This window comes from Stegostoma tigrinum, chromosome 8 (assembly GCF_030684315.1).
Source record: "Stegostoma tigrinum isolate sSteTig4 chromosome 8, sSteTig4.hap1, whole genome shotgun sequence".
Lineage (NCBI taxonomy): Eukaryota > Metazoa > Chordata > Chondrichthyes > Orectolobiformes > Stegostomatidae > Stegostoma > Stegostoma tigrinum.
In genome coordinates this window covers 6700560-6772648 of record NC_081361.1, presented here as the reverse complement: position 1 = coordinate 6772648, position 72089 = coordinate 6700560, and the positions used below count along the sequence as shown (strand labels likewise).

The following is a 72089-nucleotide window of genomic DNA, read 5'->3' as shown; positions in this document are numbered from 1 at the left end:
AAGTTGATGTCAAGTATTTTGCTAGTAGCATCAAGGTGGAAGGGATCAATCCAAAGATAGTGTTTTCCCCATCATAATATAGTTCCCTCTTGTATTTGCTGTTGATAGGTTTACCATGACCCTGTCCAGAACACATATATAAGAGAAATATCCAGTGATCAGAGGAGCCAAAGGGTAGACAGTGCAGGATGGGTGCTGGGCAGAGTCAGGAGGCTGCAAGAGATTGTGGGGAGGCCATCAGAAGCTGGGTGAAGACCAGTAACCTGAAAGAGATTTGGAGAGAGAGAAGCTACAACAGCAGGGAAGAGAGGGCAGCTGCAGAGAAGAACAACTTTAAACATGCCAACCAAGGAACACTCAGTTGACCAGGACTGAGAGAAACATGGAATCACTGAGGTAATGAATTACTTACAAATGAATGTGGCATCTCTGACTTAAGGCTTCAAATACTCAGTATCCACAAGGTGAAAATATTGTGGATGTTATTGTCATGAGTACTGTTAAATTTAATTGTGAGGTTAAGATCTGAAATGCAGTTTAAAAAAAAGTGTAGCAACTGCCTGGTTTCAGTTTTGGAAACATGGTGCGGTATGACTCTGTGACTATGACTGTATTAACTGGGATTCCACCAGTCTGCAGAAGATGGTTTTTTTTTTGTCTATCAGTTATTTTGCAAAAGACTGTTCCTTTTGTTACTTAGCTATGCTTTGTTGCATCAATTTAAGCACTTTAGTATCTCTGAAATAGATGTTTTTTCTTGTGTGTTGTGCTTTAATTTTAATTGGATTGATAGTACTTGGGGATAATGATGAATTCTTCTAACTCTGCTTCCGAATCTAAATGCCCCATTCATCAATACCAATACCGAAGGGCATGATACTGTGTGACTGCAAATTTAAGATTGTCCTTCATAGCAAAAGAAAAAATATTTTCTGGAAGTCAAATTGAAGCCCTTAAGATGAGTCTTTGGTTTGATTTGCTTTGATATGTTGTGGTCACGTACCGAGTTGCAATGAAAGGTATAGTTTTATAAAAAACAAAGAAAATTACAGCACAAGAACAGGCCCTTCGGCCCTCCAAACCTGCGCCGATCAAAATCCTCTGTCTAAACCTGTCATCTATTTTCTATTTTCCATCCATGTACCTGTCCAGATACATCTTAAAAGATACTATTGTGTCTGTGTCTACCACCTCTGCTAGCAACGCGTTCCAGGCATCCACCGCGCTCTGCATAAAGAACTTTCCATGCATATCTCCCATAAACTTTCCTCCTCTCACTTTGAACTCATGACCCCTAGTAATTGAGTTTTGTGTGCTATCCAGGCAAAACATACCCTACAAAAGTACATCAGGGTAATAGAACAGAATATAGTTCTACAGCTACAGAGAAGATGCCTTGCAAAAATGGTTGCATCATCTATAACTACTGGTGTGGCAGCTTATGACTGGAGAAACTGGGGAACTACAGATCTGTGAGTCTGACTTCAGTTGTGGGTAAATTAGAACATAGAACATTACAGCGCAGTACAGGCCCTTCAGCCCTCGATGTTGCGCCAACCTGTGAAACCAAACAGAAGCCGATCTAACCTACACTATTTCAATATTACCCATATGTTTATCCAATGATCATTTAAATGTCCTTAAAGTTGCCGAGTCTACTACTGTTGCAGGCAGGGTATTCCACGCCCTTACTATATGAGTAAACATAGATCATAGAACAATACAGCGCAGAACAGGCCCTTCGGCCCTCGATGTTGTGCTGACCTGTGAACTAAAGAACCTACCTCTGACATCTGTCTTGTATCTATCACCCCTATGTCCCCTTGTGCTAGCCATCTCCATCCGAGGAAAAAGGCTCTCACTGTCCACCTTATCTAATCCTCTGATCATCTTGTATGTCTCTATTAAGTCACCTCTTAACCTTCTTCTCTCTAACGAAAACAGCCTCAAGTCCCTCAGCCTTTCCTCATTAGACCTTCTCTCCATACTAGGCAACATCCTGGTAAATCTCCTCTGCACCCTTTCCAATGCTTCCACATCCTTCCTATAATGTGGCGACCAGAACTGTACACAATACTCAAGTGTGGCCGCGCCAGAGTTTTGTACAGCTGCAACATGACCTCATGGGTCCGAAACTCAATCCCTCTACCAATAAAACCTAACACACCATATGCCTTCTGAACACTCATATCAACCTGGGTGGCAACCTTCAGGGATCTATGTACATGGATACAGAGATCTCTCTGCACATCCCCACTACTAAGAATCTTACCATTAACCCAGTACTCTGTATTCCTGCTACTCCTTCCGAAGTGAATCACTTCACACTTTTCTGCATTAAGCTCCATTTGCCACCTCTCAGCCCACCTCTGCAGCTTATCTATGTCCCTCTGTAACCTGCAACACCATTCCGCACTATCCACAACTCCACCGATTTTAGTGTCATCTGCAAATTTATTAACCCATCCTTCTATGCCCTCATCCAGGTCATTTTATAAAAATGACAAACAGCAGTGGCCCCAAAACAGATCCTTGTTGTACACCACTCATAACTGAACTCCAGGATGAACATTTCCCATCAACCACCACCCTCTGTCTTCTTCCAACTAGCCAATTTTTGATCCAAACAGCTAAATCACCCTCAATCACATGACTCCATATTTTATGCAATAGCCTACTGTGGGGAACCTTATAAACACTTTACTAAAATCCATATACACCACATCAACCCCTTTACCCTCATCCACCTGTTTGGTCACCTTCTCAAAGAATTCAATAAGGTTCGTGAGGCACGGCCTACCCTTCACAAAACCGTGTTGACTATCCCTAATCAAATTATTCCTTTCTAGATGATTATAAAACCTATCTCTTATAATCCTTTCCAATACTTTACCGACAACTGAAGTAAGGCTCACTGGTATGTAATTACCAGGATTGTCCCTCCTCCCCTTCTTGAACAAGGGGACAATATTTGCTATCCTCCAGTCTTCTGGCACTATTCCTGAACATAATGACGACATAAAGATCAAAGCCAAAGGCTCTGCAATCTCCTCCCTAGCTTCCTAGAGAATCCTAGGATGCATTCTGTCCGGCCCAGGGGACTTAACTATTTTCACACCTTCCAGAATTTCTAGCACGTCCTCCTTGTGAACATTAATCCCATCTAGTCTAATAGCCTGTATCTCTGTATTCTCCTCAACAACAGTGTCTTTTTCCTGTGTGAATAATGACAGAAAATATTCATTTAGCACTTCTCCTATCTCTTCAGACTGCATGCACAACTTCCCACTACTGTCCTTGACTGGCCCTAACCTTATTCTCGTCATTCTTTTGTTCCTGACATGCCCATAGAAAGCTTTAGGGTTTTCCTTGATCCTAACTGCCAAAGACTTCTCATGTTCCCTCCTGGCTCTTCTTAGCTCTCTCTTTAGGTCCTTCCTGGCTAACTTGTAATTCTCAAGCACCCTAACTGAGCCTTCACGCCACACCTTTACATAAGCCTCCCTCTTCCACTTGACAAGAGTTTCGACTTCTTTAGTAAACCCGGTTCCCTCACTTGACCACTTCCTCCCTGCCTGAAAGGTACATGCTTATCAAGGACACACATTAGCTGTTCCTTGAACAAGCTCCACTTTTCAATTGTGCCCACCCCTTGCAGTTTCCTTCTCCATCCTATGCATCCTAAATCTTGCTTAATCAACTCATAATTGCCTTTCCACCAGCTATAACTCTTGCCCCGCGGTATATGCCTATCCCTTTCCATCACTAAAGTTAACGTAATCGAACTGTGGTCACTATCACCGAAGTGCACACTTACCTCCAAATCTGACACCTGACCTGGTTCATTACTCAGAATCAAATCAAATTATTGGAGGTGATTATAAAAGGTTGGATTTATAGACATTTAAAGAGGCAAAAATTGATTAGGGATAATCAGCATGGTTTTGTGTGAGGAAAATCCTGTCTCACAAACTTGATTGAGTTTTTTGAGGAATTTACCAAGAGTATAGTTGATGGCAGAGCAGTAGACATTATTTATTTGGATTTTAGTGCAGCCTTTGACAAGATTCTGCATGGTAGACTAACTAATAAAGTTAAATTACATTGGATTCACGGTGAGCTTGCCAATTGGATACATAATTGGCTTAACAGCAGGAGACAGAGAATAATGATGGACGGTTGCGTTTCAGACTGGAAGCCTGTCATCAGCGGTGTTCCAAATGGATCAGTGCTGAGTCCTCTTTTGTTTGTCATTTATATAAATGATTTGGATGAGAATATAGAAGGCATGGTTAGTCAGTTTGCAGATGACACCAAAATTGGTGGCGTAGTAGACAGTGAAGAAAGTTTTCTAAGATTACAAAGTGATCTTGATTAAATGGGTCAATGGGCTGAAAAATAGCAGGTGGAGTTCAATCTGGATAAAGGTGAGGTATTACATTTGATACAACAAACAAGGGTAGGGCTTATACAATTAATGGTAGGGCCTTGGGTAGTGTTGTAGAACAGAAGAACTTAGTGGTTCAGGTACACAATTCCTTGAAGTTTGCATCACATATAGACAGGATGGTTAAGAAGGTAACAAAGTGTGTAGCTGGATGAACACAGCAGGTTTGTGCTCCTGAGATGCTGCTTGGCCTGCTGTGTTCATCCAGCTACACACTTTGTTATCTTGGATTCTCCGGCATCTGCAGTTCCCATATTCTCTGGTTAAGAAGGTGTTTGGCATGCTTGCCTTCATTGCTCAGTCCTTTGAGTAGAGGAGTTGGGAAGTCATGTTGAGGCTGTACAGGACATTGGTGAGGCCTCTTCTGGAATACTGTGTCCAGTTCTGGTCACCCAGTTATAGGAAGAGTGTTCAAAACAGATTTACCAGGATGTTGACAGGTATGGAACGTTTGCGTGAGAAAGAAAGGCTGGATAGGCTGAGACTGTTTTCACGGGAGAAGTGACATGATAGAGTTTTATTAAGTAATGAGAGGTATAGTTCGAACTAATGGTATTTGTCTTTACCGTAGGATGGGGAATTTCGAGACCAGGGACACATGTGAGAGGAGAGAGATTTTAAAAAGACATAAGAGGCAAATTTTTTATACAGGGAATAGTTAACTGGTGGAATGAACCCTGTGAGGAAGTGATGGATGCAGGCACAATTACAATGCTTAAAAGAAATTGGCACAGATAACAGAACAGGAAAAATTTGGAGGGATATGGGCCAGGAGCAGGCAGACGAGATTAGTTTAGTTCGTGATTATGCTCATCATGGACTGGTTGGACTGAAGGGTCTGTTTCCGTGCTGTATGACTTTGTGACTAAACAGAGAAAGATCAACTCTAATGTATGAGAGGTTCATTCATAAGTCCAATAGAAGAGGGGAAGAAGCTGTTCTGATCTGTTGGTAACTTCTGTACGATCTGCCCGATGGAAGAGGTTATAACTGGCATGGCAGGAGTCTTTGATTATGTTGGTCAGTTTCCTGACACAGCAGAAAGTATAAGCAGAGTCAAAAAGTCAGTGGAGGAAAGGTTGGTTTATGTGATAATCTGGGCTGCATTCACAACTGAATCTAATATCTTGCAGTCTTAGCAGAGCAGTTACTGTACTAAGCCTTGATGGAAGAGCGAGAGAAATAAGTATCTCGTTTATGCATTGTTTGGAAGGGTTTGAACTTGTGAATGGGCAAAGAGAAACTTTGCAAATGAATTGTTGACAGACAAAGCTGCTTAATTGTATAAAATTATGTGTTATTTGAATCTCGGCTAGGGGCTGGGAGGATAATGACACCAGGGAGACCTTGCTGTATGTGGCAGAGAAGGTCAACAGTGGCAGGAATGACAACCATGAAACTATTGTGTAGTTGTAAAATCCTGTCTGCACTGGCCTTAATATAGAACATAGAACATTACAGCACAGTACAGGGCCTTCGGCCCTCGATGTTGTGCCAACCTGTCATACCGATCTCAAGCCCATCTAACCTACACTATTCCATGTGTGTCCATATGCTTAGCCAATGACGACGTAAATGTACCTAAAGTTGGCGAATCTACTACCGTTGCAGGCAAAGTATTCCATTCCCTTACTACTCTCTGACTAAAGAAACTACCTCTGACATCTGTCCTATATCTTTCATCCCTCAATTTAAAGCTATGCCCCCTCGTGCTCGCTGTCACCATCCTAGGAAAAAGGCTCTCCCTATCCACCCTATCCAACCCTCTGATTATTTTATACATTTCAATTAAGTCACCTCTCAACCTTCTTCTCTCTAATGAAAACAGCCTCAAGTCCCTCATCCTTTCCTCGTAAGACCTTCCCTCCATACCAGGCAACATCCCAGTAAATTTCCTCTGCACCCTTTCCAAAGCTTCCACATCCTTCTTATAATGCGGTGACCAGAACTGTACGCAATACTCCAAGTGCGGCCGCACCGGAGTTTTGTACAGCTTCACCATAACCTCTTGGTTCCGGAACTCGATCCCTCTACGAATAAAAGCTAAAACACTGTATGCCTTCTTAACAGTTCTGCCAACCCGGGTGGCAACTTTCAAGGATCTGTGTACATGGACACCGAGATCTCTCTGCTCATCTGCACTACTAAGAATCTTACCATTAGCCCTGTACTTTGCATTCTGGTTACTCCTACCAAAGTGCATCACCTCACACTTGTCTGCATTAAACTCCATTTGCCACCTCTCAGCCCAGCTCTGCAGCTTATCTATGTCTCTCTGCAACCTACAGCATCCTTCGTCACTATCCACAACTCCACCGACCTTAGTGTCGTCTGCAAATTTACTAACCCATCCTTCTACGCCCTCATCCACGTCATTTATAAAAATGACAAACAGCAGTGGACCCAACACCGACCCTTGCGGTACACCACTAGTAACTGGTCTCCAGGATGAACATTTCCCACGAACTACCACCCTCTGTCTTCCTTCAGCAAGCCAATTTCCGATCCAAACTGCTATATCTCCCACAATTCCATTCCTCCACATTTTGTACAATAGCCTATTGTGGGGAACCTTAATGAATGCCTTGCTAAAATCCATATACACCACATCAACTGGTTTGCTCTCATCTACCTGTTTGGTCACCTTCTCAAAGAACTCAATAAGGTTTGTGAGGCACAACCTTCCCTTCACAAAACCGTGCTGACTATCCCTAATCAATTTATTCTTTTCTAGATGGTTATAAATCCTATCCCTTATAACCTTTTCCAACACTTTACCAACAACTGAGGTAAGGCTCACTGCTATATAAATACCAGGATTGTCTCTGCTCCCCTTCTTGAACAGGGGAACCACATGTGCTATCCTCCAGTCATCTGGCACTATTCCTGTAGACAATGACAAGTTAAAGATCAATGCCAAAGGCTCGGCAATCTCCTCCCTGGCTTCCCAGAGGATCTTAGGATAAACCCCATCCGGCCCAGGGGACTGATCTATCTTCACCCTCTGTAGGATTTCTAATACCTCTTCCTTGTGAACCTCAATCCCACCTAGTCTAGTAGCCTGTATCTCAGTATTCTCCTTGACAACATTGTCGTTTTCTAGAGTGAATACTGTGGAAAAATATTCATTTAGCGCTTCCACTATCTCATCTGACTCCACACACAACTTACCACGACAATCCTTGATTGGGCCTAATCTTACTTTCATCATTCTTTTATTCCCTAAATACCTATAGAAAGCCTTCGGGTTTACCCTGATCCTATCCGCCAACAACTTCTCATGTCTCCTCCTGGCTCTTCTGAGCTCTCTCTTTAGGTCCTTCCTGGCTACCTCGTAGCCCTCAAGCACCCTAACTGACCCTTCACATCTCATCCTAACATAAGCCTCCTTCTTCCTCTTGACCAGAGATTCCACCTCCTTCATAAACCACGGCTCCCGCGCTCTACAGCTTCCTCCCTGCCTGACAGGTACATACTTATCTTGGACACACAGGAGCTTTTCCTTGAATAAGCACCACATTTCTAATGTGCCCATCCCCTGCAGTTCCCTTCCCCATCCTATGCTCCCTAAATCTTGCCTAATCTCATCGTAATTGCCTTTCCCCCAGCTATAAACTCTTGCCCAGTGGTATACACCTATCCCTTTCTGTCACTAAAGTAAACATAACAGAATTGTGATCGCTATCACCAAAGTGCTCACCTACTTCCAAATCCAACAACTGGCCAGGCTCATTACCCAGCACCAAATCTAATGTCACTCTGCCCCTTGTTGGCCTATCTACATACTGTGTCAGGAAGCCCTCCTGCACACACTGGACAAAAGCTGACCCATCTATAGTACTCGAACTATAGTGTTCCCAGTCAATATTTGGAAAGTTGAAGTCCCCCATGACAACTACACTGTCTCTCTCACTCCTCTGCATCTCTGGAACTATTCGGAGGCCTATAGAAAACTCCCAAAAGGGTGATCTCTCCTTTCCTGTTCTAACCTCAGCCCATACAACCTCAGTTGACGAGTCCCCAAACATCCTTTCTGCAACTGTAACATTGTCCTTGACCAACAATGCCACACCTCCCCCTCTTTTACCATCTTCTCTGTTCTTACTGAAACATCTAAATCCCGGAACCTGCAACAACCATTCCTGTCCCTGCTCTATCCATGTCTCCAAAATGGCCACAACATCGAAGTCCCAGGTACTAACACATGCTGCAAGTTCACCCACCTTATTCCGGACGCTCCTGGCATTGAAGTAGACACACTTCAAACCAACTTCTTGCTTGCCGGTGCCATCTTACGTCCCTGAAACTTTATTTTGGACCTCCCTCCTCTCAACCTTTTCTATACTCGAACTACAATTTTGGTTCCCATCCCCCTGCTGAATTAGTTTAAACCCACCCGAATAGCCTTAGCAAATTTCCCCCCCCAGGATATTGGTACCCCTCTGGTTCAGGTGAAGACCATCTTGCTTGTAGAGGTCCCACCTACCCCAAAAAGACCCCCAATTATCCAAGAATCCAAAACCCTCCCTCCTGCACCATCCCTGTAGCCATGTGTTCAACTCCTCTCTTTCCCTATTCCTCGCCTCACTAGCACGTGGCACGGGCAACAAACCAGAGACAACAACTCTGTTCGTCCTAGCTCTCAGCTTCCATCCTAGCTCCCTGAATTTCTGCCTTAAATCCCCATCTCTCTTCCTACCTATGTCATTGGTGCCAATGTGGGCCACGACTTGGGGCTGCTCCCCCTCCCCCTTAAGGATCCCAAAAACACAATCAGAGACATCTCGCACTCTGGCACCTGGGAGGCAACACACCAACTGTGAGTCTCTCTCGTCCCCACAGAACCTCCTATCTGTCCCTCTAACTATGGAGTCCCCAATGACTAATGCTCTGCTCCTCTTCCCCCTTCCCTTCTGAGCAGCAGGGACAGACTCTAAGCCAGAGACCTGTGCCCCACTGCTTTCCCCTGGTAAGCCGTTCCCCCCCAACAGTATCCAAAACGGTATACTTATTGTTGAGGGCAATGGCCACAGGGGATCCCTGCACTGCCTGCCGGTTCCCTTTCCGTCCCCTGACCGTAACCTATCTGCCTTTTTCCTGTACCTGAGGAGTGACTACCTCCCTGTAACTCCTCTCAATAACCCCCTCTGCCTCCCGAATGATCCGAAGTTCATCCAGCTCCAGTTCCAGTTCCCTAACGCGGTTTTCAAGGAGCTGGAGTTGGGTAGACTTCCCTCAGATGTAGTCAGCAGGGACACTAGTGATGACCCTTACCTCCCACATTCTGCAGGAGGAACATTCAACTGCCCTGACCTCCATTCCCATTATTCTAAATTCCCAAGACTTAAAAAATAAAGAATAAAAAATAAACTTGTTACCTTACCGATCAGGCACACAGAACCTTTTTTTTTGGTTTGAGGAGGAGGATGGGTGGGAGAAACTACCCGAGTAGTGTTTCAGGTAACGCAACCACACAATTATGTTACCTCACTCACTCACCAGTCCCGTGTCCGCTCCTGCTCAGAGTACCTCCGCCTATTCACGAGATAATAAAGATTCAAAAACAGTGACTCACCGGCTTCCTGACAGTCTCCTGCTCCAAGATCCTGCTCGCGCTGCTGCTCAACCAGAAACGGAAGGCACTGACACTCGAGGTAAGCTTTTGGTCTTCTGGAGACTCCAGAGCCAATAGAACATGTGTGACTCCTAAATTCTCTCTGGAAACCCAAGCAAGCTGATCAGTTGCATTCAAACACTACACAAAAGTGCAAAGAGAGTAAAATTGAATGGACAACCAATCTGACTCAGAAACTGAAATGGAAAACCTAGCCCTATTAACCTTGCAACGACTTCCTCACCAACTAGCTGAGGGCCCTGTCAAATTGGAAGAGCTGTTCCACAGAACATTGCCGTACTCACCACATCATGACTTATAGATAACGTCCTGCAAGTCACTGCCCCGGATAAGTCCTGTCCCCTTGGCAGGACAGGCCCAGTAGATGTGGCGGTGTACTGTGTTGGCCTGGGAATCAGGTAGATGGGTGACTGCCAGGAGAGGCAGGCAGGGAGTGCAGGAGTCTGCTGTGGCTATTCCCCTCTCTAACAGGTATACCATTTTGGGTACTGTTTGGGGGAGCGGGGGCTTAGACTCTCAGGGGAGTACAACAGCAACAGGCAGGCCTGTGGCACCACAACTGGCTCTACTGTAGAGCAGGGTCAGGCAGGATCCTGGTGAGCAGTAGTGGTTGGGGACTTGCTAGTTCGGGGCACAGACCAGTGTTTCTGCAGCCATATTTGAGACTCCGAGGGGGGTGGTTAGCAGCCAGAGGTGTTTGTGCACATTGGTACCAACGACATAGGTAGAAATAGAGATGAAGCCCTGAAGAACGAGTACAGTGAGGGAGGAAAGAATCTAAAAAGCAGGACCTTGAGTGTAGTGATAATGGGAACTGGAGATGCTGGAGAATCCAAGACAACAAAGTACGGAGCTGGATGAACACAGCAGGCCAAGCAGCATCTCAGGAGCACAAAAGCTGACGTTTCGGGCCTAGACCCTTCATCATCCTCTCTGATGAAGGGTCTAGGCCCGAAATGTCAGCTTTTGTGCTCCTGAGATGCTGCTTGGCCTGCTGTGTTCATCCAGCTCCACACTTCGTTACCTTGAGTGTAGTAATCTCTGAGTTACTACCAGTGCCACAATCGGCCAGATGAATGCGTGTCAAAGGAGCTGGTGCAGGGGCAGCAGGTTCTTGGATCTTTAGGACAGGAGTGACCTGCACATGAGGGACCTACCAATATTCTTGTAGAGAGGTTCACTAGTGCTACCCGGGAGAGTTTAAACTAGAGTGGCGGGGAGCTGGAATCAAGATCAGCAGATCAGCAAGTGGAGGGTTTGAAGGGAGAAGGTAGATGTTAGGATCAGTAAATCAGAAAGGAAGGTCATGCAGAGACAAGTAAATGAACACGATGGTATTAATGGGCTGAAGTGTGTTTATTTCAGTGCAAGGAGCATTATAGGTAAGGCAGATGAGCTTAGAGCCCAAATCAGTACATGGGACTATGATGTTGTGGCAATTACACAGACTTGGTTGCGAGAGGGACAGACAAACTGCTCAATATTCCGGGGTTTTGCTGTTTAGATGAGTTAGAGAGGAAGGTATGAGAGGTGGAGGAGTTATACTACTGATCAGGGAGGATGTCACATCTGAATGCAAGAGAGAACATACTGGAGGGCCTTCCAATAAGGCAATATGGATAGAGGTCAAAACTAAGATGGGTACAATCATTCTGATAGGATTATACTGTAGCACACACACACACACACACACACACACACACACACACACACACACTCACACGCAGCCACCGATACATTCAGGAACAGATATGTTGGCAGATTGAGGAAAGATGCAATAACAACAGGGCTGTTATAGTGGGTGACTTTAACATCCTCAATACTGTCTGGGACTCCCTCAGATCAAGAGGCTTAGATGGGGCAGAATTTGATAAATGTACCCAAGAGGGTTTGTTGAAGCAAAATGTGGATTATCTTACAGGGGGAGGGACCATACTGGATCTTGTGTTGGCTATTGAGTCTGGCCAGGTGACTCCCTTTTCAGTGGGAAAACAATTTGGAAACTGTGACCACAATTCCTTAAATTTTAAGATAACTGCAAATAATGACAAGTCAGGATTTTGCGGGAAGGTACTAAATCAGGGATCATTGAGCTGCTTTCATGTTACCTATAGCGCTCACTGTTTTTTCCCGACTGTGTCTATATGTGTGTACAGAGGATAAGTTTATAAAAATAAATGCTCTCATTAGAGAGAGAGGCAAATGGTAGTGGGGAGGGGAAAAATTGAGAAAGAGAACCCTACATGGGAATGGAGGTTTTGAATTATAGGGACAGACTAAATAGGCTGAGGCATTTTCCCCGAACCATCAGAGGCTGAAGGATGACCTTATAGAGGTTAAAAAATCATAAGGGCCATGGATGGGGTAAATAGCCAAGGTCTTTTCCCCAGGGTAGGGAATCCAAAACCAGAGGGCATAGGTTTAAGGTGAGAGGGGAAAGATTTAAAAAAGGACCTGAGAGGTAATTCTTTCATGCAGAGGGTGGTGTGTGTATGGAGTGAGCTACCAGAGGAAGTGGTGGAGCCTGGTACAATTTAGAAGGTGTCTGGATGTGTTCAAATTATAGGACATATTTCGAGGGATATGGGCCAAATGCTGGCAAATGGGACTAGATCAATTTAGAATATCTGCTTGGCACAGGCCAGTTGGATCAAAGGGTTTGTTTCCATGTTGTACAAGGCTGTGGTGGCATGAATGTTGATCGTTGGGCAGCCAGTTTTGAGAATCATGGCTTTGCAGATCGAGTGAAATTCTTTTATCTTGGCACCTTCAGGGATTGACACCTGACAACATATACCCCAGTATGTACAGGTCTCATTTATCCTCATGATCTATAAGGCAAACCAGAACAAATGATCTGACAAACTTCTACTCTGTCAGGTTTAATGGTCTTGATAACATGAAAAGTCAAGCATGGCATCAAGTCAAAAATACATCTACAATTTAAATGCCAATTTTGACTTTGAAACCATTGCCAACTGTCATAAGAAACCCAGCTGGTTTGTTAGTGTCCTTTGGGAAAGTAAATCTGCCATCACTCCCTGGTCTGGCCTACATGTGACTCCAGACTAACAGTAATGTCTTGCCTATTAGCAGCTCTTTGAAATGGCCGAGTAAGCACGCAGTTGTATCAACCACTAGAATGGGAAAAACTGAAACTGGACATATCACCAAGCATTGACTGAGACACTAGAAACGACCATGTCAAACACAGCCCTGTCTACCCTGCTATGTCTTCCTCACGAACATCAGGGGGCTAGTGCCAAAATTGGGAGACCTGTCTCACAGACAGGTGAAGAAACAGCCTGACATAGTCATACTCACAGAATCATACCTTACAGGCAACGTCACAAACACCACCATCACCATCCCTGGAAATGCCTTATTCCACCAGCAGGACACACCCAGCAGAGCTGGCAGCACAGTAGTATACCTCCTCGAAAAATTCAATCAAGTTAGTAGAACATGACCTGCTCCATACAAAGCTATACTGACTGTCCCTAATTAGGCCATAACAAAAACAAAGTTGCTGGAAAAGCTCAGCAGGTCTGGCAGCATCTGTGGGAGAAAACAGAGTTAACTTTTCGGGTCCGGTGACCCTTCCTCAGAACTCAGTCCCTAATTAGGCCATGCTTTTCCAAATGTGTGTAAATCCTATCTGTAAAGAATTCTCTCCAATAGCTTCCCAACCAATGATATGAGACTCACCAGTCTGCCAGCTCTGCTGGGTGTGTCCTGCTGGTCGAATAGGACAATTCCAGGGATGTTGATGGTGGTGTTTGTGACATTGCCTGTAAGGTATGATTCTGTGAGTATGACTATGTCAGGCTTCACCTGTCTGTGAGACAGCACTCCAATTTTGGCACGAGCCCCCTGATGTTAGTGAGGAAGACATGGCAGGGTAGACAGGGCTGTGTTTGACATGGTTGTTTCTAGTGTCTCAGTCAATGTTTGGTGATATATCCAGTTTCAGTCCATTCTAGTGGTTGATGCAACTGAGTGCTTGTTCGGCACTTTCAAAGAACTGCTAATAGGCAACACATTACTGTTGGTCTGGAGTCACATGTAGGACATTAACATGGTCTCCACTGCATCACAAAACCAACCCAGCTCAACTCCTCCCCTCACTGCATCCCAAAACCAGCCCAGCCTATCTCCACTTCCCTAACCTGTTCTTCCTCTCACCCATCCCTTCCTCCCACCTCAAGCCGTATCTCCATTTCCTACCTACCACCTCATCCCACCCCCTTGACCTGTCCGTCTTCCCTGGACTGACCTATCCCCTCCCTACCTCTCCACCTATACTCTCCTCTCTACCTATCTTCTTTTCTCTCCATCTTCGGTCCGCCTCCCCCTCTCTCCCTATTTATTCCAGTTCCCTCTCCCCATCCCCCTCTCTGATGAAGGGTCTAGGCCCGAAACGTCAGCTTTTGTGCTCCTGAGATGCTGCTTGGTCTGCTGTGTTCATCCAGCCCCACACTTTATTATCTTACAGCATTTACAGTTTCCATTATCACCACTACAGCAAACTAACTGATTTCTGAGTCTTGCTTTCAAAAATACACAACAGACAATTCAAGGAACGCTTGCATTAATGAATTTGAAAGAGGAACGGATCATTTCACTTTCTTCTGAATGGATGGAGCTACAATCTCAGCTCTTCGTTCTGCAGAGAGAAGTGAAAGTTCCAGTGGAAATGGTGAAATAACTAGCTCAGGATAAATACAAGCCTGGGAATACCATCTCTGACTTGATGGATTCTGTAGGTGATACCTCCACTCAGCTTGCAAAATAAAAATGAAGACTAGACAGAGAGAGTGGATATAAGATGAACTGCAAGCTCTTTATAAAAACAGAAAGTGCTGGAGAAACTCAGCAGGGCTGACAGCATCTGTAGAGAAAGAAACTGGGGAGGTGATGGCCTTGTGGTATTATTGCTGGGATGTTAATCCAGAGACCTGGATAATGCTATGGGGACCAGGGTTTGAATCCCACTGTGGCAGATGGTGGAATTTGAATTCAGTAAATATCTTGAATTAAGGACCTAACAACGGGAATGAATCAAGGCTGCTCCAAGCCACTACATGTCACTGATTCTAGAAGGAACCAACAGTTTCTTTATCAACATGAAAATGACATTACTTCATACTGTTGTCTTTTACAGTTCTTTCCATGCTGAATACAACCAAGGTGAGATTGTATAACCACTTTTTCAAAGTTACTGCCAAAGAGATGAGGGGTCCATGCCTTTTCATACCATGTTGCTAATTCCTACCATTGCTATTCCTTAAGCTTTACCTTTGTCATAAGAAACCATTGATATTCTCACTCTGCTGGGATGAAAGGCCTTGAAACATGTAATCTCAGGAACAATCTAATACTACTTTACACTCAATATTTATTCATCTTATTTATTTCTATATGTATCTTTTTTTATTACAGCATTCATGGTCTTCAAATTGATCTGTCTATATTGTTATCAGCATCCTTGAGTGTGACCACAGCTTATAGCAATTCTGTCTTACTGAACTCTGGAGGAACTCAGCAGGCCTGGAAGCATCTGTGGAGAGAAAAACAGAGTTAATGTTTCAGGTCCGGTACAACTCTTGTTCAGAACTCTCCATATAGTGTGAAAATGTATTAGAAAGTATACAAGTTAATGAACTGAAAAGAGAAAGACAAAGGATGGGTGTATGAACAGGGAGGGTTTAGAGGGATGTGGGCCAAAAGCTGGAAAAAGGGTGTCCAATACTGTATGATTCTATGACAGTGGACAGGGTGTTGGAGGAAGAAAGCGAAGGCTCTGTGTCAAAGGATGGAGACAGGTTGAGAGGAAGGCAGAGGGAGAGGTTACTGCAATCACACAAAGGTCAGATGGGGCTTTAATAAGAGCTGTTTCAGTACTGGGGCAGGGCCAATGGATGATAAATTAAAGAATTCAATTCTTTGATTTTCCTCTGCTTTATGCTGTCTCCGGATCAGATAATGACATGTTGTGTCTGGTGCAAAGCTCCTGTTCTGCTGCAAGTCTGAAAATCATTATTTGGTCTTTATGTTGTAGAGAGGTGAAACAAACAGACACTATCGGAAGGTGGGTGTTCAAGTTAAATGAAGCAAGCTTCCTCTATAAATAGATTTAATTGGACCCTCGATGTAGTCATCAGAGCTTTATCAGATTAAATAATCAGCCTAACACTTGTTTGGGACACACGACTGCATTGTTTTGTAGACCCTTATAGAAGTTTATAAAATCATGAGGGGCAAGGATAGGGTGAATAGCCAAGGTCTTTTTCCCAGGATTGGGGAGTCCAAAACTAGAGAGAATAGTTTTAAGGCGAGAGGGGCAAGTTTTAAAAGGGATCCCTGAGGGTAGTGCATGTATGGAATGAGCTGCCAGAGGAAGTGGTGGAGGCTGGTACAATTACAACATTTAAAAGGCATCTGGATGGGTATACTAATAAGAAGGGGTTAGAGGGAAGAGGGTCAAATGTTGGCAAATGGGATTAGATTAATTTAAGGCAGCTGATCAACATGAAAGAGTTGGACCAAAGGGCCTGTTTCTGTGCTGGACATCTCTGTGACTTTTTGACCTTACGATCTGCAATCCAGCTATCCCAGCAACCCAGCCACTAATGCCCCTCCCAGCAAACCATCCAGTCCTGACCCCCTCTAAGTGAGCTTCAAATCATCCTATTTCAGTAAACCCCTCCCCCATTCTAACTACAGACTGTCCACACCACCCACCCTGCTGCTGGCTCCTGACTGTGCCTCAGAAAGCTTTCCTGCTAACCTTCCAAATGAAACCTGGATTTACTCAAGCCTCAGTGTCCTGTGGGAGTTGTCATGGAACCCAATGTGGTTTCATTAATGAAGCAATCTAACACCGAGAGATCCAACACAGTGGTTCCCAAGGTGTGTGTGTGTGTGTGTATGTGTGTGAGAGAGAGATCTGCAATTCTCACCCAGTCTGGCCTACACGTGACTCCAGATCCACACCAACGTGGTTGAAGCAGAAAAAGTAGGAGCAGGTGTAAGCCATTCTGCCCTTCGAACCTACTTCAGCATTCCATATGATCACAGCTGATCATCCAACTCAGTCCCTTGCTCTTGCTTTCTCCCCGCAACTTTTGATCCCTTTAGCCCTAAGAACTATATCTCTTTCTTGAAAACATTCAATGTTTTGTCCTCAACCACGTTCTGTGGCAGTGAATTCCCACAGGTTCACAGTCTCTGGGTGAAGAAATTTCTCCTCATCTCAGTTCTAAATAGTTTACCCCGCATCCTTAGGCTGTGAGCCCTGGTTCTGGACTCCCCTGGTCATTGGGAACACCCTTCCTGTGTTTATGCTGTCTCATCCTGTCAGAATTGTATAGATTTCTGTAAGGTCCTGCCTCATTCTTCTGACTCCAGCAAATATCGATGGGCTTCAGATCAGTATGACAGGTCGGCACAACATCGAGGGCCAAAGGGCCTGTACTATGCTGTAAAGTTCTATGTTCTATAGTCCTAATCGATCCATCAGTTCTGTCATCCCATTGGTAATGAGTGTGGTTGGGTCACTTGGTTTGAGGGCTATTAGGGACAAGGAGCAAACAATGGCCTTGCCAGTGACGCTGTAAGAATGAAGAAAGACTGACTTGGAACAGTGCTGTATATTCCAACACTGCAGCTCCTGGGTGAGCCTGGTAGCTATTTCTTGTCGTGCAGAGATCAGTAATGTGGACTATATCTCGACCTTTTGTTTTGAGGAAGACATTGATTTCTGATATCTGGGACATGATCTAATTTATTGGCTTTTCCCAAATCTAGCAGGGAAGCCAAAGGGGCATGGCATTGCCATGGAGGGAACGTATTAAAAAAATCAGCAAGAGTCCATTCAGCCCATCAAGCTAGTCCTACTCACCAATTATATCAAAGCTGGTCTGGCTCCTAGCTCAACCTGCCCATGTCCATAAAGCCATTGAGTCATACAGCACGAAAACAGACCCTTTGGTCCAACTCGTCCAAGCCAACCAGGCATTCAAATCTTACTTAGTCCCATTTGCCAGCATATCTGTCCAACCTTTCCTACACGTTTACCCATCCAGATGCTTTTTAAACGTTGTAGTTATACCAATCTCGACTATTTCTGCTGGAAGCTCATTCCGTTACATGCACCACCCTCTGCCTGAAAATGTTGCTCCTTAGATCGCTTTCAAATCTTCCCCCTCTCACCTTAAACACATGCCCTCTAGTTTTGGGCTCCCCCACCCTGGAGAAAAAGACCTTGGCTATTCACCCTATCCGTGCCCCTAATGATTTTATAAACCTCTATAACGCCTCTGATGCTCCTGGGAAAAAAGCCCCGGTCTATTCAGCATCTCCCTAAAGCTCAACACCTCCAGTCTCAGCAACACGTTTATCAATCCTTACTGCACCCGCTCAAGTTTAACAATATCCTTCCTATAGAAGGGAGACAATAATTGCACAAAGTATTCTAAAAGAGGCCTCACAAATATCCTTTCCAGGGCAGCACGGTGGCTCAGTGGTTAGCACTGCAGCCTCACAGCGCCAGAGACCCGGGTTCAATTCCAGCCTCGGGTAACTGTCTGTGTGGAGTTTGCACATTCTCCCCGTGTCTGCGTGGGTTTCCTCCGGGTGCTCCGGTTTCCTCCCACAGTCCAAAGATGTGCAGGTTAGGTGGAATGGCCATGCTAAATTGCCCATAGTGTTCAGGGGCATGTGGGGGATGGGTCTGGGTGGGATGCTCCAATGGACGGTGTGGACTTGTTGAGCCGAAGGGCCTGTTTCCACACTGTAGGGAATCTAATCTAATCATGAATCTAATCAAAAGGACAGACAGATGGGCAGAGGGCAAGGTTGCCTTGTTAGCAAGAAATGAAATTAAATTGATAGCCAGAAGTGATATAGAGTCAGAAGGCATAGAGTTTATGATTAGATTAGATTCCCTACAGTGTGGAAACAGCCCTTCAGCCCAACATGTCCACACCGCCCCTTGGAGCATCCCACCCGGACCCATCCCCCTATTATCCAAACACCCCTGAACACTACGGGCAATTTAGTATGGCCGATACAGCTAGCCTGTACATCTTTGGACTGTGGGAGGAAACTGGAGCACCCGGAGGAAACCCACGCAGACACAGGGAGAGTGTGCATTATGTGGTTTAAGTGGTCTCTGAACACAAGAAATATCTCAGGAAATCTATTTGGATCCCAGGGCCTCAACAATTTTTACAGGAGAGAATTGCAGATTTCCACGACTATTTGTGTAGAAGGTATAAGGTTAATATTTGAATGTATAAATAATAGGGTACATCAGTGGCATCGTAAGAGTTCATACAATGTTGGGGAGACTGTGAAGAGAGATGCCACTGAGTAGTCTTTGAGTTAAGTCTGTGTGTAAGTACTTCATGGAATATCAAATAAGCAGTTATATTAAAATACCTTAAATCTCAACTCATTTTAGTAATATAAAACAATCAGCCTCCTCCACAGAAACCTCCATTCTAGAACACAGACCGTGTATCACAGCCTTGTAGTTAGTGTAGCAAGTAAACTTCAAGATACCTGACTTGAAAACAGCTTGATTATCCATGATATAGGTTACATGTACTAACATAGGAAAACACAAACCACACCACTCACTATTCAACCTCTGGAAGCATTGTAGCTGAGCTACAGAGATGGGTGGAGGCTCTGATGCTGGTATAACCGGAAAGGGGAAATCTAAATGACAAAATCACGTATTTTCCAACAGGAAGAGTTGGGCACCAGTTGGCAGCAAGACATTGTGCTTCCTCACACCTCATTTTCTAAATCAGATTTTAGGGAGTTTGGAAGAGCCTCATGCATAAGTGCAGATTGATAGGATATGTGGCTGAAGATCTGTTGTAGCAGGGACAACATCAGCCTCTTGAGGAACTAGGTCTGCTTCTGGGACAGGTGGGACCTGTACAAGCTGGAAATGTTCCACCTTATAACATGACTGGGACCAACACCCTCGCTAGTGCTGCTAAGGCTTGTTTAAAATAGCTAACTGGGGGAAGGATAAATGCAAGGGATTGCATTTTGGTAAAACCAACAAGGGCAGGAGTTATACATTAAAAAGTAGAGTCTTGTAGAACAGAGAGACCTAGGGGTTCAGGTACATAATTCTTTGAAGTTTGCATCACATGTAGACAGAGTGTTTAAGAAGGCAGTTAGCATATTAATTGCTCAGACCTTTGAGTATTGGAGTTAGGACATAATATTCACAGAATACTACAGTTTGGAAGCAGGCCATTTGGCACACTGAATCTGCACCAACCCTCCTACACAGACCCAACCTCCCACCCTATCCTGTAACTCTGCATTTCCCATGGCTAACCCACCTAGGCAATTTAGCATGGCCAATCCACCTAACCTACACATTTTTGACAGTGGGAGGAAACCTATGCAGATACAGAGAGAATGTGCAAACTCCACACAGACAACAGCCTGAGGGTGGGATTGAACCCAGGTCCCTGAGACAGCGGTGCTAACCACTGAGCCACCATGCCACTCTTGTTAAGATTATACTGAATGTTGATGAGGCCTCTTCTGGAGTAGTGTGTGCAGTTCTGGGTCACCCTGCTATAGAAAGAATGTTATTAAGCTGTAGAGTGCTCAGAAAAGATTGACCAGGATGTTGCCGTGAATGGAAGGTTTGAGTTACCAGAAGAGGCTATATAGTCCAGAACTTCTTTCTCTGGAGCATAGGAGGTTGAGAGGTGAATGCACTCTCATTAAAAAAAAATGTACTGTAAAAGCTTCTATAGGTATGTAAAAAGGAATCATTTGGCAAACTAAATGCGGGTCCATTAAAGAAAGATCAGGAAAATTTATAATGAGCGACAGAGAAATGATCGAGAAACTAAACAATTACTTTGTGTCTGTTTTTAACTGAGAAAGAATAAAGAAATCGCCCAGAATTAGAAATCCAGGGAGAACGAGGAGTTGTAGGAAATTAGTATTCATAAGAAGATTGTACTGGAGGATTAAGAAGCTGAAAGGTACATAGTCCCTGTACCTGATGGTCTACATCGTGGACTGTTGAAGGAAGTTGCTATAGAGATAGTCAATACATTGGTAACGATTTTCTAAAACTCCATAGATTTTAGAATATTCCTGCAGATTGCAATGAAGCAAATGTCACCCCACTATTTAATAAGGGAATGAGAGAGAAAACAGGGAACTGCAGAGCTGACAACCTTATGTCAGTATTAGGGAGAGTACTAGAATCCACGATAAAGGATGGGATAAATAGATAGTTGTACTAATTGGGCAGAGTCAAGCATGGATTTGTGAATGGGAAATTGAACTTGTTCAAGTTTTTTGAAGATATTACTAATAAAATTGATGAAGGACTGCTGACGGACATGATGTACTTAGATTTTCAGAAGGTTTTTGCTAAAATCAGGAGGCTGATGAGAAAGATTAAAAGTACGCAGTATGGGAGTCCAGAGATGTGCAGGCTAGGTGGATTGGCCATGCTAAATTGCCCGTAGTGTTCAGGGGTGTGTGGGTTATAGGGGGATGGGTCTGGGTGGGATGCTTCAAGGGGCGGTGTGGACTTGTTGGCCATAGGGACTGTTTCCACACTGTAGGGAATCTAATCTAATGTACAGGCATGGATTATATACAGACATTGGCTGGCAGACAGAAAACAGAGAGTAGGAATAGATGGGTTATTCTGGTATTAGTCAGAATGTGGCCAATGGGTTACCACTAAGAACAGCACTGAATGCTCCCCAACTGTTGACAACATGCAACATTGATTTGGACATGGGAACTAAATGTAATATTTCTAAATTTAGCAATGATACAAAGCGATGAGGGAATGTGTGTAATGGGGAAGCTGTAAAATGGCTTCGAGAGGTCTTGGACAGGCTTAGCAAATGTACAAGACCATGGCAGATGGAACATAATGTGGAAAGACTATCCACTTTGGTAGGAGACACAGATAGGCAGAGTCTTTCTTAAATGATGAAATGTTGGAGACTGCAGATATACACAGGGTGACTTTAGTGTTAAGTCATTGAAGACTATCATGCAGGTGTGGTGAGCTGTTATAGAATCAGAGAGCCATACAGCATGGAAACAGACCCTTCGGTCTAACCAGTCCATGCTGAACATAATCCCAGACTAAACTACTCCCACCTACCTACTCCTTACCCTTCTCCCTCCAAACCTTTCCAAGTCCATCCAAATTTTTTTTCACATGTTTGTAATTGTACCCACATCCACCACTTCTTCAGGAAGTTAATTCCACACCCGAACCACCCTCTGTGTAAAAGATTTGCCTCTCATGTCTTTTTTAAATCTCTCTCCTGTCACCTTAAAAATGTGCCCCCCTAGTCTCGAAATCCTCCGTCCCATGGAAAAGACAACGATCTGTCTACACATCTCATTATTTTATAAGCTTCTATCAGGTCACCTCTCAATCTCCTACACTCCAGTGCAAAATGTCCCAGCCTAAACATCCTCTCCTTATAACTCAAACCTTCCATACCCAGCAACATCCTTGTAAATCTGTTCTGAACCCTCTTCAGTTTGATAATTTCCCTCCTATAACTGGGTGACAAGAACTGGACACAGTAATCCAGAAGAGGCCTCACCAATACAATCCTATACAACCTCTACATGACTTCCCAACTGCTATTCTCAAAGGATTGAGCGATGAAGGCAAGCATGCCAAACAAATTTTTAAGCTTCCTGCTTATAAGTGATGCAAACTTCAAAGAATTTTGTACCTGTAGCCCTATGTCTCTCTGTTCTACAACACTACCCAAGGCCTTATCATTAATTGTATAAGCCCTACCCTTGTTTGTTGTGGCAAAATGTAATACGTCACATTTATCCAGATTAAATTCCATCTGCCATTTTTAGCCTATTGACACATTTCATCAAGATCTCTTTGTAATCTTAGAGAACCTTCTTCACTGTCTACTATGCCACCAATTTTGGTGTCATCTGCAAACTTACTAACCATGCCTTCTATATTCTCCAAATCATTTATATAAATGACAAAGAAAAGAGGATCCAAAACTGATCCGTGTGGAACACCACTGGTGACAGGCTTCCAGTCTGAAAAGCAACCCTCGAACATTACTCTGTCTCCTGCTGTTAGGCCAGTTATGTACCTAATTGGCAAGGTCTCCCATATCTCAGGTGACCTAACTTTACTAGTTAGTCTACCATGCCGTACTTTGTCAAAGGCTGCACTAAAATCCAATGAAATAACGTCCAGTGCTCTGACATCAACTATATTTTTGGTAATTCCTCAAAAAACTCGATCACGTTTGTGAGACACGATTTTCCTCACACAAAACCATGCTGGCTATCTTAATCAATTCCTGTCTCTCTAAATGTCCATAAATCCTATCTTTTATAATCACCTCCAACAATTTACCCACAACCGAAGTCACAGTCACAGGTCTATAGTTCCCCTGTTTTTCCTTACAAACTTTCTTAAACAAAGGTACAACATTAGCCACCCTCCAGTCATAGGCACCTCACCTGTAGACATAGATGATGCAAATATTTCTGCAAGGGGTCTCGTAATTTCCTCCCGTACTTGCCACGATGTTATGGAATACATTAGATCAGGACTAAAAGAATGTTAAAAGAGGGTTTGAGCCCAGAAATAGTGAAGTCTTTCTTCAATTGTAGGGAGTTGGGCTCATCTGTACTGTTTGCAGTTTTGGGCTCTTTAACTCAGCAAAGATATTATTGTCATGGAGGAGTTGTCCCCCAGGCATGTTCCCGGAATGGTAGGCCTGGCCTACAAAGGATGATTAGCCCAGAATTTCAAAGAATAATAGGTGAGCTTATTGAAATCTACAAATACTGAAAGGGATAGATGGGGTAGTTGCAAGTAAGATTTGGTTTCTTTTATCCATTCGCAGCATGAGGACATCACCGGCCAGGCCAACATTTATTGCTCAGAGGGCATGTAAGAATCAACAACAATGCTGTGGGTCTGGAGTCACATGTAGGCCAAACCAGGTAAGGATAGCAGTTTCCTTCCCTGATGGACATTAGTGAACCAGATGGGTTTTTGCAACAAAAAAATTATGGTCACCATTAGATTCATAATTCTAGATTTTTAACTGAATTCAAATTCTATCATCTACCATGGTAGGATCTGAACCCAGGCCCCCATGGCATTACCTGAGTCTCTGGATGGATAGTCTAGTGATAATACCTCTAGGCCATTGCTTCCCTTTGGTTGGGGGTCTAGGACTGGGGACACAATTTAAAAAGAAGGGGGTAGCATTTATGACGATATGTTGCTTAGAGAATTGTGAAACCTGCCAAAAAAGGCCTTGGAAGCTCAGTCTTTGAATTTTTGATGTGTTTAAGGCAGAGTTTGATAGGTTTCTGATGACCAGTGGCATTACAGGGATATGGGGATCGGGGTGGGTCAAAGGCATTGAAGTTTCCAATCAGCCACAATTGTTTTGAACGGTGGGGTAGGGTCAATGGGGGCTGAATGGCCTCCTCTTGTCCCTAATGTATCATTTACAGACTTGGTTGGTGATGATACAATGAACAGCCACGGAGTGTCACTGTTGCACCTCACTCTCAGCCGTTCCTGCTTTCTCCCCTGCAGCGATCACTTGCGTGTGCACACGCACACATACAAGCTGAGGTTTTTGTTTCTCATTTCTCACCAAGCTGCTGCTACTCTTCACACCGAAGCAGCTTCGCTCACTCATGTCCTCACTGGTGCCTGGAAGAGGAGACCTGGAGGTATCAGACCCTGCCCATTTCCCTGTTTCCACTGTAGTGAGGCAGCAGCCTGAAATGAGAGACTGCACACAATTATTTATTCAGAGACCAGCATCCATTCCCTAAGAGGAGAGATGCAGGTGAAGCGTATGTTAGTCATTGGCATAGTAAGATTCCATGCTGGAGCAATCCAGTTAGTCCCATTTCGCCATGCACTCGCCGTTACTCTGCAAGATTGTTTCCTTTTGATATCATTCATCAAATCCAACTCCAACCCTCACAGGCAGTGAGTTCCAGGTCATTACCACTCACTGTGGAAAAACGTTCTTCATCGCATCTCCCGATTGCCCAGTATCTCCTGACCAATACCTTCAATCTGGGTCCCCTAGGCTGCACCATCAGCCAATGGGAGCAGCTTTCGTTGTCTCCCTTATCCAAACCCGTTATAACCCTATCCATCTCAATTAAATCTCCCCTCCATCTCCTCTGCTCCATGGAGAACAACCTCAGCTTCTCCAACTGAACCTTGTCAGTAAATTCTGTCATCACTGGACCCATCCTGTTAAAGCTCCCCTGCACTCTCTCGTGAACCCTCACACCCTTCCTAGAGTGTGGGAAGCAAAACTGGAAACCAATCTCTAGGTGGGGCCTAACTGGAACTTGTACTCTGCATATTTGCTGCACTCTGCATTTGCTAAAAGCAGCCAAGCAGAAATTAACCTGTAAATGAGATCCTGGATTTGTTTCAAATCATGAATAATTTGTTCTAACATTCTCATGGAGAAAATCAATTACAACGTGTCCAGGAATAGAATCCCTACGGAGCAGAAAGGGGCTGTTCAACTCATCAAGTCCTCATGGCTCACCCCATTGCATCCCATCACCTTGAATTTACCATGGCTAATCCACCTAGCCTGCACATTACCAGGCAATTAAGCATGACCAACCCACGTAAGCTGCACTTCTTTGGATTGAGGAAGGAAACCGGAGCACACAGAGGAAATCCACACAAAAACGGGGAGAATGTGCAAACTCCACATAGACAGTAGCTCGAGGCTACAATTGAACCCAACTCACTAGCACCATGAGGTAGCAGTGTTAACCACTGAGCCACAGCATCCTGGTTGGACAACTGAGAAAGAACATTGCAAAACAAGAAACAATCTGTTCAACAGAAAGGCCTAGTGCTGACTGAAATAACACAGTGTGGAGCTGGAGGAACACAGCAGGCCAGGCAGCATCAGAGGAGCAGGAAAGTTGACGTTTCAGGTCAGGACCCCTGCTGACTGAAGCCTGGTTTCACTTGGATAAGGGAACCACATGCAGCATTTTCGAGCTCGCCGATGACAGAAAACATGGTGGGAGGAGGAAGCAAGAATGCTTCAAGGTGATTTAGACAAGTGGAGTGAGTGCACATACAGACATGGCAAATGCTGAACAACATGGCGAAATGTGTGAAAACCAGAAAGGTGGGTTATTATTTATATTTAAATGGTGATATGTTGGGAATAAATGTCCAAAGGGATCTGGGTATATTTGTACATCAGTCAATGAAAGTAAACAGGCAGGAGCAGCAAGTAATTGAGAAGGTACACTGACTTCTTTGCAACAGGATTGATTTCAGAAGTAGGGATGTCCTAGTGCAGTTATACAGGGTGAGACTACACCAGTGTACAGTTTTGGTCTCCCTACCTAAAACAGGATAGACCTGCCAGAGAGGCAGTACAATGGAAGTTCACTGGGCTGGTACTGAGGCTGGCAGGACTGCCCTACAAGGAGAGGTTGGTTCGGCTGGGCCTGGATTCACTTGAGTTGAGAAGGATGAGAGGGGATCTAACAAAATGTGTAAACCTCTAACAGGGCTGGACAGACCCGATGCAGGGAGGAGGTTTCCCCTGGCTGGGGAGTCTAGAACCAGGGGATACAGTCTCAGGGGGTACAGGGTTGACCATTTAGGACTGAGATGAGGAAACAATTCTTCGCTCAGAGGGAGGTCAACCTGTGGAATTTTCTCCCACAGGAAGCCAAGACACCCACTATATTCAAGAAAAAGAGAAATAATTTTTCACATTTTAACAGCATCAACAAGAATGAGGAGAAATGGGAATGTGGCACAGAGAGAGAGTATCAATCATGATCAACCTCAGTGACTCAAAGGGCCAAATGGTTACTCCTGCCCTTAATTTCTATGTTTCACCCAAGCCAACACTGGGAACTAAATATTCCTGAAAACAAACTGAGGAACAACACTTGGCGATAAAGTTTGAAACAGACTAATGAAAAGGGGTTCTTAAGAACAGTCATCCTGGAAAATGTTGACTCTGCATTTCTCTCTCTCTACAGATGCTGCCAGACCCACTGAATTTCAACAGCATTTTCTGTGCTTCACAGAATCCATATAGTGTGAAAACAGGCCTTTCAGCCCAACATCAACCCTCTGAAGACCACCTTACCCAGACCCATTACCCCAACCTGTAATTCCCATGGCTAACTCACCTAATCTATACATCCCTGGACACCGTGGGACAATTTAACATGGCCAATTCACCTAGCCTGCACATCTTTGGACTGTGGGAGGAAGCCAGAGCACCTGGAGGAAACCCACACAGACACAGGGAGAATGAACAAATTCCACACAGAAAGTCGCCTCAGTGTGGAATCAAACCCGGGCCCCTGGCACTGTGAGGCACCCGTTTGGTTCAGATTGCCAATATCCACAGTATTTCGCCTCTGTTAAAAAAAGTTACCATTGCTTAACATTGAAAAGGAACTATGTTCAGATGGTCAACAACTTTTTTTTACAAATGAGGTAACAGCCATTCCTCTGTTTTCCAAAGTTCTGTGAAAACTAGAGTATGGCATTAAAATTAACCTTGGATCACGATGAATGTGGGAGGGGTTCAGGAGGTTAAACCGCCCCACTTAAGCAGCTGAGAAACTTTCTCCCTGATGGATTCCAGACCAAGTGAGGATCCCATGGAATATTCCATGGGGACAGCACAGTGTCTCAGTGGGTTAACATTGCTACCGCACAGTGCCAGGGACCCCAGTTCCTTTCCAGCCTGCGTGTTCTCCCTGTGTCTGCATGGGTTTCCTCCCACAGTGCAAGGATGTGCAGGTTAGGTGGATTAGCCATGGGAAATGAGGATGGGGTGGGTCTGAGTGGGATGCTCTTCAGAGGGTTGGTGTGGGCTTGATGGGCCGAATGATCCGCTTCCACAATGTAGGGTTTCTGTAATTGTCACTGTGTGACTGGGAGTCCTGATTTCACTTGGAAATTGCTGCATGGGTTACCCAGAGATTGGCAAAATTTCAGGCAGCAGAAAGTGGGTTAAAACATTCCACCCAGACAGAAGTGATCACAGAGAATTTGCAACTGAGTTGCAGAAGATTGTCTCCCTTTTAGATTCTGAGAAGGATTAAGGAACTAAACAGAAAATGCTGAGGCTATTTCTGTCAGATGAGCCTGATTGTTCTTGTATCAAACATGCATCTGTTTTGCTGATTGATTTGAAAGTAATCCAGGAGAGGGCTTGATTGTAATTTCTGTTCATCCTTGAAGGCAGATCTCATTTTGACGTATTCGATGTGATTAAATTCTCTCTCCCTCAACTGCATCTGATAAGGAAAATGAAGACCATGTTGAGAGATCCCCGTATAAAGTGAAAAATGCGAAGTGTCACTCATAAAGTGTCTGTGAACTTTACGCTCTCTTTGTTACTGCATAGATTAGATTACTGCTTGTCGCACCAGTCTAGTCCCCGGCAAATGTCTAAGAGGCAGGTTCAGCAAGGTTAATTTGCCTTAAAGTTATTCCTTGTTTCCATCAAAGGAAATAGAGCATTGATGATCTGTTTCTTTTGTATTCATGCACCAGGAAAATGCCAAATTTTCAGGGCAGACAGGAGGTATGGACGCCCACATCCACCACACCCCAGGAGAGGTGGAAGATGTTTTATCCCGTGGATAGCAACAAGAGGCTACTGTGATGACGACTGAGGTGGTTGAGGGGACCAGCAACTGTGAGCACTGGCATCATAGAGCCTGCTCCAGGCCCACAGGAGAATGAATAGTGCGGCTGTGCAGGACATTGGTTCGGCCATTTTTGCAGTACTGTGCTCAGCTCTGTTTTCCCCGCTACAGGGAAAATGTTGTTAAACTTGAAAGGGTTCGGAAAAGATTTACAAGGGTTGGAGGGTTTGAGCTATAGAGAGAGGTTCAATAGACTAAGGCTAATTTCCCTGCAGCGTCGGAGGCTGAGGGGTGACCTTTGGATGATTAGCCAAGGTCTTTTTCCCTTGGGTAGGCGTGTCCGAAACTAGAGAGCCATAAGTTTAAAATGAGAGGGGAGATTTTTAAAAGGGACCTTAAGGAGCAACCTTTTCACGCAGAGGGTTGTGTCTGTATGGAACAAGCTGCCAGAGGAAGTGGTGGGGGCTGGTACAATTACAACATTTAAAAGGCATTTGGATGGGTATATGAATAGGAAGGGCTTAGAGCAATATGAACCAAATGGTGGCAAATGGAACTAGATCAGTTTAGGGTATGTGGCCAGCGTGGACAAGTTGGACCAAAGAGTCTGTTTCTGTGTTGACTCAATGGCTTTATGAATGCCTCCCTGTCCTCTGCAAGGGTTTGTCCAGTCCACAGTGTAACAGCTGGTCAGTAGGTTTGCAGCAGCCAAGCAGATGGCAGCTCTGAAGTTAGCTATAGTGTTCCGCTACTCCATCCATTGCTTTCCTCTGGGCTGTGCTGTCAGCAAACAATAAGACATTCCAGGCTCATCTCCCTCATATGGACTCCAGATGGAGCAGTCAACTGCTCAGTTACCACCAACAGCAACGAGCTTTTAGACCACCTGAGGTATCACAGGCAAGCCTCCCTTGTTTATTGTTGGCTGTACATCAGGGGCAGGCCCTTAACTCTGACTTCTGTTTGTTGTGTCAGTTTTGGCAGCTTAAAAATGAACAGCGGCAAACTTACTCTGGTAGCCCAGCCCTCCGTTATTGGCAAAAGTTTGGGGGGGGGGGGGGGCGGTTGGCGATGGTGGTATTATCCACAACCAGAGACAGTCAGCGCCATCGGCACAGGAAGGCAGTGGGCACCGGGCCCCAACCCCTAGTGAGGGTCAGCACCTTCAGGAGAGGAGGAGAAGAGAGAGATATATCAGAAAAGATAATTGATTGGGAATTTTTAAAATCTTATTCAATGAAATGTGAAATCCTTTTTAGAGAATGACCCGCTACTGGTTACATGACGTCAACAAATCCTTCAAAGTCTGTCACAGGACCGAGCAGCCAGTTTCCTGCCCTTGGTATTGGTTGCCAAGCATGTTTTCTTTTGCACACTCAGCAGGAGGAGATTGGAGATTTGTCGACTTTATCCTTGACTCAGTAACCGCAAAGCCTAGTTATGGGGTTGGTCTGACTTTCGCACTTTTATGGGACAACAAAGTCCAGGGTTCACACTGAAACCTGACCTGTCAAACTTTCAGTGACAAGGAATTTGCAAATTCGGGCTGTGTCAGCTTTCAATGTGGGCAATAGGGTGTGGCCAGTGCTCAGTTGCCACCTTTGCAATGGGGCAATGATTCCCCTTGGTAGCAAAAAGGGGACAGGGGACGAGGGAGCAGTGCAGTCTGAGGAAGCCCTCTGCTATACCAGTTGGAGACTGGCTCTAATAGTACCCAGCCTTGCATACATTGAAATGAAACCAGCAAACCACATGATCAAACCAATAACAGGCACGAGGCAATGCAGAACACAATGTTCAAGATCCTGCATTGTATGTGGAACTTAAATTCCTCTCAGCTGAGGACATCAAAAACAGTTTTAATTCACATCAACTATAAGCTTAAAAACAGCAAGTCACAACCAACCACGGTCATATTTACAATTTTATATTAAAACTCAACTACTTTAAAAATGAATTACACAGCAATAACCCAAGCAGCACTCCCTCAGTACTGACCCTCCGACAGTGTGGTGCTCCCCCAATACTGACCCTCCGACAGTGCAGCACTCCCTCAGTCCTGACTCTCCAACAGTGCAGCACTCCCTCAGCACTGAACCTCTGACAGTGCGGCGCTCCCTCAGTGCCGACCCTCTGCCATTGCATCGGTATCTCACTACTGACTATCCAACAATGCAGCACTCTTCAGCACTGACCCTCCAACAGTGCAGCACTCCCTCAGTACTGACCCTCCAACAGTGCAGCACTCCCTCAGCACTGACTCTCCGACAGTGTGGTACTCCCTCAGCACTGACCCTCTGGCAGTGTGGTGCTCCTTCAGTACTGACCCTCTGACAGTGCTGCGCTCCCGCAGAACTGACCCTCTGACAGTGCCGCACTCCCTCAGCACTGACCATCCGACAGTGCGGCACTCCCTCAGAACTGACCCTCTTACAGTGCAGCACTCACTCAGCACTGACCCACCGACAGTGCGGTGGTCCCTCAGTATTGACCCTTCAAGAGTGCAGCACTCCCTCAGTCCTGACTCTCCAACAGTGCGGCACTCCCTCAGCACTGAACCTCTGACAGTGCGGCGCTCCCTCAGTGCCGACCCTCTGCCATTGCGTCGGTCTCTCACTACTGACTATCCAACAATGTAGCACTCCTCAGCACTGACCCTCCAACAGTGCAGTTGTCCCTCAGTACTGACCCTCCGACAGTGCAGCACTCCCTCAGTACTGACCCTCCAATAGTGCAGCACTCCCTTGGCACTGACTCTCCGACAGTGTGGCAAACCCTCAGCACTGACCCTCTGGCAGTGTGATTAGATTTCCTGAGGTGTGGAAACAGGCCCTTCAGCACTCCCTCAGTACTGACCCTCCAACAGTGCAGCACTACTTCAGCACTGACCCTCCAACAGTGCAGCAATCCCTCAGTACTGACCCTCCAACAGTGTGGCACTCCCTCAGCAATGACCCTCTGACAGTGCAGCACTCCCTCAGTACTGACCCTCCAACAGTGCAGCACTCCCTCAGCAATGACCCTCTGGCAGTGTGGTGCTCCTTCACTACTGACCCTCTGACAATGCTGCGCTCCCTCAGAACTGACCCTCTGACAGTGCGGCACTCCCTCAGCACTGACCACTCGACAGTGCGGCACTCCCTCAGAATTGACCCTCTTACCGTGCAGCACACCCTCAGCACTGACCCACCGACAGTGCGGTGGTCCCTCAGTACTGACCCTCCAAGAGTACAGCACTCCCTCAGTACTGACCCTCCAACAGTGCAGCACTCCTTCAGCTCTGACCCTCCAACAGTGCAGCAATCCCTCAGTACTGACCCTCCAACAGTGCAGCACTCCCTCAGCACTGACTCTCTGACAGTGTGGCACTCCCTCAGCACTGACACTCTGGCAGTGTGGTGCTCCTTCAGTACTGACCCTCTGACAGTGCTGCGCTCCCTCAGAACTGACCCTCTGACAGTGCGGCACTCCCTCAGCACTGACCCTCCAACAGTGCAGCACTCCCTCAGCACTGACTCTCTGACAGTGTGGCACTCCCTCAGCACTGACCATCTGGCAGTGTGGTGCTCCTTCAGTACTGACCCTCTGACAGTGCTGCGCTCCCTCAGAACTGACCCTCTGACAGTGCGGCACTCCTTCAGCACTGACCCTCCAACAGTGCAGCACTCCCTCAGCACTGACTCTCCGACAGTGTGGCACTCCCTCAGCACTGACCCTCTGGCAGTGTGGTGCTCCTTCAGAACTGACCCTCTGACAGTGCTGCGCTCCCTCAGAACTGACCCTCTGGCAGTGCGGCACTCCCTCAGCACTGACCATCCGAAAGTGCGGCACTCCCTCAGAATTGACCCTCTTGCAGTGCAGCACTCCCTCAGCACTGACCCACCGACAGTGCAGTGGTCCCTCAGTACTGACCCTCCAACAGTGCAGCACTCCCTCAGTACTGACCCTCCAACAGTGCAGCAATCCCTCAGTACTGACCCTCCAACAGTGTGGCACTCCCTCAGCACTGACCCTTTGACACTGCAGCACTCCCTCAGCACTGACCCTCAGACACTGTGGTTCTCCCTCAGTGTCGACCCTCTGCCATTGCGTCGCTCTCTCAGTACTGACCCACCAACAGTGCAGCACTCCCTCACTGCTGACTCTCTGACAGTGCAGCCCTCCCTCCCTCTGCACTGATCCTCTGACAGTTCGGCACTCCCTCAGTACTGACCCTCCGAAAGCGCAGCACTCCCTCAGTACTGATCCTCCGACAGAGCGGCACCCCCTCAGTACTGACCCTCTTCCAGCGCAGCACTCCCTCAGTAGCTCTCTGATGAAGGGTCTAGGCCCGAAACGTCAGCTTTTGTGCTCCTGAGATGCTGCTTGGCCTGCTGTGTTCATCCAGCCTCACATTTTATTATCTCTACTCCCTCAGTACTGACCCTTCTACAGTGCGGCACTCCCTCAGTGTTGCTGTGAAATAATAGCCTTGGCATTAGTGCTGAATGCACAGGGCAGTGAACCCAAGCCTTTGTGAGTGAGAGGGCGCAGTGATCGCTGCCTGCTGTATCGGCGGCTGTGTCAGTTCTGAGTCAGTGTTTGCCTAGGTAGGCAAGGCAATTTGTTTAATCGTTTCTTGTGTTTTGTCCCTGTGCCTGTGTATCTTCAGGGAAAACCGGTCGTCATGCCTTGCAAACCACAGCCACCGGAATGGCAGGCGGGACTGTGTTTATAAGCCTTTGGCCCGTGCTGTTTGCAGTCTGTAACAAAAACCCAAAAAAACTATCAGCAATTTCAGGATTTTTTGTTTGAGATGTGGAGACAGAATTGCAAATACTGGCGACAGGGAGACCAGGGAACTCTCTGATCCCGTTCGGAACCAGTAGATGAAGTCGGGATGTTATTTCTGGTTTGTTATGCTCTCCCTTCCCCCTTGTTTTTGTGTCCCAGTATGAAAGAGAGAGAGAGGATGGGGGAAGGAAGGGACGAGATGATCGATGAAAGAGACACAGCTAAACAGAGAGAGAGAGTGTGTCCGGTTGGGGGGGCGGGATCTGAGGAATGGAAATTTCCTCCAGTCGCTTCTCTCAATACGAGTCTGCTGCACGAAGCGATCACGTTTTGCGCTCACCAATGAGCGCCCTGGACATATTATAAATGTCGGGCCCTTTGCTTCATATACCCCAAGTTCTTCCCCAAATCCCTTTGCAATGTGGATCTGACTGTGAAACCTCTGCAGAGCGAAGAACAGTGAAAGAGGATCCCGAAAACCTGTGACAGACCAGAAAGGTAACTGACCCAATAATCACCAGGAAAAGGATGGAGATTCACTGAAATCATCACCTTCTGACTGTGTTGAGTTAGCCAGTTTTCTGTTTGTTGTTGCTGCTGCTACTTTGTTTTGTTAGGTTGTTGCTGCTGTTACTTTCTGCTTGTATGTTTATTTAGAAAAACACAAAATGTTCTGCTAAAGCATGAACGTGATGTACCCTCTCCCCCCCCCGACCCCGCTACCTCCGCTCAGTTTGACATCCCAGAGAAGCGACACTTTGTTATTTGTAATAATTTGGGCGTTTTGTCTTTGTAGTCCTTTTTGCTGGAGAATGCGGATCTCTCGGTGCTTCCTGTTTCTGGTTAAAAAATGCGGCAATGTCAGGCCGACGAATTGGCGGAACCAACATGTAGGTTTACTGAGCAGACTCGAATAAAGGGGTTCAGGAATTTGCTCTGAAATCGATGGGGTTGCAGGGGACGTGCTGGTGGTGGTACAAAGTTATGCATGGTCTGATTTGCATGTGTCAGAGTTGATTAGGATTGGGCAGAAAAAATAACGGAATTAATTGGGGCTACTTTTTTTAAAATGTTGCATGTCGAGCACCGGGTGGTCTCAGTTGCAATCAGGATGTAAGCAGGGTCTGGGTTTTTGCATGCTCCGTGATGCAGGCCTGGCTTTGCATGAAGGTGATGATCCAGCGGGTCTGTAAATTTCCAGCCTCCAGAAACCCCTCTGTCTGGGCCAAGCGCGGGCTCTGTCCCCAAATGGTGCCTTTGCCACCCACCTTCACACCAATTTGGATACCTGTAAGTCAATATTGGTTGGTATTTCCTGTGTGTGTGTGTGTGTGCGTCTGTCTCCCAGAAATTCATACACCATATTTTTAAACGCTGCAACCCTACACCCCAAAAAATGAGGAATGAACCCTGCACCATCCCCACACAGCCGGGGTGGGGGGGGATGGAGAGCGAGAATGCACTAAACAAACCTGTTCGCCTCTCCGTTTAAGATCCAGTCTGATCTGCACAGCCGCCATACACGGTTTATCTAAACCCCCAAAATTTAGGAATTAACACTGCACCCCCCAAAGAGAGAGAGAGAAAAAATGCATTAGGCAACCTTCCACGTTTCTCCATATACAATCCAGTGTGGGATCTGCACAGCCGCTATACACGATCCGACTTAACGCTGCAAAATCTCCTGTTTTCGCTCCCAAAAAATTCAAATGCACCCCCACAGGGATTGGAGGGGGAGGGATGTTACATTAGATATCCTACACGCCTCTGCGTATAAAATTCTAGGATCTGCAAATGCACAATTGAAATTCCCTCCCTTCCCCAGAGTGTGGTGGGAATAACATTCAGATACCGTGTTTGCCCGGCGTTTAATTTCCTTTGTTCTGCAAATGACCGTTTTATCTGCAGTTTCCTCCCGCCGCCCACAAGTTTGGTTTCCTTCCCCTCCACCCCTTCATTATAATAAAACAAAAATAAAGCAAAAAAGGTGGTGGTTCAGCCCCTGCCCTGGAGAACTGCAATCGGTGCGGGTTTTTGTCTGTGTCTCAATGTGCCTGTGTGTTTTATTTCACCGGGAGCTCCGTTGAGTGCCATGTGGCTCCACAAGCTCACTAATGCCGTCCATTTCTTGCTGCTTTTCTCTCCCTTTCCCCACCCCCCCCCCCGCCCCGTGTCTGTCTCTCTGGCAGACCTACAAGATGGCCACTTCAGCGAGCGCCAACCTCAGCAAGATTGTGAAGAAGAACTACATGGATCTGTCCCAGGACGGCAAAGTGCAGGCTATGTACATCTGGATCGATGGCACGGGGGAGTCTGTGCGATGTAAAACCAAGACCCTGGATAAGGAACCCAAGAGCATAGCTGGTAAGAGATAATGGGAACTGCCAGACAGCTTTCTGAACCCCCGACACATTTACTGACTGCCACTGATTCAGAGATCCAGACTGACCTGTAGCCCACTAACCCATTCATTTACACACACTGCACTCACCGCTTCTGATAAATGCAGAACTTGGGGTCCCAAAGTGTAATCAAGAAATCCTGATCTCCTCCCAAAACGGGATCTCACTCCCTTTGCCAAGAATAGGGATCAATTGAGTGCCTTTTCAAAACAACACTTTTCCCCTCCAAATTCCACTTGCCCAGCATTGTATGTTTCTTTTTGTGGCGTGGGTTTATTTTTGTCCAGTGTATTTGAATTGCCTTGAGCTTGTTTTCTTCCCTCTGTTTTTCATTTTCTGTTTCTGCCAACTTGCACTCCTTTCTGGAGTAGTCAACTTCATGCGCAAGTGTGGGCAGGCAATTTAACTACAAGGGGCATCATCACTGCAAAACCTGGTGCTCTCCTTCCGTCCCTGGTCCCCACCAAGGTGTGCGTTTCTCCAGTAAGTGGCTGGGTAAGTGATGAAGAACTGGAAAAGTTTTTTTGACAATTTTCATTCCCTCATGCACCGTTTCCTATGCTCCACAGATGGAGGCCAGTATGTTTAGCTTGTTATAGGGTGTGCATGGTTTGATGCTGAGCTCTTCCCTATTGTAAACATTGGGGGAAATACTTGTGTGTGAGATATAATTAAACAACCACGATGCAGTCCAATGTATTAAAAGTTCGATTTTGAAGACAAAATCGAACATCAGTCACTCTTTTGCGTTTTGATTTTTCACACTGTTCTGTCACCGTAAGTGCCATATCTGCACGGTGATGTTTATTTCAAGCTGCTTTAACCCCTTCAAAGATGGTAGGGTCCTGTTAGAAAGCCAGCTTTGGAATATTTTTCCAAGTTTGTGTGTGGAAGTAGTAGGCATGATTGCATTAGTGCCACTTAACAATGTAAAACATTAATTGTGGGGCTTTCTGTTCTTGGAGATCTAGTTCCAGACATTGGGCAGGCTATCAAATCCACTCGGGTGAGTTTAAATTGCTTCCATGCATGAGGATGGAATGAAGAGAGACAAACTACTATGAGAAGCAATTAAGTAACATTCTGAATCTTGGAATGGAAGTGAGCAGAATAATGTCTGCGCCTGCTGGGGATTTTGAAATGCTTAACAGTACCCCTTGTGAAACAACTTTACTGCTTGCTGGGATTCACCTCATAGCAACATGGAAACAGATCCTTTGGACCAACCAGTCCATGCTGACCTTGTTCCCGAACCAAACTAGTCCCACTTACCTGTGTTTGACCCATATTCCTCCCAACCTTTCCTATTCACACTTATCCAAATGTCTTTTAAATGTTGTTGTAACTGTGCCTGCATTCACCACTTCCCTGCCAGTTCATTCCCCACATGAACCACTGATTTTTTTTCTTTATAAAGTTGTCCTTCATGTCCTTTTTCAAATCTTCTCTTGCCTTAAAAACCCTGGTTTTAAACTTCCCCACTCTAGGGAAAAGACACTTGCATTCACTTCAACAAGACCACCCTTCAATCTTCTATGCTCCCATGAAAAAAGCCTTTCCAGTCTACTTTTATTTCAGACCTCCATTCCCACCAGCATCCTGTGAAATCCTTTGAGCCCTCTCCAGTTTAATAACTTGCTTCCTATTACAGAGCAACCAGACCTGCACAATCCAGAAAAGGCCTCACCAACATTCTGTACAACCTCAATGTGACATCCTAACCAAATACTCATTGGTCTGAGCACGCATGCTAAATGCTTTCTTCACAACCCTGTTTACCTGTTAACACAAATGTCAAAGAATTAGGTACTTGAACTCCTGGGTCTCTGTTTAACAACATTCCCCTGGGCCCTACCATTAACTGTATAAGCCCTGTCCTTTTTTGTTGTACCAAAATGCAACACCTCACATTTATCCCAATCAAACTCCATCTGCCGCTCCTCAGCCCATTAACCTAATAGATCAAGATCTCCTTTTTAATCCTAAATAAGCTTTTTCACTATTGATTATGCCACCAATTTTGGTGTCATCTGCAAACTCAGTAACCATGCCTCCTATACTCTCATCCAAATCATTTTTTTCATCCATTTTATAGGATGTAGGTGTTGCTGTCTGGCCAGCATTTCTTGCCCATCCCTAGTTGCCCTTGAGAAGGTGGTGGTGAGCTGCCACCTTGAACCGCTGCAGTCCTCCTGCTATAGGTTGAATATAAATGACAAATAAAAGTGGACCCAGTACTGAACCCAGTGAAACACTGCTGGTCACAGGCCTCCACTCCCAAAAATTAGTTCACCATCCTGTACCTCCTACAGCCAGGCCAATTAGCGAGCTTACCCTGAATCCCATGCAATCTAGCCTTACTAACTAGTCTTCCATGTGGAACCTTGTCAAAGCTTTTATTTAAATCCGAGTAAACGTTTTGCCTCCAAATGTATGTAAAGCCTTTCAGAATCAGCATCAACAATTGGCCTGCCACTGATGCCCGACTCTCTCGTCTAGTTTCCAAGCTTTTCCTCCCAGGCTTTCATAAGCAATGGCACAACATAAGCCATCCTCCAATCCTCTGATACTTCCCCCACTTTTATGGATGATTCAAATATTTCTGCTGGGGTCCCCCTCCGTTTCCTCCATAACTTACCGCAGTCATGGGATACCCTCGATCAGGCATTGGAGATTTTTTTAAAGATTAGATTCCCTACAGTGTGGAAACAGGCCCTTCGGACCAAAAAGTCCACACCACCCTTTGGAGCAACCCACCCAGAACCATCCCCCTACAACCCACTCACCCCTGAACCCTACAGGCAATTTAGCACGGCAATCCACCTAGCCCGCACATCCTTGGACTTTGGGAGGAAACCGGAGCATCCGGAGGAAACCCATGCAGACACGGGGAGACAGTCACCCAAGTCTGGAATCAAACCTGGGTCCCTGGTGCTGTGAGGCTGCAGTGCTAACCACTGAACCACCATGTCGCCCGAATCTACCTTTATTTTCTAAGACCTCCAACACTTTCTCTTTAGTGTGAGCCATTTTCAAAACATCTATATTTATTTCCCTGAGTTCTGTAGCTTCCATTTTTTCTGAGCAGTGAAAACTGACACGAAATGGTCATTTAATGTCTCTCCCATCTCCTGAGTGCCAACACAAAGACAACCAGATCTTTAAGGGGTCCTGGTCTCTAGTTGCTGTCTTGCTAGTAATGTGTTTGTAAAATCTTTTCTGATTATCTTTAACCTTATCTGCCAAGGCTGTCTCATCCACCCTTTGCCTTTCTGATTTCATTAAGAATGCCCCGAGACTCTTTTTTTCCTGCTTTTCAATAGATTCAGTTGATTCCAATCGTCTGTATCTAATACATGATTTTTTAAAAATTCTTGACTAAGCTTCAAATCTTCATTCATTGTTCTTTAATCTTACCAGCCCTGCCTTTGTCTTTAACAGGAACATAATGCCTCTGAACTCCATTTTTGGAAGCTTCCCATTTATGGGACATCTGTTTTGCCTGTGAACAGTCCACTCCAAATAAGAACTTTAACTTTTATGGAAAACTTGTATTTTTCCAGAACTATCTTAAAACTATTAGCGTAATGATCACTAATCCCAAATTGTTCCCCTACTAACACCTTAGTCACTTCCCCTGGCTTATTTCCAAAGAGAAGCTCAAATTTTGCTCCTTCTCTGGTAAAAACATTTACGCATTGATAAAGAGAATTTTCTTCAAAACATTGAACAACTTCTTCACCATGCAAACATTTGTGACTACGACAGTCCTAGTCGATGATTAGAAAATTAAAATTCCTGACTTACAACAATTTTATTCTCGAATTTATTTGAAACCTCCACATATTTGCTTCTCATTTTTTGATTATTGGGGACCCCATAGTACTATCGCCCAGAAATAACTTCTATAATTACTGTAATTATAGTTTTCCTGAATCAAAAATGGCTCGCTCTCATGCTCCTTTCTATCCTTCCTATAATGTCTAAACCTGGAACATTGAGCTGCCAGTTCTGTCCTTCAGTCAGCCTACTTTCTGTAATAGCTGTGATTACCCAGTCCCATGCTTCTGTATTTGCCCTGAGTTCATCAACCTTAGTTGTAAGACCTCTTACTTTGAAATAAATGCAATTTTGATTCTTCAGAGGTACTTCCTTTGCTGAATTCCTCTTGTCTGACTTTTCTAATTAACGTGTTCTTTTCTGATGCAGAGCCTCCATCATTTTGTTTCTCAATTTTCCCTGTTACTTACGAAGACCCCATATCCCCTCTCTAAAAGTTGACAGGCTCCCAAAATAGGACTAGCAAAGCCAACCACCAGGATATGGCCCCTTTCCAGTTCAGGTGAAACCCATCCTTTTTTAAACAGGTCTTTTCTGTCCAAGAAGAGATCCCAATGATCCAAGAAACTGAACCCCTGTACATTGCATCACCTCTTCAGCCATTGATTTATCGCCCCTATCCTTTTATGCCTACCCTCATTAGAACTTGGCAGTTGAAGCAAGCAAAAGATTACTGTTGTTGGTTTTTTAAAATCTTCCAAGTAACCTCTTCTATACATAGTGTACAGCCTTAACCCATTCCCCAAATGTCATTCCCACCAATGTGTACAACAACATCTGGTGTCAGTGTCTCTCATCTTTGACCATTGGCTTCAAACATATTGAAACACCCTTAACACTGGCCCCAGGAATGCAACACGCCATTCTAGATTCATGTTCACTGCCGCATAATCTCCTGTCTGTGTCCCTCATTGATTCCCCTATAAACAGTTATTCTTTGGTCTTGGCAAACCTTGTTTAACACAAGATTCATTCTTAGTGCCCAGGATCTGACTACTGCTTCTAATTTCCTGAGACCATCTCTTTCAAGTACCCAAAACAAATAGCTGTTTGAGAGAAATAGCCACAGGAGATTTGAGTCACCACCTTACCTTTCCGGACAGTCACCTATCTGGCTCAGTCAGAAATAGTAAGAATGTCTGATGCTGGAGTCAGATCACAATGGAGCTGGAGGAACACAGCAGACCAGGCAGCATCAGAAGATCAGAAAAGTTGATGTTTCGCAGCTTTTTTGAAGAACGGCCCGGACCTGAAACAGCAACTTGCCTGCTCCTCTGCTGCCCGGCCTGCTGTGTTCTTTCAGCTCCACAATGTTATCACCCATCTGATGGTCCTGCTGTGTAATCAGTTCTCTAAATGTACAAGTCAGGACACTAGGTTTCTTGAATACCCTCAGACATTAAGCCTTAACACTCTCAATGACACCTTTTGTATACAAAAAATAATACCTTTTCTTACCCACAGATTTAATATTAAGCACGCATAAAAAGGAAAAGGGTAAATGTTAAGAATTCAAGCGCAGGGCCGAACAAATGAGAAAAATGACTCTTCCTCAAATAATCCAATGTTCAGTTTTCAGTCCACATTAAAACAAAACTTTCTCCAGAGCCTCTCCACGAGCTCCCTATGTAAACAATACTTTTGAGTTCAGAGTGCTTTTGTCTTTGGCTGCCATGAGACTGTTTGTTTGTCCTCTCTTGCAGACCTCCCAGAGTGGAACTTTGATGGTTCAAGCACGTATCAGTCAGAAGGATCCAACAGTGACATGTACCTCATCCCAGCAGCCATGTTCCGGGATCCTTTCCGGAAGGATCCAAACAAGCTTGTCCTTTGTGAAGTTCTCAAATACAATAGGAAACCAGCAGGTACACAATGGGTGCAGTTTTCCCTGAGATACTGAAGAGCTAGTCATAACATGCAAAGGCTTATTGCCAGGGCATTGTCAAATCACCTGACACCAAACCACAAGGTAAATAGCCACAAGTTTGACCCCAGTGATTGTGTGGAGAGAAACAAAGATTGAGGGTGGCACAGTGGCTCGCACTGCTGCCGCACAGCACCAGCGACCCATGTTCAGTTCCACCCTCAGGTGGCTGTCTGTGTGGGTGGATTTATAGGGTGATGAGTCTGGGTGGAATGCTGTGTGGGTTGGTATGGACTTGTTGGGCTGAAGAGCTGTTTCCACACTGGAGGGACTGTATGATTTCTAGATGTGGGATCAAGGTCCAGCTTCTCAGTTGTGGGGTGGCTATCAGGAGACAGAACAAGAGATTTTCAGGCATTTGATCCATCCCACCAATGCTGACTCTTGTTTAGTTGTCCAGGTAGTTTGAGTCAGCTTGCTGAGGTCATTTAATCCATTGTTCCTCTGCTAACCCTTTCAGCATTGGTTCTTACTGTACCTATAACATTGCAAATTTCCTTTTTTAAACTGTTTGCACCTCTTCTGGGAGTTGATACTGAATATGTAGCAGACTGGGAGTCCTCACTTCCCACCCACTGCAGTCTCTTCGTCCCTCAGTAAAGACTGCCCCCCCCCACCCCCCCCCCCAAACCACCGCCAATCTAGTAAATCTCCTCAATCTTCATGACAAAGCTCCCTTCATCTTCAGAGATGACAAGGTGTAGAGCTGGATGAACACAGCAGGCTAAGCAGAGCAGAGGAGCAAGAAGGCTGAAGTTTCGGGCCTAGTCTGTTCTTTAGAAAAATATTTTCTGAAAAAGCATCTAGGTCCGAAACATCAGCCTTCCTGCTCCCCCACTGCTTAGCCTGCTATGTTCATCCAGCTCTACAACTTTATCTCAGATTCTCCAGCATCTGCAATTGCTACTATCCCTTGTTCTTCAGTTGCTCTGCGGAATAAGTCAGCTCAAGTCTCAATGTAGCCTTCCTCCATACCCCAGATTGTTTTCACCTAATTATTCAAATTCCTTCACAAACCATGCTAATCTAGCTTAGTTAAGTTGTGAGCACGAGGCCACTTTCCTCGTGCTGTTGATACATACCCACATTTATCCCAGGTAATTCCCCAAAGAATATTGTACCTTGCAAAGAGCTGGCCTCTTTGGGTGAGCTTGAGGTTAGTCCCTTGGTAATGAGTGCTTAATGTGCAGAATTCATATTACCTTGTCCAAAATGCTGCATTGCAATAGTCAAAAAGAATATCTAACAGGAGTAATTGAAGGGCTTTGTTTCATCATATTTGGCATGTCTCTGATCGGTTCAAGTGTGGGATATATCAGATCCACAGAATTGAGTTCTGTCAGCATTAAATGAGACAGTTGTGATGATTTTTATTTATCGTGCTGATGAAATATGTGTCTGTAGAATTACTAGTTGCTTGTAGATGGGCAGCTGATGGCTGACATTGAGATTACACACCTCTTTGTCTCTGCAGAAACAAATCTGCGAAACTCATGCCAGAAAATAATGTCCATGGTGGCGGACGAAGATCCGTGGTTCGGAATGGAACAAGAGTACACTTTATTAGGAACAGACGGACATCCCTTTGGATGGCCCTCCAATGGCTTTCCTGGACCTCAAGGTATGCTTTTTTTTCTACTTCCCTTGGATCTGGAGTAAGCATGTTACTTTTGGCAGTGAGATTTTTAAAAGAAATGCAACTACTGTGGGATGTTTTAGGCTATTGAATCTACTTTGAAATCTGGAAGGAAACAATGATCAGTGAGGAGAGCCCAAGAGAATAAATGGTAACTTGAAAGGTGGCACGAAATAAGTGAGAGCTTATTTTCTTAGCTTGGTTCTCCAAGGAGAGCTTTGACAAATCTATGAACCTACCTGATTTTAAAATTTAAACACTAACCCTTGCAGTTAATTGTCAGTCATCATTAACTGGTGCATTCTCCATGGCTCTGCCTCCACCAATCAGAATCCACTTGCCACTCTTCTCTCCAACAGTGTATTTGTTGGTTTTCCCTTTTTTAATATTGGTATTTCCTGACTTAGTGAGTGATTAAAAAAAATTGATATTTATTTTCAGCAATGCTGCTGAAGTTAAGGTTATGCATTGCAGTGTGTGGGATGGTTTCAATGGACATCTGCTTACTTGTCTCTTGCTACTTTACTGGTGTGTTTAGTAAGTGGGATCATGTTGCTTTCTAGGACCCTATTACTGTGGAGTTGGTGCAGACAAAGCTTACGGCCGAGATATTGTGGAGGCTCATTACCGAGCCTGCCTTTATGCTGGAATTCATATCTCTGGTACCAATGCTGAAGTAATGGCATCTCAGGTGAGAGAGAACTGGTGTTTGCTTACTGTTGTCTTACAAGGTTGAAAAGCGATCACAAATAACCACAAAGGTAGTTGTGGGTTGGAATTCTGGCATAAACCTTAATTGAAGTACAGCTTGCAAAGTCTGAGTGATTATGCACTGAGCTGGTGTGAGGGTTTGCAAACATTTCTATCCTGTGCAGAATCATTGCAACATTGGTGTGGGCAGTAGAAATAGCCAACCAGCAGAAAATGACTGTCACTTTGACCAGCACAGAATGTGAAATGACTCCCATTGGTACAAGTTATTGACTTGGGGATTGAGTGAGGGCGGGAGAGCTAAAGGATAGAACTTCTTAATTTGGAGATGATGTGGCACGTGGCTGTATGGGATGAAGATGGTCAGTGTCGAAGAGAACTGCGACAGAGTGGAATGGGTGGATAGAGAAAATCAAAGTGAAATCATGAGGCTGTACATTTCAGAAGAAGTATAATCCAAGTGGTGTGATTTCTTTAAAGAGCAAGACCATGCTGGTGCAAATTTTATTTTTCCCCTCCCAAGATCTTTGAATCAAAATTATTGTGGTACAAAAATAGGCCATTTGGCCCAAGTGCCTGGACGAGTTCTGTTATCAAGTCCAGTTCTGTTGTCAAGTGCCAGTCTCCTGCTATTCACACTCCCCCACCCCCCAACCCCACAAACAATTACTAGCCAAATAACTATTCGATACCCTCTCGAATGTCTCAGTTGAATCTGTCTCCATCCCAATCCCAGATAGTGCCTTCCAGAATACTGTGTGGACAAGTTTTCTCTCACATCATGCATGATCAGGTGAGTTTATAATACCGCATCTAGTTGATAGCAAAAAGTACCAGGTACAAAGATCCCTGTTTTGGTCCCAAATGCAGAATTGTGTCAAGTTCTGGGTGTCACTTATCTGCAAAAAGGTGCTAGTCATCCATGTCCCAAAACTGTTCTGTCTTCACAACTGTTTTATTTGCATTTCAAAATTATATAGGTTGAGGGAGCTTAAGAGATTTGATGAAGGTGTTTAAAATCATGATTTTTTTTTAAATCAGGGGACATAGGTATCTGACATTTATTACCTATCCCTAATTGCCCAGAGGGCAGTTCAGAGTCAACCACATTGCTGTGGGTCTGGAGTTGCCTGTAGGCCAGACCAGATAAAGATGGCAGTTTCCTTCCCTAAAAAAACATTCGTGAACCAGATGGGTTTTTTCCAAGAATCAACAATTTAGACTCTTAATTCCATGTTTTTATTAGATTCAAATTCCACCATCTGCTGTGGCAGGATTCAAACCTGGGTCTGCAGTACATTATCTTGGTTTTTTTGGATTAACAGTCCCATGATAATACCACTAGACCATCACCTCCCTCCAAAGGACAGTGAGGAAAACTGTTTGTTTCTTTGTAATGCTGACAGGTTTGACAACCAGCAAGATCAGATTGAACATAGAACATGGAACATTACAGCACAGTAACAGGCCCTTTGGCCCTCGATGTTGTGCCGACCTGTCATACCGATCTGAAGCCCATCTAACCTACACTATCCATGTACGTCCATATGCTTGTCCGATGATGACTTAAATGTACTTAAAGTTGGCGAATCTACTACCATTGCAGGCAAAGTGTTCCATTCCCTTTCTACTCTGAGTAAAGAAACTACCTCTGACATCTGTCCTATATCTTTTCACCCCTCAATTTAAAGCTATGCCCCCTCGTGCTCGCCATCACCATCCTAGGAAAAAGGCTCTCCCTATCCACCCTATCTAACCCTCTGATTATTTTATATGTTTCAATTAAGTCACCTCTCAACCTTCTCTCTAATGAAAACAGCCTCAAGTCCCTCAGCCTTTCCTCGTAAGACCTTCCCTCCATACCAGGCAACGTCCTAGTAAATCTCCTCTGCACCCTTTCCAAAGCTTCCACATCCTCCTTATAATGCGGTGACCAGAACTGTATGCAATAGTCCAAGTGTGGCTGCACAAGAGTTTTGTACAGCTGCAGCATAACCTCATGGTTCCGGAACTTGATCCCTCTATTAATAAAAGCTAAAACACTGTATGCCGCCTTAACAGCCCTGTCAACCTGGGTGGCAACTTTCAAGGATCTGTGTACATGGAGATCACAAACAAAAGCAATTTTGCCTGAGGAGATCTTTCACACGATGAGTAGCTTGCAGTTGATTCTACTGCCTGCAAGCATTGGTGGATCCTGATATATGACAGCATTCCCCAATGAATTGCGATCAGTGCTTCGAGGAGATGAAATTAGGGATATGTGGCCAAGAATGAGGGAGAGGGACAAACTGGATATGAAGACTTTACTGCTTCAGAATTGATGGCAATTGTTCTGTGAATGAAATTGTTCTTTGAATATTAAAAATGAACCATGCCAAAGAATGTGGAATGTGACTAAGATCTTGACATTTGGTTTATAGGACAAAAAAGTGCACTGTCACTTTCTTTGCAATGGAGTGTGAGCTATGGTTGACAATCTCAAATTGACCGCAATGGGACATGTAGGTGGGATTGTCTTTGGAGGGTCAGTGGAGACTTGATAGACCAAAAGGCCTGCTTCCACACTATATACAGATTGTCTGATTCTGTGTGCATACTGAGAGCAGTTTTTGATGGAGTCAGTTCGTAATGTTTACTAAGATCTGTGGGATTCTTGACCAACTTGGTTGTCTGCCTCATTCTTAACAGGTTTGTAGGAGCTGCTGATTCACAGTTGGGAATTGCTTTTGATGTTCGTAATGTCTGCTTTGAAACTATTTCCCTCCCCTCCTTCTCTTCCCCAGCCCCATTTTGTTGGAGGCTCATGGTGATTACAGTTGAGGCAGTTGAATGGTAGAAGACGTTCAAAGGACAGAATGGCCTCCTGTCCTGTTGTGGGAGACCTAATGGCACCCAGGTTTTGACTCCGTGTTTGGACACTGACCAATGGCATGTGGGAAGTGGTGGTCTAATGGTATTATCACAGGGCTGTTATTCCTAAGACCCCAGCAATGTTCTTGGTAACCCAAGTTTGAATTCTGCCATGGTAGATGGTGGAATTTGAATACAAAGTGTGAAACTCCTAATTCCAGAATGACCATGAAACCGAAGTCAATTCTTTGGCCCAGGGAGGAAATCCCAGCTAGTTCACTAATGTCCTTTAGAACATAGAACTGTACAGAGCCTTCAGCCCACAATGTTGTGCTGAACTTTTACCCTAATCCTAAGGTCTCTCTAACCCCCACCCCTACCTTATACTGTCATCCATATGCCTATCTAATAGCCGCTTAAATGCCCCTAAGAGCCCACTCCACTACCCTCTCTGACAATGCATTCTGTGCCAGGAAATTTCCATCAATACCTGGTCTAGCCTACATGTGACTCCAGACCCATAACAATGTGGCTGACTCTTAATTGCCCAGTGGGCAATTGGGGATGGGCAGTAAATTCTGGGCTAGATAATGCCCTTATCACATGAATGAATTTAAAGTCAGCTGTTGGGAATTCTAGCTACTTGAGCATTATTTATTGAGCAGCCCATTGGTAAGCTTATCAGAACAGCTACAGGTGGAGATGGAAACCATTCAGTCCACCATGGCTTTCTAAGCTACTTGCTTGGTGCCATTCTATTATCGTTGATCTTTTTTGCAATTTCTTCCTGCTACCACTCAGATTTTGCATCCTCAAAAAGGAGTGAACAAAAGACACTCCCTGTCATAATGGATCTGAGTGGCTTACTTTAGGTTTGATGTGTAGCCAGTGCATACTGGATTGTGCAAACCTGTCACACACTGGATCGTCTTCTGCAGTGTTGGCTTTTTCAGCTCTGATTTTATGTTGCGCAGAGAGCACTGTATGAAGCCCCTGTTTGTTTTTTTTGAGCTAATCACTGTTTTTATTTTCCACCTTTTTTCTACAGTGGGAGTATCAAATTGGACCGTGTGAAGGCATCAAGATGGGTGACCACCTGTGGATTTCGAGGTTTATTCTGCATAGGGTGTGCGAGGATTTTGGTATCATTGCCAGCTTTGACCCCAAGCCCATTCCAGGCAACTGGAATGGTGCAGGGTGCCACACCAATTTTAGCACCAAATCCATGCGAAACGAGGGTGGGTTGAAGTGAGTATCAAATATTAAATTTGCCCTCTTCTTCTTGAAGCATTTTTGAGAAGGCGTCTGGCTCTATTGGTCCATCTCTGCTAATACGTTTGGGAAGTGAGTGCTTATGACAGCATTTGAGAAACTAGGTTAAATGGGCTTCAAATCGGTATGACAGGTTGGCACAACATCGAGGGCTGAAGGGCCCGTACTGTGCTGTTATGTTCTATGTATGTGGGCTGTCACCTTACTAAAGAGACATGTAGCACGCTTGCTGTCATTGTTCAGACCATCGAGTGTAGGAGTTGGGAACATTTTGTATACAAATGTCGGTGAAGCCACTTTTGGAATATTGTGTTTGGTTCTGCTTATAGGAAGAATGTTATTAAATTGGAGAGGGTTACAGAAAAGATTTACCAGGATGTTGCAGCACTGGAGGGTTTGAGTTATGAGGAGAAGTTGGATCGACTGGGACTTATTTCACTGGAGGCTAGGAGATTGAGAGGTGACCTTTTTGAGTTTTATAAAATCATGAGGAGCATAGATAAGGTGAATAGCCAAAGTCCTTTTCCTAAGGAAGTCTGAAACCAGAGGGCATATTTATAAGGTGAAAGAAAAAAAATTTAAGAAACCTGGGGGGGGGGGGGCAACATTTTTCACAGCGTGGTGCATATGCGGAATGAACTGCCAGAGGAAGTGGTGGATGCAGGTAACAGTTACGTTTTAGGCGTTTAGACAGGTGCATGAATAAATGTTTCAGAGGGATGTAGGTCAAATGTTGACCAGTGGAACTAGTTTTAGTTTGGGGAAACTTGGTCGGCATGGACAAGTTGGAGTGAAGGGTCTGTTTCCATGCTGTGATTCTGACTTGCTGGCTCTATTTTCTAATGGAGCAAATGGGACATAATCGAGAGTAACGGATATTGTTTAAAATAGGCTAATCCTCATTTGCCAGCAGTAATAGGGAAGAAGAGACAGCAGTTCAACGCAAAGTAACAAAATTGTTTTCTCTTCAGATTTATTGAAGACTCAATCGAAAGACTGGGCAAGAGGCATCAATATCACATCCGTGCCTATGACCCCAAGGGGGGCTTGGACAACGCTCGCCGCTTGACGGGCTACCACGAAACCTCTAATATCAACGAGTTCTCAGCTGGTGTGGCAAACAGAGGGGCCAGTATCCGAATTCCCCGATCAGTCGGCCAGGACAAGAAAGGGTACTTTGAAGACCGTCGTCCCTCTGCCAATTGTGACCCTTACGCGGTCACAGAAGCACTGGTCCGCACGTGTCTACTGGCCGAGACTGGGGACAAGCCTGTCGAGTATAACAAAAACTAAACCCGCTAATGCACTAATGGACCTAGCATTTGTATCAGTTTTTTGTTTTTTTTTTTCTGGAAACATGGGACTTTAAGGTCTCTACTCCTACACTGTACAGGTGCTAAAGAGGGTTGTGAGAAGAGGGTGCGGGAGCGATGGTGGTGTCTGAGTTTGTATTGTATTTCTGCACATAATTTCTTCTGCTTTTAATCTGAAAAGTGAGGAGTGATACTTGGGATAGGACTACAGACTGTTCTCTTATTTAGAACAGTTAACGTTAATAACTCCAAGTTGACTGGTCAACTTCAGAAAGACAGTCACCTGTAATTTAATACAGTCAACATTGATGTTAAAGCAGGCCTTTTTTTTTATTAAAACTCAGCATTAATATTTTATGGTCAGGTGACACATTCTCATTTGCTAACACTTTGGATCTGTACAGATCCACAAATATTACTAACGCTGTAAGCTACACAATTTCACTTACTTTTAATGGTTGCTTGCATTCTTTGAGAGAGTCCTTGGGTGCTAAAGATTGGTTCTGTAAAAATGGCTGGTCTAGCACTGGAAGCAGGATTTTTGAGACCTCTTTTTGGGATTTTTGACTAGTCCTGTGTAATTTATTATGTTGTGTTGAACACTTTTTTGTTTTCAAAATGAGAATTAGACTTCCTTACAATCTTGAAGACACTTTGTAACTAATGTTTCTTGTGTGAGTAATTTTCACTTAGTCTGGTTTGGCCAGTTAATTTTGCAGTGGTCTTGTCATTGTTATAGGGTCCAAGGGTATCTCAATGTTGATGCCTTTGTATATTGTACATTATCTTAATGACAAACCCCATTTTTAGATGCATGCCCTAAAAGATCAAAAGCATTCAGCTAATGTATTAGAAGTTTTACAAAAGTGAATTTTAACTATATATCTGAATTGTATGACACTATCTGACTGTGCATTCTAGCTTTTTGGGAGAGAGCAGGGTGTGTTTTGAAGATAACAATTAATGTGATTGGTCCTTCCTGAAGTAAGTTACTGTTCACTTGAACTTTTTCTTAAACAAAATCTTAAGGCTTCACAAGGAAATTTCAGTTGTAAAAAATTGAAGTTTTTATTTCTGTAGTTCCTGCCTAGGTGAATTAATTAACTATGTCATCCCCTTCCAGAGCTGCATTTTTGTGCAACAGTTTCTGAGGCATGCTGTAAGCATTGTTGTATTTTTTTACCGTATTTTGGTGCAGATTAGTTTCAGGTTTTGACATCTCTGTGGATTTCTTTTTTAACTCCGCAAAACAAATAGAACCTTTTTAAAATTGCTGTCTTCTGTCTTGTATTTTTGAAATGTCATTTGCTAAATTTGAGTAAAGTGGTTTTTAATCTTGTTGCTTTTGTGTGTATGCACACACTGTCTTTTGGTGTTTAGTGTATGTGTCATGTGTGCATTGTTGTGTGTCTGGATGATGCCTGGGCTCGTTTTTAAAGGCTCAATTCCACAGCTTCACTTCAGTACTGACTTTCTTTTCAAACAACTTGTCTCCATCTGCTTTTCTCAATAAGTCTCAACCTCTATCTCCCGGTGCTACAGCCAGATCAACCCATAAGCCAGTCTTACAGTAGCATTCACTAAATCACCATTGCTCAGACAGTAGGTGAAGCATGAAAGGCTTTTTTTTAAAATAAACATAACAGCTCACCAGCTCAAGACCAAGTCTGTCTGGGGATCAGCACTAGGTGTGAAAGAGTGTTTGCTGAGTGGATAACAACCTGTGTGTGTGTGTGTGACAGAAAGCTGTCTGAGCTTCAGTGCAAACTGAACTTTGAACATGAACCACAGAGTGAAGCTCCTGTGTCAACAGGGGAGGCAATAAGATTGCACTGAGGCTGTATATTGACATGACCAGGCTGTTCCGGGTGATAGCATGAACAGCTCCCTCACCAGACAAAACATTTAAGCGGTGTGTGCCTGTCTGCGATAGGAGTATTTACCGGAAGAAGCTGCAGCTAACATTTATCTGTGCATGCGTAGTGCAAATTTTAAGGCCTGTTAGTGTGTGCAATTTTTTTCCTGTTCATTTCCGGGATCTGGACATCACTGGTTGGCCAGTATTTCATACCCATCCCTAATTGCCTTTGAAGTGGACTGTGCAAGTTACCTGTGAAGAAAAGAAACAAGACTATATAAATTACCTGAAGTCATAGTTAAAATGCTTTCACTCCATAGTGTACATGTATGACTTTGCATCTATTACATATAGCACTGTGTACCACTTAGCTTTAACGGAGCTGGTACACTCCCTCAATGAGGAGGGCTGTGCGGCAGTAAAGTAAAGGACTGTTTTTACAATTGTATTTAAGTTGGACAATATCTAACACAGCTATGTATCTCAGATCGTGACTTGGTCTCTGCATGCCTGACATTTCTTTGTTACACTGACAAACCGCCAAGGAAGCTATCCTGGTGTATGGGCAACGCACACTGATCATGCTGCAGGAGAATATCAACATACTCATGTTTATTGCTGTTTCTTTTTACAGGAGGGGCATATTTACCAGTGCTGAAGAAATCCCGTGGAGAGCACATGACAACGCAGTGCATGTTGTCGGGTTTGTTTGAACCTGTTGACGCCCCAACCATCCAGGAATCCACAGCGATTGAGTTCCTGCCTGACCCTGAAATTCACGTTCTTCCTGCAGAATGAGCTGGGATTAAGTGCAGTGTGATTACCTTCTGACTGGCAACAGCCACAATTTAATATCATGCCCTCTTAAGCGTAAGCAGTGATATTGCAGTTGGTTAGCTCCTGCAGTGTGCACAGCTAGTTGTTCCCTTTCACTCATTCAGCACTCACAACTGAGTGTTGGGTTTGTTGGGAATCTTTGCTTGTCTGCTGTGCCCAACCCAATGCCCAGAAAAGGCTGGTCTCAACACCAAGGGAATGAAACAGGAACTAACCCTGAGTGAAAGGAGCACTTAATAATATACTGGAACATTAATGAGGTGTTGTTAATGGCCAAAGGACCTGTAGTTTTGCAGTGCTAACTTTTCACAGGTTAGCATAAAAAAACCCAATGCTAGTTGATCTGGGTGTTGTAGAAAAGATTTGCTATACTTTATCCAATCTGATTTGTGCTATAAGGCAGCAACTATTTTCTACCCTGAGCATACAGTACCCTCAATGGTCAGTCTCACCTTCTCAAACTTTATGTTGAGATGCCCAGAGCTGAAACAGCCAATTTGACTACTGTCCTAGGGAAATATCTCAACACTGCCCCTCCAACTCTTCCCAGAACCTTCCCTGCGTCATCAGAACACACTCTGAAGTGGGACTTTCTCCTTTGCTTTGACAGGTTGTGGATGTTTCTGGACTTCACTGCCAATTCCAAAATAGCATCTATATTGAGTGACTGGCCAGAGGGCCAATTACAGCACGTTGCTATGGGTCTGGAGTTGCTTGTAGATCAGACCGAGTGAGGTTGACAGAAAGCCCCTACCATCAAGGGCCAGTGGCCGATTAATTTCACTGTTGCTGAAACCAGCTTTACATCCCAGTTCAATCAGCTGAACTTCTGCTGTGGTGCAATTTGAACTCGGGGCATTAGATAGGACCTGTGCATCACTATCTTAGTGACATTACCACTGTACCACCATATACTTCAGCCAGGTTTCCAGACTGATTCCTGGGATGGCAGAACTGATGTATGGAGAGAGACGGGATCGGTATTCACTGGAGTTAGGAAGAGTGAGGTGGTCTGGGTGGAGTCTCGTACAGTGTATAAAATTCTAACAGGACTAGACTTGGAAAGTAAAGGAATGATGTTCCCAATGATTGGGAAGTCCAGAGCGGTCGAAGGATATGTGGTTGGCCACTTAGCACGGGGATGAATTGTCTTCAACCAGAAAGGGGGGAGCCTGTGGAATTCACTGCCACAGAAGGTGATTGGGACCAAAACATTGAATGTTTTCTAGAAGGGGAGGGGTCAAACATAATGGGGAGAAAGAGGAAACAGGGTGCTGAGCTGATCATCCACGAGCATTGTTGTATGGTGGAGCAGGCTTGAATGGCCAGTCCCATTCCTACTTCTCATGTTTCTAAGTAGCATTTTTTGGCAAAGGCAAGGGATTTCACATTGGTGTCCTAATCAATGATCGACCCTCAACCAACATCACTAAGACAGATTAGCTGTTTATTTATCTAATTTGTGTTTGTGAGCCTTGTTTGCCAACATTGCAACAGTGACTATGTTTCAAAAGTGTTATTGATCCCCTTCAGCCATGGGGAACAGTTTTGGGAATTTCAGTTTGTGTAAACTCTTGACTGATGTGAAACCGCTCTGATTAAATCTTCCCTTGGCTGTCTCTGCTCGTAGTCCACGTTAGTGCAATCCTTCATCCCTGGAATCCAGCTTGTAAATCTCTTCTGTTTCCTTTCCAGAGTCTTCATGTGTGACACTCAGAATTGTGCACAGTTCTCCAACTGAAGCCTAGCCAGTGATTCACACAGGTTTGGCATACCTTTCATACTCGCTGCCTCTATTTACAGAGCCCAGGATTCAGATGATTTAGCACATATCTGCTTTTTCAAATTGCCCCGTTATCTTAAAACTCCAACCCCTTTCCCATTCCTACTCTTCTCCTGATTATTGTATGTATACTGGTTCAAACTAAATGCGAAAATAAAGTCATTCCAAGGGCCATTGACACTGTTGTTTGGTCATTTGCTGGAATTTAGAAAAATGAGGGCATAATCTCATAGAAACATAAAATCCTGAAGGGGCTGGACAGGCTAGATGCAGGAAGAATGTTCTCGATGTTGGGGAAGTCCAGAACTAGGGGCCACAGTCTAAGAATAAGGGGTGAGCCATTCAGGACTGTGATGAGGAAAATTTTCTTAGAGTCGTGAGCCTGTGGAATTCTCTCATACACGAAGCTGTTGGGGCCAGTTCATTAGATGTATTCAGTAGGGAGCTGGACATGGCAAGGGAACAAGGGGTATGGAGAGAAAGCAGGAGTGGTATACTGAAATTGCATGATCAGCCATGATCATACTGAATGGTGGTGCAGGCTCAAAAGGCTATCCCTGCATCTATTTTCTATGCCTAGGATTTATTCCTTGGGGGCAGTTAACAGTCAGTCAACTCTGAGGAAGGGTCACATAATCTGAAACGTTAACTCTGATATCTGTCCGCAGATCAGGCCACACCTGCTGAGCTTTTCCAGTAATTTCTGTTTTTGTTTAAGTGTCAACTACATAGTTGGAGACCGATTTAGGCGTGGTCAGAATGGCAGCTTTCTTCTATAGATGACATTAGTGAACCAGGGATTTTATAATGGGTCACCATAAGATTAGCTTTTTCTTCCAGGATGGGATAGTGTAGGGGGATGGGCTTAGATTAGTTCACAGGCCGTCGCAACATCGAGGGCTGAAGGGCCTGTTCTGCGCTGTATGTTCTATGTTTCATTGTAATTTAAAAGTAGGGCAGGATGGTAGCTCAGTGGTTAGCACTGCTGCCTCACAGCACCAGGGACCTGGGTTTGATTCCAGCCTCAGGCAACCAGCAGTGCGGAGTTTGTACATTCTCCCTGTGTCTGTGTGGGTTTCCTCCCACAGTCCAAATATTTGCCGTTTGGGTGGTTTGGCCATGCGAAATTACACATAGTGTCCAGAAATGTGCAGGTTAGTTAGATTAGCCGTGGGAAATGCAAGGTGAGGGGGCTGGGTTGGGTGTTCTTTGGAGGGTCAGTGTAGACTTGATGGGCCAAATGGCACCTCTTTCTGCACTGTTGAGATTCTGTGAATCTACTGTGGCCAGATTTGGGCACCAATTTTGTAAACAAGCTCTAATCAGTGGGTTTTTTAATCAAGCATCTGTTGAAAATCTCTGTTCAGAACATCAACTGCTGACCCAAATCTGTCACCTCAGTAAATACTACAGAGGTTTATACAATCATGCGAGGCATGGGTAAGGTGAATAGCCAAGATCTTTTCTCCAGGCTAGGGGCAACCAAAACTAGAGGGGCATAGGTTTAAGGTGAGAGGAAAAAGATTTAAAAGGGGAAAAGATTTCACAGAGGGTGGTGTGTGTATGGAATGAGTTGCCAGTAGAAGTGGAGGACCCTGGTACAATTACAACATTTAAAAGGCATCTGCATGAGTACATAGTAGGAAGGTTTCAGAGGGATATGGGACTAGATTAATTTAGGACATCTGGACAGTTTGGACCGAAGGGTCTCTTTCCATGCTGTACATCTCTATTACCATCGGTTAGTCAGACACAGCAGGACATGGCTCTCGCCTATTTTCTGCTAGCTTTGAATTGTATCAACGCGTCACCAAAAAAGGGTACATTTTGATTGTGCCCATGCAACGTCTCCTTGAAAGCACGATATCCTCAGTACAAAGTTCAGCCTTCTTATCCTAAACCATACAGTTGATTTATTTGTGAAGGAACCAATCTCGTTGCATATATAAAGCCATGTATAGCACTGAGGGCAAACACACAAGCTTCCTTCCCTGCTGTTTGTCCTTTTAAAGGGCTTTGTTTCAATGTGACCACTTTTTTAAAATTTTTTTTTGTTTCGAAATACTTACCTGAATGTCCAAAGATGTGCAGGTTAGGTGGATTGGTTAGAATAAATGCAAGGTTATGGGGATAGAGTAGGAAGCTGGCACTCTTTCTGGATGGGTGGAATGTTGTACAGAGAGTCGGTGCAGACTCAATGGGCCAAAAGGGCTCTTTTCGCACTGTAGGTATTCAGAGTCAAACATCATGGAAACAGACCTTTGGATCCAACCAGTCCATGCCAACCAAAGTCCAAAACTAAACTCTTCCCACCTGCCTGTGCTTGGTCAATATCTCGCCAAACCTTTCTTATTAATGTACATATCCAGATGTCTTTTAAACATTGTAACTGTACCCACATCCACCACTTCCTCTGCAAGTCCATTCCACACACAAACTACTTTCTGTTTAAAAAGTTACCTTTCATATCCTTTTTAAACCTTTCTCCTCTCATCTTAAAACTATGCCCCCAGTCTTGAAATCCCCCACTCTAAGGAAAATACATCTGCCATTCACCATATTTATACTCTCATGATTTTATAAACCTCTCAATCCCTAAGCTCCAGGGAAAGAGGTCCAAGTGTATCCAATGTATCCCTATAACTCAAACCTCTGTTCCCAGCAACACTGTGGTAAATCTGTTCTGAACTCTCTCCAGTTTAGTAACATCCTTCCTCTAGCAGGATGACATAACTGCACACAATACTTCAGCGGAGGCTTCAACAACATCCTGTATGACCTCAACATGATGCCCCAACTCCTAGATTCAAATTCTATGATTCTAAATCTCTCAAATTAAGTTATAGCCTATTTGTTAATGGTCCCTGTGGCAAACACAAAATTACAGCACAAAAAGAGGCCATTCAACGCATTGCATCTATGCCATCTGAGAATTAACCACCCAACCTTTCCCAGTTCCTGTCCTTATTGTGTAGTATCTCCGAGTGCAAAGCTGGGTGCTTCTCAATGCAATGAGGGTTTCTGCCTCCTTTTCAGACCGAGTCCCAGATCCCACCAGCCTCTGGATGAAAAAAATATTTTCCTCAATTTCTATCAAACCCTGCCCCAATTCATTTCAAACACTCCCCATGCTTATTGCCCTCTCTCCTGATGTAAATCAGTCCTTCCTATCCACTCTATCCAGACCCCATCATTTTACAAACCTCAATGTAATCTCCCCTCACCCTCCTCTGTTCCACAGAAAACAGTCTTAACTAATCCAACCGTTCATCAAAGCTTAAATTCTCCATTCTTGACTGTAGTGATTGTAACAGATCAGCCAGGTGGACCTCACAGGATATGAGTTTCATGATTGGGCTGTTAATCTGGTCCAATCAGGGAGCCCTGGCTGACAGTTAAGAACAGAAGTGTCTGAGAGCTGGCTCTGATGGAGCTGGATCAGTGTCAAGATCTGTCCACATGTAAATAAAAGGTGACATATACCAGCCTCTGGGAAGTTATTTCACTGACATCCCCATAGGTTTCTGTCCCCTCTCCAGTGGGATCATGTCCTTCCTGTAATGTGGTGACCAGAACGGTTCTCTGGCTCTGTTCTAACTGGGGTTTTTATACAGCTCCAGAACAACCTCAAATAAACGTAAAATGCTGCGGATATTTGAAATATGACTTCATGTAGTGTCTTCACATCCAAAAATGTGCTTCCATGACAACGTGAATCACAGGGGCCTACCTCCAGGTAGAAATGCTAGGTAGTTATCCTCTTAACCCTGAACACCATTCTTCCTTGAAATAAAATGAACTTGTATTTCCGACATAAAAACCGAATGAAATGCAGATGCTGCAAGTCAGGAGCAAAAACTGAAGTTGCTGGAAAAGCTCAGCAGGTCTGGCAGCGTCTGTGAAGTGAAAAAATAGAGTTAACGTTTCAGGTCCAGTGACCCTTCCTCAGAAGGGTTGTTGCTATATTTCGTATGTTGGGATGGGCTGGATCTGGGCCCGTAGTGACTGCATTCTGGTCTATGAACTGCCTGTGGGACAATTCTATTTTTAAATGTAATTTTATAAAATATTACATTCCTAGCACCATCCCCTGTGTCATTTGGAGGCTTACAGTCTACGCATCAGCAGCAAAGGTGCTGTTGCCATTATCCAGACCAGTGTAAGTCACCCTTTCAGCAAGCCTCTTGACCGAGGCTCCTCTTGGACTCCTAACAATCAAGTCACTAGGTCTGCTGTTAGGGAGAAATGGCAGTCAGTCACATGACCCTGTTCATTCCTCCATTTTACCCTCAACGAGCAAGACAGGGCCAAAATATAACAACCTTAGAAAACAAAGTTCTTGTGGTGTGCTGGTAGTGTCCCTACCTCAGAGCCAGGAGGTGTGGGTTCAGATCCCACCTGCTCCAGTGGTGTGTAATCTCTGTGCACCTATAACTATGGTGTTTGTTGTATGTCTACTTGTACGCTCCATTTTTCTTACTGCATTTCAATGCTCTGAGTAAAACAGACAAATTTCGGGGTTGGATGCGGATGGTTTCAGTGGGTTACCAGCGGGCAATTGACTTCCTGCTCAGGCTACTAGAGAGTGTTGTCATATTGGAGAACCATGGGTACAGATGGAAGGAATTGAACACTACGAGTCAACACAGTGCACAACCAGATATTCACTGACCTTCAGAGGCTGGTCAAAACCAACAACGGCTCTGTATCTTTACGTGATCATTCAGTGAATAATGGAAATATTAACTGTGTTAACTCCTAATCACCGCAGTGAACTCATACAGTCCGTCACAAGGGCTTTTACTGGTCTTGAAGGTATGATTGCATATCACTGTGATAACAGCAGTACACACAGGTGATAAGCAGTGTCCTTGCTCGTCACATTCCTCTAACTCTGTGCTCTCTCAATCCCAAGGAAAACAGTAACTTGTCAGGAACAGGCACCAAAGGAGAACGATTCCATCTGTAAACATCAGCCCACAAATTCCCACAACCTGTTAATTGTTGAGGGAGCTCAGAGAGTCTTTGGAGAGATAAGGCAGTATCTGCGGGGACAGGCTGTCCATGTGCAAGACTGACCATCTTCTTACAGCCCAGATTTTTTTTAAATCATAGAATCCCTACAGTGTGGAAACAGGTCCTTTGACCCAACAAGTCCATACTGACACAAACAGCATCCCACCCAGACCTATCCGCCTAATCTACACATCCCTGAACCCTACAGGCAAATTAGCACAGCCAATCCACCTAACCTGCACATCTTTGGACTGTGGGAGGAAACCAGAGCACGTGGAGGAAACCCACACAGTCACAGGGAGACTGTGCAAATTCCATGCAGTCACCCAAGGGTGGGATCGAACCTGGGTCCCTGGCACTATGATGTAACAGTGCCAACCACTGATCCACTGTGCCACCCATATCCCAGATAATGGGAACTGTTCTGAAAACACAGTAGAGGCTCTCGGGAAAGCGGGTAGTGACAGGTTGCTGGATATGGGGAGGAAGGAGCCACCAATCCAGCATTGAACTGGTCGATACAGGGCCAGGGGCAGTCAGACTGTTCCAGCTTCAATGTTGATCCACAGCTTAGAGTCGTAGAGTCATACAGCACAGAAACAGTCTATCGGCTCAACTCATACATGCCACTTAGGATTTCTCAACTGAACTAGTCCCATTTGCCTGCGTTTTGCCAATATCCCTCTAAACTCTTCCTGTTCATGTACCTTTTAAATGTTGTAATTGTATTTGCCTCTACCACTTCCTCTGGTAGCTCATTCCATGAATGTACAACGCTCTGTGTGGAAAGGTTTCCCTCAGGTTCTTTTTAATCTTTCACCTCTCACTTTAAGTCTACGCCCTCTAGCTTTGGACTCCCCTGCCATGGGGAAAACACCTGGGCTATTCACCTCACCTATGCCCCTCATGATGTGATAAATCTCTATAAAGTCAGCCCTTAGCATCCTATGCTCCAGGGAAAAAAAACTCCCAGCCTATTCAGCCTTTCCTTATAACTCAAACCCTCTAGTTTCTGTAACATCCTTGTCAATCTTTTTTTGCAACCTTTCCATGTTAATAACATGCTTCCTACAACAGGGTGACCAGAATTGGACAGTACTCCAAATGTGGCCTGACCAATGTCTGATGCAGCTATAACATGATATCCCCTAGTTCTTGTACTCAATGCTCTAACCGATGAAGGCAAGCATGCTAAACACCTTCTTCACTACCCTGTCTACCTGCAGTGCCACTTTATAGGAACTATGTATGTATAACCCCTAGGTCTCCCTGTTCGACATCTCTCCCCAGGGACCTACCATTAACTGTGCAAGTCCTGCCCTGGTTTGTCTTATCAAAATGCAACACCTAGCATTTATTAGAATTAAACTCCATCTGCCATTCCTCAGCCCACTGGTCCAGTTGATCAAGGTCCCGTTGTAGTCTCGAAGAGCTTTCTTCCCTGCTTGCTATACCACTCACACACCCACATGCAGAGACACCCACCTACACACGCACATACACACACACACACACACACACGCACATACACACACACACACAAACACTCAGATGTATCCACACACAGACACGTGAACACACACATGCACACACAAGTCCAGACATAAACACACACACACACGCACACACACAAGTACAGACACACACACACACACACACAGGCACAGACATATAAACATGCACACAGGCACAGACATTCACACAAACACACACATACATACGCACATGCACACACACACATACACACACACAGATATACCCACCCACAAACACACACATACAAATGCTCAGGTGGACCCACCCACACATACACACAGACACACAGACTTTCACACACAGACACATGGACACACACACACACACACACACACACACACACAAACACTCAGATGTAACCACACACACACACAGACTTGCACACACAGACACGTGAACACACACACACATGCACACACAAGTCCAGACATAAACACACACACACACACACACAAGTACAGACATACACACACACACAGTCACAGACATTCACACAAACACACACACACACACACACACACACACACATACACACACACACGCACCGATACACACACAGATATACCCACCCACAAACACACACACACATACAAACACTCAGGTGCACCCACCACACATACACACAAACAGACACACAGACAGATGAACACACTCACACAGACACACAAACACACAAGCCCAGACATACGTACACACACACACACACACACACACACACACACACACACACACACACACACACACACAGACATACCCACCCACAAACACACACATACAAATGCTCAGGTGCACCTACCCACACATACACACAAACAGACACATGGACACACACACTCACACGCACAGGCACAGACATACACACATACACACTCACAAACACTCAGATATGCCCAACCACACACAGACACATGAACACACGCACACACACACAGGCACAGACACACACACACAGGCAGAGACATACACACACACATACACACACACACACACACACACACACACATACACACACACACAGAGGCACAGACACACACATGCACACAGGCACAGACACATACACAGGCACAGACCTTCACACACACACACACACACACACATACACACACACACGCACCGATACACACACAGATATACCCACCCACAAACACACACACACATACAAACACTCAGGTGCACCCACCACACATACACACAAACAGACACACAGACAGATGAACACACTCACACAGACACACAAACACACAAGCCCAGACATACGTACACACACACACACACACACACACACACACACACACACACACACACACACACACACACAGATATACCCACCCACAAACACATACAAACACTCAGGTGCACCCACCCACACATATACACAAACAGACACACAGCCATATGAACACACTCACACAGACACACAAACCCAGACATACGCATACACACACACACACACACACACACACACACACACACACACACACACACACACACACACACTAAACTCCAGACATACACGCACACACAGACAGGCGCAGACATACACACACGCACACAGGCACAGACACACACACACCCACACAAGCACATATGCACAGACACTCACACACATACATACGCCTGCACTTTCCCTGAGGAGCATTGTGGGCAAGTGGGTATTGTCGATGAGGATGGAACAATCTGCTCAGATGAGAACCTAATGAAAAAGATCAACAATCTCTGGGAAAAAGATCAACAATCTCTGTAACATTGTCATGGCAACCAGCACCCAGCCTCGATGCAGCAACTCAAAGGAAAGAAACCTCAAAGAGGTCTTTAAAATTCTGAGGGGATTTGATGGATTGGATGGACAGTGAATTTTTAAAATAAAACTGTAAGAAATAGGAGCAGAGGTAGGCCATTCAGCCCATCAAGCCTACTCTGCCAATCAATGAAATCGTGGCTGAGCTGATAACCCTCAAGTCTACGTTCCTGCCTTTTACACCATAGCCCTTGATTCCCTTACTGATTAAAAATCTGTCTGCATCAACCTTGAATGTACTAAATGATGCAGCCTCAACAGCTTCTCTGTTAAAGAATTCCACAGATTCACTCCACTTTGAGAGAAGAAATTCCTCTTCATCTCTGTCTTAAATGGTCGACCATTTATTCTGAGATTCTAGGCTCTGGCCCTAGACTCTCCCATGAGAGGAAACAACCCCATCACATCTCCCCCTGTCAAGTCCATACAGAATCTTGTATGTTTCAATAAGGTTGCCTCTTATTCTTTTGAACTCCAGTAAGTACAGGTCCAACCTTCTTAACCTCTCCTCATAAGACAGCCCCTCCATCCCTGGGTTCAGCCTAGTGAACATTCTCAGGACTACTGGTCCATTCTTCCTTGGATAAGGGGCCCCAAAACAGTTCACAGTATTCCCGCTGTGGGTCTGACTGGCACCTTTGTATAGTTTCTGTAACATCTACCTACTTTCATACTCTATCCCCCTTGAAATATTTGCCTTCCCTATTACCTGCTGACCTTGAATGCTAACCTTTTGTGATTCATGCATAAGGATTCCTAAATTCCATCCCCCTAACCCGCTCTCTAGCTTTCTGTAATCTTTCTCCATTGAAATAACAATCAGTTCTTCTTAGCTTCTTCTGACAGTCTCTATGGTTCAGCCTCTCTGTGCTCCAAACTCTAGAGTTCGCTCGCTAAATCTCTCTGATCCTCCATGTGTCATTCCACCTTTAAGACACCCCTTAAGAACCTACTCCCCCTCCTTCTGTACCCCATACTCAGTGTGCTTTATAACCTCTTTGGGATGTTTTGCGATGCATGATTGAAAACGTGGATAACGATTGTCGCAAAATTGTCTCCCATCGCAGATGGGCAAATCCTGTAGACGGATGCCAGTGTGCAGCCCGAGTTCCAGTTTGGTAACACCAGACTGGCCAGGATCAGGCTTGACTGTGCGGACCAAGCTGAACAGAGCTTGTGAGGGGTAAGCCTGCAGCATTGGCTGAGAAACTACCCTGCTGAGGGCCTGTGCGCCCACACCAAGGGACAATAGGGGAGCTGACGGCCTGGTAGTATTATCGTTAATCTAGACGCCCGGTAATGTTATGGAGATCTGAGTTCAAATCCTGCCATAGCAGGTGGTGCAATTTGACTTCAAAAAAAAGTTAGAGCATTCAATGACACTATTCAGCCCACTGTGACTATCCCCGAGCACCAAACTCCTGCTTTTGTCCCCATATCCCTTGCATGCCATTTCTATCCAAATTACCATCCAAAGCCCCTCTTGAAAGCCTCCTTTGAATTCAGGTGGTGCATTCCATTGTCAAACTACTTGCTGCGTGAGAAAAGGTTTTTGTCTTCCAAGGGTTTCACAAAGAAAAGGTTTATTGCTACCTTTTGAAGGGATCAATGTTTTTGAGAAACCACTTGGCATCAGGTTCCAGCAGATGTCCAAGGAATGTCAAATTGGGCAGGGTGCCAATGATGCCATCCTTCTCATTGGGTGGTTCATGTTGAAATAATCCACTGATCTAGCTATACCTGGATCTTGCAGTTGTAGAATAATGTGGGAATTTATTTGCGGAAAGTAAGGGAGATTAACTTGTGCCTGAAAGTACGCATGCAGGTACAGCAGGTGGTGAAAAAGGTAAATGGTGTGCTGGCCTTCATAGTGAGAGAATTAAACTGCAGGAGAAGGGATCTCTTGCTGCAATTGTATAAGGCCTTGGTGAGCCCACACCTGGAGGACTGTCTGCAAGACTTATCTGAGGAAGGATGTCCTGGCTATGGAATGAGCACAGTGAAGATTTACCAAACTGACTTCCTGGGTTGGCAGGGCTGACAGATGATGATAGACTGGATCAGTTAGGATTATATTCTCTGGAGTTTAGAAGAATTGAAGGGGGATTTCACAGAAACATATAAGCTTCTAACAGGACTAGACAGGGTAAACACAGGAATGTGGTTCCTGATAACCAGTGAGTCTAGAAACAGGCGTCAAAATTTAACAATGCAGGGTAGGCCCTTTATGACTGAGCTGAGGAGAAATTTCTTCAGCCAGAGAGTGGGGAGCCTTTGGAATTCTTTGCCACAGGAAACTGTTGAGATCAAAACATTGAATGTTTTCAAGAAGGAGTTACATATAGTTTTTAGGACTCAAGGAATCAAAGGACGTGAAGAGAAAGTGGGAGCAGAGGACTGATTTGGATGATCAGCCATGATTGTATGGAAAAGCAGAACAGGCTTGAAGGATCGAATGGCCTACCCCTGCGCCTATTTGCTATGGTTCTATGAAATGTATGTAAAGGCAATCAGGCCGTTAGCATGTTTCCAAGATCCTGCAATGGAACACTACTATGGGGTGGAATGGTGGCTCAATGGTTAGCACTGCAGCCTCACAGCACCAGGGACTTCGGTTCGATTCTAGCCTCGGGTGACTGTCTGTGTGGAGTTTGTGCACCCGTGTCTGCGTGGGTTTCCTCCAGGTGCTCCGGTTTCCTCCCACAGTCCAAAGATGTGCGGGCTAGGTCGATTAGCCATACTAAATTGCCGGTAGTATTCAGGGGTGTGTGGGTTATAGGGGAATGGGTCTAGGTGGGATGCTGCAAGGGGTGGTGTGGATTTGTTGGGCCAAAGGGCCTGTTTCCACACTGTAGGGAACCTAATCTAATCTACAATAGCACACAGCTTTATAAATATCAAACAATGCAGTGAGAATAAATATCAGATGAATCAGGCAGAAGACTGGAGTTTCCAGGTTGGGAGAGATGTGCAGTTGAGGTGATCAACTCCACAGCGATTAATTGATGAGTTTCTTCACCTTAACTGTGCCTATAAACAGGAAGCAAATGGAAAGTTCTCTGTGCCTCTACTGTCAAATGGGCCCTGGTTTTATACACTGGCCTCGTTCCTGTGATCCAAACAGGATTCACATCGAGAGCTACTGTCTCAACCCATTGAAAGGTGGATTCGAGATCAGCTTTCGAACCCACCGCACCTCCCAGAGCCTCTGGATAATAAATCTGGAATACAAACAGACCAATCTAAAGGTCTGAAGAGAGGCATCCATCATGTGGATCTGCATTTTCCAGGAGGTTTCTCTCCAAACTGGTCTATCCAAGGCGGAGAGAGAGAGAGAGAGAGAGAAAGGGAAGTATTGCAGCGTGAAGGAGCAGCTGCATTTTTGTAAACACGCAAATAGCTGTGTTCAGATCTCAGCTGAGGAATCCCAAGCTGCCAACTGATGCCAAGGCAACAGGACTCTTGACTCAGCAACCGGTCCCTTCCACAGGAAGGCTTAGCTGTTACACATTAACCAGACAGCTGTGGGAATATTACACAGCAACAACTGGTGAAGCAATGTACAGACTACTCACCAACACAGAGCTGTCACGCACACTCAGATACTCACATACACACACACACACACAGTCTTTTGCGTACACTCCCTTTCTCATACACACACATATATACACTCTCTTTCTCACACTCACACACATATACACCCATGCATACACTCTCTTTCTCACACTCACTCATACACATACACATAGTCTCTTTCACACACTCACACACATACACACACACACCCACCCATGCGCATACTCTTTCTCACACTCATACACCCATACACACACACACACATACACTCTCTTTCTCACACTCACACACACACACTCTTTTCTGATGAAGGCTCTAAGCCTGAAACGTCAGATTTTGTGCCCCTGAGATGCTGCTTGGCCTGTTGTTTTCATCCAGCTCCACACTCAGATTCTCCAACATCTGCAGTTCCCATTATCTCTCATAAACTTACACTCTCTTTCTCACACTCACACACTCATGCACACACACACATACACTCTCTCACATTCGCACACTCATACACACACACGTGTACACTCTCTTTCTCACACTCATTCATACACACACAGTCTCTTTCTCACACTCACACATACACACAGACACAGACACTCATACAATTCTCACACTCACGCACACATTCTCTCTCACATAGACAGACACACAGGCACACACATACACACATGGACACACATACAGACACACAATGACACACACAATTCTCTCACACACACACATACACACACACTGTTTTTCTCATATACACTCATGCGCGCGCACGCACACACACATTGTCTCTCACATACATACATAACTCTCACATACGCTCACACACAGACACTCACATTCATACAACCACTCTTACACTCACACATGTACTCTCACACACATACTCACACTGTCACACACAAACACTTCCTCACACGCGCACACACACAAAGACTTGGCAAAACCAAAGAGCTGATCATTAACTTCAGGAAACAAGGAGAAGGGCACACCCCTATCTGCATCAATGGTTCTGAGGCGGAGAGGGTGAGAGCATCAAGTTCCTAGGAGTGATGAACACCAACAATCTGTCCTAGTCTACCCACATTGATGCTATGTTGAAGAAAGCACGGCAACACCTCTACGTCCTCAGGAGGCTAAGAAAATTCAGCATGTCCATAAAGACTCTTAATAAATTGTATAGAGGCACTGTGGAAAGTGTCCTATCTGGATGCATCACAGTGTGGCATGGTAACTGCTCTGCCCAGGACTGTAAGAAACTATAGAGAATTGTGAACACAGGCCAGTTCATCAGGTAAGCCAACCTTCCATTCTGTGACACTATCTGAACTTCTTGCTGCCATGGGAAGACAGCCAGTATAACCAAAGACCCTTCCCACCCTGGCTATAATCTCTTCCAACCTTTTTGGTCAGGCAGGAGATACAAAAGCTCTAACACGCATACCAACAGAAAGAAAAACAGCTTCTTTCCCGCTGTTATTAGGCTTCTGAACGGACTGCTCAAATTTTAAATTTAACGCTGATCTCTCTTTCTGTGCACCTTCTCATCAGCCGTAACATTGCATTCCTCGCTCTGTTCTGTTATCCTAATGCATTTTGTATGGTATGAACTGCCTGTACTGCGCGCAAAACAGAACTATTCATGCTACTTAGGTACACGTGACGATATTAAATCAAATCAAACAATCCCTATGGAGTTGGTATGGTTGGAATGTCAAATATGGAAATCAGCCACTAAGGATTAAATGTTATAAAGTATAATGTGATTAGCAGGATTACAAATGTAATGTAAAATTGAGACAACGTGGACCATTAACTATACACTGATCTATTTGTCCTGTAGCTAAGCCTTGCCTGTCTTGGCTTAATGCAACACTATCGACAGCGTGATGCTCACATTGTGGATTCCTCTAATCAATTGCAGCTGACTTTAACTAAGGGCTTTTCCGTTGTGGGAATGTCTTTAATTACATTCTCCATCACATTACACGAGATACAGATTTGCTACTGTTTTGAAAATTCACAATCCTCTTCCACTTTCCCCCAATTCACTCTGCAGAAATAGCCATCATCAACTTAAACATTGAGGTGTGATGTGTATGTTATCATCTAGCAGGGCTCCACAGGGATTCCTGAGTCCAGATCAAGCTAAGGGCCTGCTATTGGTTGTTAGTTAAAGGATGAGTACATTTCTGAGAAACAAATAATCAGTGATGTCTGAACCAGAAATAAAACTCTGACTTGAGACATAGACTTCAGCCCTCTGTCTGGCCAAACTTTAAATTCTGGGATTCAACACTTTTGTCACTCACCTCCAATCTCTCAGTCAACACATCTTCCACTCATCTAACTCCCTCTCGCCACCCACCTCCCTCCATCTCCCACTCAGCCACCTCCCTCACTTGCATTCCTCACTCAGCCATCTCCCTCAGTCCCCTCCCCACACTCACTCTCACTCTTGCTCACTCTCATTCTTTCTCAGTCTTTTTATTCTCCCACTCTCACTCACTCTCATTTTTTCTCACTCATTCTCTCTCACTGTCACTCTTTCTCATACTCTATATCATTTTCTCACATTGTCACTCTTTCTCATACTCCATATCATTTTCTCACACTCACTTTCTGTCTCATTCACAGTCACCCTCACTCTCACATACTCTCAATTTCACACACTCTCTCACTTCACTCTTTGCTCACTCTCACTCACACTCACTCTCTCACTCACTCACTTTCTCACCCTGTCATTCACTCTCACTCATATTCTCATTCTCTCTCTTATTTTCTCTCACTCTCTCATTCACTCTCACACTTGCTCTCTCTTACTCTCACTCTCACCGACTCATCAGAAAGTGTGAAACCTTTAATAACATACCATATTACTGCAGCCACTGCTGCTCACCAGACTGACTCAGCATGCACTGTGCTGCTCCTTCCTGCCTTCCCCAGGAGTTGTAGGATGTAGCTGAAAGTGGGTAGTATTGACAGGCCCAAGCAGAAAGCCAAGTGGGCAGTGCCAGGATGTCTGGCATCGCTACTGACCAGTGGCCTCATTCCCAAAGTGGACCAGGCACGGGAGTGGGTAGTTGTAGTTGAGAGAAGGCCTGGCCCTGGGGATAATGATTAAATCCGCTCTAGTACAATTCAAGAGATGAGGAAACACTCTCCCGTGACTGTGTTACCATGACAACATTGAGACATAAATATGTCAGGAAGGCACACACATTCAGATTTCAATTCAATACCACTGGCACTAAGCCATGATGATAGATTAACTTCACATTGCAAAGTGCAGTGATTTACTAATTTTCACAGGATTCTGTCCCTTGGGGCTATTGACATCACACAGATCCCAGGTGGACTCTCCAATGATTCCTCCGTAACACCACCAGGAGCTAAATTCCTGAAATTCCTAAGACAGTCCCCGCAATCTTCAGTCACACTGTTTCAACAAATCAGTTCTCTGTAATCCAGCACAGTTCATCCAATTTAATGCGATTAGATTAATATCCACCAGCCACAGGGAGTCTAAATCATGACAGAAAGGCTTGTTTCAGAGCAACTGTTCAGACAGGCCCTAACTAAGAACTACAGGCCAGTTTGCTTAAAATTAGCAATGAGTAAGGTTACACAGTTGTGTGTGTGTCCCATTCCTCAGAAGGCGTGTGAGTCCAGGGTAAGAAATCTGGGGAAGCATGAACATTGTTGAGTGAGAACATTGGGGTTTGGGGATGGAGTCGAACATGCACAATGCCCCTTCCTTCAAACCCCTATCATTCCCTCGCAAGGCTAGCATTTCCTGCCCATCCCTAATTGCTGTTGAACAGCTGCTCGCTCAGCCAGAGTGAAGAGTTAAGAGTAAACCCCATTACTTTGGGACTTTTTAAATTCATTTTGTGGGATGTGAGTGTCACTGCCTGCCCAACATTCACTGCCCATCCCTGGTTGCCCTTGAGAAGGTTGTGGTGAGCTGCATTCTTGAACAGCTGCAGTCCACCTGCTATAGGTTGGCCCAAAATGCCTCTAGGAAGGGAATTCCAGGGTTTGGACCCAGCAAAGTGAAGGAACGGCAATATTTTTCAAAGTCAGGAAAGTGAGTGACATGGAGGGGAACTTGAAGGTGGTGGTATTCCTGTATATCTGCTACCCTTGTCCTTCTAGATGGAAGTGGTCTTCTGTGAGAATGACTATGTCAGGCCATTGTTTAATTAGGCTGTGAGGATGACTTTGCAGGCTCGATAGGGCTGTTTCTGCCATTGTCTTTTCCAGTGCTTACGTTGATGCCAGGAGATCCATCCGGTTTCACTTCTTTGAGACTTTGTCATGATTGGTACAACTGAGTGGCTTGCTAAGCATTTTCAGACGGTAATCGAGAGTCAACCACATGTACAGTCACATGCAGGCCAGACCAGGTGAAGGTGGCAGATTTCTTTCCCTGAAGGGCATTAGTGAACCAGATGACTTTTTTTTCTGACAATTGGTACTGATCTCATGGCAATCATTAGATCCTTAATTCCAGACTTTGTTTTTTAATTGAATTCAAATTCCACCATCTGCCGTGGGGGGATTTGAACCCGGGTCCCCGGAACATTAACTGAGTTTCTAGATTAATAGTCTAGTAATAAAAGCACTAGGCAGTTGCCTAACTATAAGTCTCCAACTAGTGGAAAATCCTGAGGCTGTTAAGGCCCCTGGGTCAAGCGAGAAGTCTCCAAACAGGAGTTGACTGAGACTCTGAGCCAGTTTTGCCCACAGGATGAAATGGCCAAGATTGTCAAAAGATGCAGCAATGAATAATACGAGTAGGGCACTGATGTTTGGAAAACAGATCACATGACAGAAGAAGTGCTGGAGGTATTAGAAAATATAAGGTGGATAAACCTCCAGCAATTGAACTAATATATCCCAGGGGTTTGTGGGAAGTTAGACAGGAAAATACAGGGCCTTTTGCAGGAATATTTGTCTATAAATGATGTCTACAACTAAGGGTGAGGTGCTAGATGACTAGAGAGTGGCTAATCATAGAATCCATTCAGTGTGGAAACAGGTCCTTTGGCCCGACAAGTTCATGCTGACCCTCAGAGCATCCCACCCAGACCTGTCCCCTTGTAACCCAGCAAACCTACACATCCCTGAACACTATGGGTAATTTATCATGGCCAAACCACCTTGCCTGCATATCTTTAGACTGTGGGAGGAAATCAGAGCACACAAAGGGAACACGTGGAAAATGTGCAAACTCCACACAGACAGTCAACCAAGCGTGGAGTCAAACCCGGGTCCCTGGTGCTGTGAGGCAGCAGTGCTAACCATTGAACCACCGTGCGGTAAGGAGAAGCCTGAGAACTATAGACCTGTGAGTCTGACTTCAGCAGTGGGTAGGTTGTTGGAAGTGATTCTGAAAGATAGGGTCTACATGTATTTGGAGAGGCAAAGTTCAATGTGGGATAGTCAGCATGGTTTTGTGTGAGGGAAATCCTATCTCACAAATGTATAAATAATTGAGTTTTTTTGAGGAAGTAATCAAAAAAATTGATGAGGGCAAAGAAGTAAGTATCGTTTACTTGGACGTTAGTGAAGTCTTTGACAAGGTTCTGCAATGTAGTCTAGTTTGTAAAGTTAGATCTCATGGGGTTCAGAGTAAGCTTGCCAATTAGTTACAAAATTGGCTTAATGGCAGGAGATAGAGAGTGGTGGTGGCGGGTTGTGTTTTGGACTGGAGGTCTATGACCAGCAGTGTTGCACAGGATTTGGTGCTGGGCTCATTTTCATTTGTCATTTATATAAGCTATTTCGATAAAAATGTAGGAAGCATGGTTAGTGCATTTGCAGATGACACCAAGGTTATCTAAGATTACAAAGAGATCTTGATCAATTGGGTCAATGGGCTGAGGAGTGGCAGATGGAGTTTAATTTGGATAAATGTGAGGTATCTCATTTTGGTAAAACAAACGAGGGCAGGACTTATACAACTAAAAATAGGGCATTGGGTAGTATTATAGAGCAGAGGGACCTAACAATTCAGGTATATAATTCTTTGAAGTTTGCATCATATATAGACAGGGTGGTTAAGAAGGCATTTGGCATGCTTGCCTTCATTGCTTAGACCCTTGAGTATAGGAACAAAAACAAAGTTTCTGGAAAAGCTCAGTAGGTCTGACAGCATCTGAG

General features: G+C 44.7%; 1 protein-coding gene and 1 long non-coding RNA gene across 5 annotated transcripts; one reads left to right on the top strand and one right to left on the bottom strand.

Annotated features, from left to right (window-relative positions):
- Positions 1 to 33897: 33897 nt before the first annotated feature.
- Positions 33898 to 50868, top strand: LOC125456572 (glutamine synthetase, mitochondrial). Of its 4 annotated transcripts, none has more exons than XM_048539813.2 (8): positions 33898 to 34076; positions 34375 to 34468; positions 35777 to 35942; positions 41524 to 41685; positions 43219 to 43365; positions 43944 to 44071; positions 47993 to 48192; positions 49188 to 50868. In XM_048539813.2, the coding sequence occupies exons 2-8, from the start codon at positions 34391 to 34393 to the stop codon at positions 49507 to 49509; spliced, it is 1203 nt and encodes a 400-aa protein (XP_048395770.1). In that variant the 5' UTR covers positions 33898 to 34076; positions 34375 to 34390; the 3' UTR covers positions 49510 to 50868. The 4 variants fall into 4 exon arrangements, with proteins under 4 accessions (XP_048395770.1, XP_048395772.1, XP_048395769.1 ...); XM_048539812.2 differs by having other exon boundaries at positions 33899 to 34076; positions 35768 to 35942; XM_048539815.2 differs by lacking the exon at positions 34375 to 34468.
- Positions 49512 to 68894, bottom strand: LOC132209897 (uncharacterized). The gene is made up of 2 exons (XR_009446042.1): positions 68794 to 68894; positions 49512 to 51639 (listed from the first exon to the last, which is right to left on the bottom strand). It is a non-coding gene; the product is annotated as an uncharacterized LOC132209897 (long non-coding RNA).
- Between the last annotated feature and the right edge of the window lie 3195 nt (positions 68895 to 72089).

What these genes read in the sequence shown, in the direction of transcription:
- LOC125456572 (XM_048539812.2), top strand. Translation starts at nt 34,391, where the DNA reads ATGCGGATCTCTCGGTGCTTCCTGTTTCTGGTTAAAAAATGCGGCAAT. An exon ending in ATACAATAGGAAACCAGCAG is followed by an intron (nt 41,686 to 43,218) that starts GTACACAATGGG and finishes TTGTCTCTGCAG; the next exon opens with AAACAAATCTGCGAAACTCA. An exon ending in TGGCTTTCCTGGACCTCAAG is followed by an intron (nt 43,366 to 43,943) that starts GTATGCTTTTTT and finishes GTTGCTTTCTAG; the next exon opens with GACCCTATTACTGTGGAGTT.